This window comes from Rousettus aegyptiacus, unplaced genomic scaffold, assembly GCF_014176215.1.
Source record: "Rousettus aegyptiacus isolate mRouAeg1 unplaced genomic scaffold, mRouAeg1.p scaffold_m13_p_4, whole genome shotgun sequence".
NCBI lineage: Eukaryota > Metazoa > Chordata > Mammalia > Chiroptera > Pteropodidae > Rousettus > Rousettus aegyptiacus.
The window spans coordinates 37,034,649-37,095,596 of NW_023416307.1; the positions used below are offsets into that span (position 1 = coordinate 37,034,649).

General features: G+C 36.2%; 1 protein-coding gene and 1 pseudogene across 3 annotated transcripts; both read right to left on the bottom strand.

Moving 5' to 3' along the window:
• Positions 1-16,594: 16,594 nt before the first annotated feature.
• Positions 16,595-49,953, bottom strand: ZMAT3 (zinc finger matrin-type 3). 3 transcript variants are annotated; one of them, XM_016158908.2, is made up of 6 exons: positions 49,727-49,953; positions 45,955-46,280; positions 28,821-28,940; positions 26,194-26,360; positions 25,972-26,072; positions 16,595-23,966 (listed from the first exon to the last, which is right to left on the bottom strand). In XM_016158908.2, the coding sequence occupies exons 2-6, from the start codon at positions 46,222-46,224 to the stop codon at positions 23,758-23,760; spliced, it is 867 nt and encodes a 288-aa protein (XP_016014394.1). In that variant the 5' UTR covers positions 46,225-46,280; positions 49,727-49,953; the 3' UTR covers positions 16,595-23,757. The 3 variants fall into 3 exon arrangements, with proteins under 3 accessions (XP_016014394.1, XP_016014156.1, XP_016014232.1); XM_016158670.2 differs by having other exon boundaries at positions 16,595-23,969; XM_016158746.2 differs by lacking the exon at positions 49,727-49,953 and adding an exon at positions 49,465-49,697 and having other exon boundaries at positions 16,595-23,969.
• Positions 42,080-42,198, bottom strand: LOC118602564 (annotated as a pseudogene).
• Positions 49,954-60,948: the final 10,995 nt, after the last annotated feature.

The following is a 60,948-nucleotide window of genomic DNA, read 5'->3' on the forward strand; positions in this document are numbered from 1 at the left end:
GTATTATTGAGTTATATATTGGATTGTTGATTCTTTTCCTCAGTTATTCTACTGCTTCTTTCCTTCTTCCCTGGAGCGACTGAGGTATTTTGATAAGGGTTCACTGTATTTGCAGCACAAGTTCTCACCTTTGTTACTTCATACAACCCTTTTCATCTCGTTCAACAACAGAAAGGGACTTTGTCCTTATGCAAAACCTATAACCTTTACTGAAACCAAAGCTAACTACTTTCTTTTTTACTTTATTTGTTTGTTTGTTTGTTTGTTTTTGTCTTTTAAGCATCTTCCAAACTAAACAAATAACTCTAATCTAGAAAATTAGACTTTGGACTCAGAATCAAATTTTAGACACCTTTCTATTAATTACCAGTCCTGTGAACTTGAGATTCCTCAGCCATGAGATCCAGAAATATCTGTTTCTGTTACATCAAGTGGCTGTTAGGATAAAATGAGATTACATATGAAAACACACTTTAATACTATCCTGAACCCTTATTATCCATTAGCTCATTTAATCCTCACAACAACTTTATAAAGACTATTTTACAGATAAGAAAACTGAAGCAGAAAAATAACTTGCTTAAGTTCTCGCCGCTACTAAGTGGAATCTCTGAGATTCCAACCCAAGCAGTCTGATTACAGATACCACCTTCCCTATGGCTGTGAAGTATCATTATTCATCCATCTATTCATCAGCTATTCATTGACCATCTACCATGTGCCACACATTCTTAGAATATGAATAAAAATAATCAATTGATGAGATTTTTATTACTTTTCATTTACCCTATAGGAAATGAAAAGAAGAGGGTATAGGAAGAAGAAAAAGGAAAGATTCAAAGCACATCATTGAAAGCCTCTTCTAAATAGTCACATAGAACTTTTAGATGCTATAATTCAAATGAGAGGACACCTCTGTGGCACAGACTCAGTTATCATTGATAAGAGGAGTTAGGATGGAGAAGGTAATGATGTCCAGCAGACAGTGTCCCCTCCACAGGTAGGTGCAGAGGGAAGAAGGCTGCAAAAACACAAACAAGCTAAGTCAGGACCAGAGTCTTCAGTTCAATGAACAGCAGAGTCACTGAGCAGAAAACCTCAAAGTCCCAGACACATAATCCTAAGTCTTCTTCACTATGCTGCTATAAGATCCAAGGAGACACCTCTCTGAACACACTTGCTGGACTGTGAAGTGCTTTATAATGTCAGATGAAATGAAAAGAGGCAACTTGCAGTGAGTGACCCCAATGACTCCAAAATTGATAGCTCTACACAAGAGACTTGGATACAGTATTTAATTTTTAAAGTAGGGATAGAGGGATTCAAGTCCTAGAATTTACTTATAATTATCTAGGGGGAAAACCATCATTAGAAAAGGGATAATTAATAGTTTTAACTAATGTAATTTTCTCTTTCAAAGCAATTTTCTCCAAGAACTTCAGATAAGTTTAACTTCATTAGTTAATCACCTTCCCTCATGGTAAATAATCATTGCTATTATTTACACTACTTTTAGAAAAGAGAAAATTGGAATGAAACAAGAATAAATGGGACTATGGCATTGCGATATAATAAGAAATATATATTTGGTCTTCATTCCTGGTTCCCAGCACAGAGCTCTTAAAACACTTGTAATTTCCTGAGTGACAAGGTTGAGAGAAATGTTTTTTATTATTCATAAAAACCGCATGTGCTAGCGAGTTGATTCTTGAGGGGATTCTCAAAAACTTCAAATTATCAATTATAGAACCTGAGGAAGGGCTCCACAGAACCTCCAACTTGCAGCCATGTCAGACAGAAGTGTGGGTTACTAAGTGCAACTGGCATCTGAAGTAGGGGGGCAGTCTTGTGGGACTGAGTCTTTAACTGCTGGGGTCTCTAACTCTGGACAGTTAGTGTCAGAATTAAATTCAAATTTAAGACAGCTACTTGCTATTCACAGAGAATTAGAATTACTTGGTGTGGAAAACCTATGTATTTGGCATCAGAACTGTCGGTGGTAAAAACAGATAATAACAGAAACATTTAGTCATTTCTACACAAAGCCAAAGCATGTCACCTGCCAGGAAAAAGATCCTCCTATTAGGGAACATGCATACGTTCTTCCACTTAGAAGTATCAATTCCTTTTTGAAGACACTGGCTAAATATGGACTCTCCTTTCCATAATCTGCCTTTCCAATAAATATTAATAGTATTAACTTGAAAAGTACAGTTTCCTTCTCTTGCCATACCCTTAGCACCATCTTCTAGGACCCCTAGAAAGGGGAGGTTTATAGGGCCCATTATTATCAATCAGTTCTCTATCACATACCACACCCACACACAAGCACACACACACAGCATGTGAGTGCATATACACCATTCTGACCCAGGACTTGCTGGCAAGCTTCACGGACATAAATGAAATGGGTAAGAGTTTCACTAAATTCCCAGTAGTCACTCGTGCAGTCCAAGAGTAATCCCAGAGCCCTGAGATAGTTACTCAAAACAACAAATTCAAAATCATCTCAGCAAAGTGAAAGAGTAGGTAGAAATAACTACAGACATTTTTTTTAAAGTAGAGGGCTAAAAGGTTCAGAGAGTTTGTGTGATTACAAAATGGAGAGGAAAGATGACGCTTATCAGTGACACTTTTCTGCCAAGCTGGGCTGTCATTTAAGAAGGAGAAAGGTAATAGGCATCAATAACACTGTGGTGCCTGGAAACATCTCTAAATCAGCTTTTGATATACCTACAGGGTCTAGAAGGAGGCTTGACATATTGAAAGGGATTCGGGACTCATCTGATAAAGCACCTCAAAACAGAAAGCAATAACACTCTGGTTACCACGGCTCAACAATTAGCAAGGGTAGATGTAAATTCTGAAGACTTTAGAATATATATTTTTCTAAAGGCAGAAGAACTAATCAAGTCACATAGGATTAGAGGTTCTTAGAAAACCTTTTGGAGATACAAACCCTTATTTCATTCAACGAGTTTTTATACGCTTTGACTAAAAATATCCAGTGTACGGAAGGTGACTTCCAAGGCGGTCTTACATTTTTAAATGCTAATTTAAATGAAAAAAAAAATTCTTTTTTATATTAGGCTGAAATCTGCCACCATATTACACATACGTACTGGTCCTCAGACTTCTGGAGTAGTGAGAATAAGTCTCCACGACAAGTATTGAAAAATAAAGACAGTCATCAGTTGCTCTCCTTGCTGTTCTTCTCCGAACCAAATACAGTTGAACCTTGAACAACTCAGGTTTGAACTGCCTAAGTCCACTTATACACAGATGTTTTTTCAGTAAATGCAGTTCAGTCACCTCCTGACACACTTGGATACCACATAGCAGATGTAGCTCAAGGACACCACCACCCTCTTGACCCAGGTACAGACAACGACGCGTGAAAAGCTGTCCACAGTTGAGGGGAATTTTGCCAACACTGATGAACAGATGAAGAAGCTGGGAAAGTGAGCTCCTTTGGAAGATGGAGAACAGGGGTAATGCCTACTCCTTTGAACTGTTAACAGCTTACATAGGGTTTCCCTTTAAATATAATTCTTGCATCCCCATCCCATTCGACACTGGGGACAAGGGTTTTTGCATGTGGGATTTACATCTCTCCTCTGATGAGGAGAGTGGTAGCTGGGGGGATATGAGATGGTGGTCTCTCTTTGGGCTTCAGGGATGGGGACATGGCTCCAACCACATACCAGCTCATGTCTAGTACTGCTTTGTCCAATGTGGGGAAAGATTGGGTCTTGTCCTCCAGCACAGCTTCTGTGGCTGATTATAACACTGTACAACTGTTTCTAACCATTAAATTATTCAGAGAGATCCCACATACCCATCAACCAGTTTTCTCCAATGGTAAAAATTTACACAACTATAGTACAATATCAAAATCAAGAAATTAACATTGGTACAGTCCGCAAACCTCATTCGGATTTTACCTGTTTTATGTGCACTCATTTGTGTTTCTGTATGTGCATAGTTCTGTGTAATTTTATCACATATATAGATTCAGGATATATCATCATGATATATTATTATGATACCAGGAGATAATTTCCTGATAATATTATCAAGCTTTAAATCTCCTGAATATGGTGATTTATTTTTTAAACTTCCATGTCATTGGTGAAATTACTGAATTAACATTGTAGTGAAGTTCGACCTCAGTGTTAATCAAAGAAATTCTATTTAAAAATTTTAAATACTCTTTGTTTCCTTTAAATTTGCAAAGTTTTATAACTGATAATATTCAACTTCAGAGTACGGTAAACCAGGTATTCTCATACACTGCTTTTAAGAATATCAACACAACCATTCTGGAAACAAATACATATCAAGGACCTATTAATGTTTTGTATCCTCTGATCTAATAACTCCCCATCTAGAAACATATACTAGGAAAATAATCAGAAGGTTGGACAATTATTATGAAAAGGAATGTTTATTTAATGTTATCTACACTAGGGAAAAACTGAAAATAGCCACAATATAATAAAAATAAGGGGTTATTTGAAAAACTTAAGGCTATCTAACAAATAAAAATGGCGTTTTTTGGGGACTTATAACCTAAAAAGAATCTCAATAATAATATGTTAAGTAGAAATAGCAATTATACCTATAGCTAATATGCATTTTGTGGAGATGTGTATTTAAAAAGCTCTGGACTTCTTGCTTCTGGGAAGATGGAGTAGATGTACTTTTCCCTACTCCTCTTGCTAAGAACAACTAAAATTCCTGGATGTTATATTGAAACAAACATAAGAATAATTAGAGTGCTGGAGAAAAGAGAGTGAAATGGCCAGACACTTCAAGACCAAAGTAATGATATGGTCATCTTCTGCTTGTTTTGTATATCCCAGACTTGTAGCCAAGGAAGCAAGTCATCCAGTAGACACTGACAAGTGCAGATTTTTTTAAAGCCCCAACAGAAACCCGCTTTCTCTAGCCAAAGGACCAGGAAATGGGGAGCCAAATGACCAGGAAATGGGGAGCCAAATAAGATAAAAACTTTTAGACAATAACTACTTTACTCCAGACAAACACCCCAGAAAAACTGTGGACCCAACCACACCCTAGCCAACACAGGCTGAGCGAGGAGCCAGGACTCTCACTCTCACCAGGCTCTAAAAAGGCATCCAACACCCCTGCCAGGGTTGTGTCGAAGAAGGTCAAGCAAGCAAGGAGCCCAGACTATCATCCACATCAGGGAGATGTGCGACTATAACAACGAGAGAAAATTTGTGTCCACAATTCTGAAAAGGTGGGAGGAAAGGCGGGGCTGAAAAGTAGTCAAAGAAATAATGGCTGAAAACCTCCCAAAGTTAGAAAAGACATAAACTCGCAGATTCAAGATCCTGAAAAAAAATCCCAGATAAGGAAATCCAAATAAATCCACAACAAAACAAATCAAAGTCAAACTTTTAAAAATGAAAGACAAAGAAAATCTTTTGAAAGCAGTAATAGAGAAATGACATGTTACCGATAGGAGCAAACAATTTGAATTATAGTATATTTCTCCGTGGAACTCATAGAAGCCAGAAGGAAGTGGCAAGTGTTTCAAGTGTTGAAAGAAAGAACTCTCAACCCAGAATCTTTTTCCAGCAAAAATAACAAGGAAGAAAGAGAAAAACCAAGACATTCCCAGATTAAGGAAAACTAAGAGAGTTTGTCACTGACAGACCTGCCCTGAAAAGAATAGCCAAAGAACATTCTGTAAATGAAAAAGAAATGATAAACATAAGAAGCTTGAGGTATCAGGAGGGGGAAAAAAAACACACAAGAATCAAAAACATGGCTAAGTACAATAGAATCCTTTTGCCCTTTAGTTTTTATATTGTTTGAGGATTAAAGCAAAAATTATAATACTATCTGATATGGTTCAAAATGTACATGGAGGAAATAGTTAACACAATTATAAATGAGGGAGGATAAAGGAATGTAATGGTGGGTAAGGTTTTATACTTCACTTGAACTAGTAAAAGGATAATGCTAGTACACTGTGATAAGTTAGGTATATATAATGTAATACCTAAAGCAGCTACTAAAAATGTTAAAGAGATATCACCAAAATGTTATAGATAAATCAAAATGAAATCTAAACAACATTCAAGTAACCCAAAGAAGGGTAGGAAAAAGAAAACAGAAACAAAAAGCAAAGAGAACAGAAAACAAAAAAATAAAACAATAGATTTAAGCCCTAAAATATCAATAATTATATTAAATAGAAAATGCCTAAATACAACAAATAGCAGAGTGGATTAAAAATCATGACCTGCCAGAAACAAGAGTGACATCAGAAACACAGCTGAGTGAGAGATGTCCCCAGATCTCTCCTCTTAAAACAACAATAAACTGAACATCTAAAACTCAACGAAAAAACATTCGACCTGCACACAAGCACACCTGAGTGTGGAATCTATGCATAAGAGCTATCACAGCACAGAGAAAATAATAATAATAAAAGAAAAAGAAAAAAATCATGACCTAACTATATGTTGTCGCCAGAAACTCACTTTAAATATAGCGATATAGAAAGTAAAAGGATGGAAAAAGTTATACCACGAAAATATTAATCAGTAAAAAAGCAGTAGTAGCTATCTGAATAGCAGTTAAAGAAGACTTCAAAGCAAAAAAAAAAAAAAAATCCTAGAGACACAGAGAGATATTATATTATATAATGATAAAAGAATCGACCCATTAGGAAGATATAGCAGCCCTAAATGTAAATACACTAATCGATAAAGCTGCAAATTATGTGATTTAAAAACTGATAAAATTGAAAGGGAAATAGACAAATCCACAATTATAGTTGGAAATCTCAACACTCCTCACTCAACAATTGCTAGAACAACTAGGAAAAAATATCAGCAAGGATACAGAACTCAAAAACACATCAATCAACATGAGCTAATCAACATTTATAGAATATTCCCACTCAACAGCAGAACACACATTCTTTTCAAATTCCCACAGAACATTTACCAAGTTAGACCATATTCTGGGCCATAAAACAAACCTCAACAAATTTAAAAGAATTGAAATCAGACACAGTGTGTGTTCTTTGACCATAATAGAATCAAAATCAATAACAAAAAAATAGTAAGAAAATCTCCAAATACCTGGAAGTTAAGCAATACACTCTTCATTCTTAAATAATCCATGAGTCAAAGAGGAAGTCTCAAGTGAAGTGTAAAAATTGTATACACGCACATACACACACATATATTAAACTGAACAAATTCGAAATAAAACATAACATAAAGTGTTAGACACCACTAAAGTTGTGCTGAGTGAAATTTATAGCACTAAATGCATACATTAGAAACAAGGAAAAATCTCAAATTTATAACCTAAGGTCCTACCTTAACGATCTAGAAAAAGAAAAGCAAAATAAATCCAAAGCAAGCCTAAGGAATGAAATAAAAATAAAAAAATAAAATAAAAGAAGAAATCAATGAAATTGAAAACAGAAAAACAATAGAGAAAAATCAATGAAACACAGAACTAGTTTCTGAAAAGATCAATAAAATTGACAAAACTTTAGCAAGGTTTACAATGACAAAAAGAGAGAAGACAAATTACCAATAATAGGACTAAAATAAGCATATAACTACAGACCCTGCAGCCCCCAAAAAGGATAATAAGGAACACTATAAATAACTACACATATAACAGACATTGAAAACTTAGACAAACAGGACCATTACCTGGAAAAACACAAGCTACCACAATTCACCAAAAGTATCAAGATTTTGCCAGGCTACTCATTTTAAAAATCCCATCTATAGGTTAATAAAAGCATTAAAACAAGACCTTGTTTTCATTTTCTTATCTTTGGAAATGAAATATAAAGCATTCCCTCTAAACCCCTTCATCAGGTTTACCTGAGGTACCTGTTTAAAATGCAAGTTTCTGGTTCAAGCCCAGGTTTACTTAATCCAAATCACTGAGGGCGGGGCTAAAGAAAGAGCATCTTGGGTATCCTACTGCTCTCTGAAGGTTGAGAACTGCAGCCTCCATCGCAAGAAGCCAGGAAACCCAAAGAACCCTCTGACTGTTTTTAGAATGTTACCTTTTATTCATTCTTGTTCTATCTTTTGTTACCAACACCTGAGTGAAAGGTAATTCCCACAATTGAAGGGCTTTTAGCTTTGCTCCAAAAAGCAAGGATGATGTAATACGATGGCAAACAAGTTTTTTACAAAACCAAATAGGAAAGACCAGTCACAGTGGGAAATGGGAAACGTAATTTCCCTTTCCCACGTTTTCTTTTCCATTACTTTACCCACATACATATCCACACAGTGGGTTAATTGACTGGTCGGTTGTTTGGCTTCCATTTAGGTTCCCAATTAAATTTGTTACGTATAGTAAGTTTGAGTATTATTTCCCTGAATCAGGCACACTGTCCTTCCATCACTCCACGCAGCTATATTCTTGCCCTTTTTGTGGTCAGTTGTGGTGTGTGTCACCACAGGATGGTCATGAGATGATTGAAAGATTCCCATAGACATCAAGGATATAAAGTTTCTTCACTGGAAGAGGATATGAAAACTTAGAAGATGGTTATATAAAGCTGGCAAAAGCACAAATAAAAGCAAAATCTCCCAGGTCTCCCCACATTGCACGGGGAGATGCACTACTGTGGATAATCCAGCCTCCTGTAGAGAAGAATTTGCTAGATGTGAGACACCTTCTTTTCCATTTTATTGGAGATATGATGCCTGACTTAAAGCTATGTCTGACTACCAAACACTTCCAAATCCTTCCTAGGTGTTTGGAGCAATGCTGGGAAAAACAAGGGTTCTTTTTCCAGAAGCATGTTCCCTCCAGACTGAGGCTTCTGGACAGTCTGAGAGCCATTCCTGTAACTGTCATTTCCAAAACACGTCAGACCCTCAGGCACTGTGGTTTCTGGAAGTGCCACAAGGAAAATCAACAGAAGAGGAATGGTGCCAATTGGCAAAAGCAGAAGTTTGGTTGCCAAGTGCTTAACAATGTGCAAAGAGGCAGGCCCAGTGTTAGTGATATCTTAGGAGCTTTTGGAAAACAAGACCACAACCAATTTACTACCCCCTGCTTCTTTTTCCCACTCCCTAGTCAAATTCAAACAGGGTCACTGCCTCCTACAATCAAGAAAATTTAGGCCAATGAACATAAACCATCTCAGCTTTCCTTTCCTCGTGTATGTATTTTCTACATAGTGGTCAAGAGCATGAACGCAAAACCCGGAGTACCTATCCACCAACTGTGTGATCTCGGGCAGTTATTTAACCTCTTTGTGCCTCGAATTTCTAATCTGTAAAATGGGGGTACTGATAATACATACCTCACAGAGTCCTTGCAAAAAAGAAAGGCTAACATTTCCTAAATATTTTCAAAGCACTCAGAACAGTGCCTGGCACGTAGTAGGTATATAGCAGCATTCGCTATCATTATTTCAATCTCAGAGAATGAAGAGTCCTTCTCCTTTAGAGGTAAGTTCCTGCACCTGCGCCTGCGATGCCATTTTCGTAATCTCCAACAAGAGCTGGCCCCATCGGCATCTTCTTCCTCTATCTCCAGTCTCTTCCTCTCCTCTAGTTCCCTCTCCTTAGACTCTAAAGATGTATGAGTATGGAGGCATTAGAGAAGGGTCCACAGAGGAAGCTAAACTGAAGCCGGAGGCTGAGTAGGAATTTGCTTGATGAAGGAAAAGTAGCAGAGAATGGGTGGGGAGATGCAGAGTGAGGTTTCAAGCAAAGGAAACAGCAGTTGCAAAGAGCTTTGATTTTGCACGGAGTGCCTGAGGAGTTGTCCAGATAGTCGCATAGAATGCCTGAGTAAATTCCTCCAGGTCAGTCTCTAAGGCAGGGTCAAGACCTCAAATGTCTATGGAACCAGGTAGCAAACTAAATGAGTCAGGTAGCTGTTTAAGAAGTGGGGAATGGAGAAGGTCTTAGCCTTGGTTCCTACCTAAGAGCAGAGCCCACAATGAGGAGCTTAAGCATGGGCAGTTTATTTTAGGAGGTGTTCCCAAGAAGAGTGAGGGACTGGAAAGGGTAAAAATAAGGAGATAAAGCTGATGCAAGGATTACTGTGGATCCAGATACTGCTGTGGAAAACAGCTGCTCTTTCCAATAGAGACTCTTAAGGAGCTATATAGAAAAACTGTTTAGAATACACGTCAGAATTACCCACCTGAGACATAAAAGTGGGGCGTATTTATTGACGAGCTCTTGATCCTCAGTACTCAGGGTTGTCCCATGCGGGAGGACTGCCTTCACACGTAGATCTGCACCTGTGTCAGAAGGGTTAGTGAATTCTTTCCTACTCTGGGACAGAAGGCAAGACATACAATAAGAGTAGCCCTAGGTCCACTACTGGGGAGATTGTTGCAAAGCGACATATATTTTCACTGTCAAATATTCAAACACTTTTGAAAAGGGGAAATACTTCTTACCTCCCTATTTTCTTCTTCTCAGAGGTAACTGGTATTAGCATAACATGTATCCTATCCAAATGACTGCAGCCACACTCATTTTCACCTAATTTATATAGAAATGCTGGCCAATATTGCCAGAAATCCATATTTTTATGTTAAATCCCTCAACCTTGGTCTCTTGATAGCTAATTATATTTTTACTAAAACACTGTGGGGCCAGACAAAGCATCTGCCAAATTCAGTCCTAGGCTGCTAGTTTGTGGCCTCTGCTTTAAGAAGGCTTTGATTTAATTCTAAAAGAATAGAATTAAAATTTTTGGCCATGGGGAACCAGTGAAAGTTTTTAAGCAAAAGAACGTAATGACCAGCTTTTACTTTGAAATATACCCCTTCTTCAAATGCTTGGCTTTTCCTCTTCAGCCCATCAGCCCTTAAATTCCAAAGTGGCAACCACTTGTAATAGGGAGGTTATAAGGTAGCATACAAATCTCTCCTGAAATCCAATACAGGCCACAGTTTTTCTAACTGGTAGCGACTTGCAATATCCTTGAGCCTAAAGCTGAATTCCTATTTTCATTGCCAGCTACCAAGTGATAAAATGGTCATCACATGCAAAGAAACATGAAGCTACTCATTCCTCTCCTCAGTCCGCGAAAAAACACCTGGCAGGAGTGCATGTTGATGAAACGTATAATGGTGTTAGGCAACAGCAGTCCTGAGTGCCCATCTGCAGAACACAGTGAATATTTCCTGAGGCCCTTGCTGATAATGCAAACCCATTGGCTGAACACTGTCCTGCCAATGACCATAGAGAATTCCTAGGGAACAAAACTGATCAATCTTCCTGCATGAGTGGAGGAAGGGAACAGAGGAAAAAGAGCATCACATTTAGCAAATGAAAATCCCCCAGGCTACTGACTGCACAAGTCACCGGTTCTAGAGCAAATGGAGCCCTAATGAAAAACTGAGACACATTTCTTCTCCCCAGGAAAGTCTTTGTCCTTCCAGTTTTATCCATCTAAAGCTGGACACATATAACTCAGGTGTCACTGCTTGCCTTTTAAAATATAATGCTGATAGTGAACTCTGCAACTTCGGTCATTCGTTTTAATTCTCTAGAGAGTATTTTTAAGCTGGACCCTGGGTGAATTAATTCATAGCTAATATGACACAAGAAAGAATTTAGCAAATCTGGGAGACAGTTGAGGGGATATGGTTAAATAAGAACCACTTACAATAGGTATTTAAAGTAGAGAGTGTATAAATTCTTCTCCAGGAAAACATAAAAACCACATTTTAGAAATACGTAGGAAAAGGTTTGGAAGGATACACATTATGCTAATAGTACCAGTTACCTCTGAGAAGGGGTAAATGGGGAGGTTAAGAAGTATTTCCCTTTTTCAAAAGTGTTTGAATATTTGACAGTGAAAATGTATATTAAGTCTGCTTATGTGACTGGACATGAATTTAAGTAACAGAAAAAATTTCCTCTCTCCAAGAAAGTACCTTCGGGTCATATAACCATACTTTGAAATAACTGATCCAGTTGTGATTTAAGTACTCTGTTCCACGACTTACTTGAAAAAATGCAGTGACTGGGTAGATGAATAATTTGCCCCAGGATACCACTTGAAGATGAAGAATTTTCCCAATTTTGACTACAATGACATTGTGGAGTTGGGCAGAAAAGCCCATTTCACTAAATAAACAAAGTACCAAATTATCTTTCTTTGGGAAGCAGTGGCTTTGTGCACTCACAGCCCAGGCTTTGTTGGATGAGTGGGTGGCAGCTTCCCCCAGAAAGAGTCCCTGACTGACGCTGACCTTGCGGGGCTGACCCATCTAGCTAGCCCAGCACAAAGCAGGAACCTAGCCATCCTAAAGCGCGTCCTTTCTTATTACTAGGTATTCTTTCTGATAAACTGCACTATTCCACTCAAAATTTCAAAGCTTTCTCAAGTGGAAAGGAAATTTTCCACAAATATTAAGATAATCTTAATAAAGTGCTTTTTAGAAGACTACTTGATATACGGTTAGTGCCTTACAAGTGTTTGTTAAGTAAATTAAACTCTGTGGACTAAGACTAGATGAACTTAAAGTAGGATAGTGGATTTGCTCAAGTGTTTTGATAATTTACTGATTAGAAGGAGCTCTATCCCCTTGTGGGTAAATTTGCCCTTTCTGGAGAGGCAACCGTGAAAGACAAGCAACACACAAAACTCAGACACAGCTGTTTGGGTCCAAACAATCATTCTAAATTTTGGCTATATATTAGAATCACTTAAGGCGCTCCTAAAAATCCCTGGAGACCCAGGCACACACTAGAGCAATTAAATCAAAATCTCTGGGGCCATGGCCCAGGCATGAATCACCTGCAGATCTTACATAAGGATAGGCTCTAATTTAGTAGGTCTGGAGTGGGGCCTGGGATGCTCCATTTCTAACAAGCTCCAGGGAGGTGTAGCAAGAATCTAGTTTGTAGATTCTATAGAGATATGTTTTAAAAATTTGCCGTATTATTGTTTGTAATAAGAAAATATTGAAAACCCACCTAAATGTCCATCAACAAAAGGATGAATCATTGTTCTATATTCAAACATTGAAACACTACACAGCCTTTAAAATGAATAAATTATGGCTAAGCATACCATCATAGGTAAATCTCAAGAACAATGTTGAAAAAAAAGAAAAATATGGTGACATTTGTATGTTACCATACTATTTATATTAATTTTAAAAGCATAAACAATAATACTATCTATTTATGGATATAGTATTAATTTAATAATATATATGGAAATAATAAATACCAAATTTGAGATTGTAGGCTTACCTATCAAAGGATTAGATTGGAGTGGACCACAGTGGGCTTTAGCTGAATTGGTAATGTTTTATTCTTCTAAATATATCAGAATAATATACACCAAAATACTAGAATTCGATAGTTCTGGGAGCTCAGCGATGATTACCTGTATGTCTGTTTGGTTATCCTCTATACTTTGCATTTATAAAATAATTTTTAATTTTTAAAGTTTTTAATTTTTGTATACTCTTGTTCATAGCAGCATTATTCACAATAGCAAAAAGGTGGAAGCCATTCCAATGTCCACTGACAGATGAATGGATAAACAAAACCTAGTATATATATACAATGGAATATCATTCAGCCTAAAAAGAAAGGAAATTCTGATATGTATAACATGGATGAACCTTGAGAATATTATTCTAAATGAAATAAGACGGTCACAAAAGGACAAATACTGTGTGATTCCATTTACATGAGGTACCTGGAGTAATTAAATTCAGAGACAGGGAGTAGAATGGTGGCTGCCAGGGACTGAGAGGAGGGAGGAATGGAGTATCATTGTTTAATGAGTTATTGAGTTTCAGTTTGAGAAGATGGAAAAAGTTCTAGGGATGGAGGGTGATGACAGTTGCACCACGATATGAGTGTACTTAATGCCACTAAACTGTACACTTAAAAATAGTTAAAATGATAAATTTAATGTTATATATATTTACCATATTTGTTTTTAATTTTTAAAAATCATTACTTTAAAAATCACACACACACATATCCATCAATAGAGGATCAATAAATTTTGAAAATCATACAAGGGAATAATACCACATAGTCAAAAAGAATGAGATAGCTTTGGAAGTGCTGGTATAGAATGATTGCTGAGATACACTGGTCACGGAGGAAAAAAATGTGTATGGACTGTCACCATTTATATTGCATGGAATATCTCTAGGAAAATACCTAAGAAATTGGAAACCGTGATTACCTCTAGGGAGGAAAACAGGAGCATAAGTTCAGGAGTGAGTTCAGAACATAATTATTCAAAAAACTGATTTTTCTTAAAAGACCAATTCTCTAAATTATTCATACTACTGACTGGGGTAAAAATAACTGGAATTCACACCTAATTTCAGAGAGGTTAAGTGATATGCCCACGAGCACCCAGGCGACAGAACTGGCACAAGTTATCCCAGTATGTACTTTTTCTACATGTTTGCAATAGTTAATACAAGACTTAAAAATATGTCTCCTTCTGTACTACCAGCTTATTGTAAAAGCAGAGTCGTTACGTTCTTCCCCCAAACAAATTATGTTTGTGAAAACTTTAGTATTTTGTGGTTTAGATTTTATATTTGTCAGCATGATTTCCACATGTCTGGTAACATTTACCCCTGTAAATAATTTTTTAAATGTTCAATAATCCTCTTTGATGAAAGATTTTTCTAGTCCTTTTCTTCCAGTTTGGGCCTTTCGTTGACCATTATTTTAATTTAGTGTCCACGTTTGCTGTTCTTCACCTACCCGAAAATGTATGAATAATGGATTTTTAAAGCAATGTGGACATTTTTAAAACATCGCAAAAATCATAAACACGAATGCATATATATACATACATATATATACACATTTATGTATCCTGATTCCCAATCCACCACTTTTCCTGCTCTGCATACTTCAGCAGCTGATACCTTAATACCTCCTAAAGACATGACATCTGCATTTGAGGATAAGAACTTCTCCTCTCCACTAGGTGGTTTTTAGCCAAAGATCCTGATTCAAAGGTAGTGTACCAATCACATTCAAATTGCTAACTGTAAGATTTAGAGAGTCCACATGGTGGCACTAGATACCTTTGGTCAAATTCTTTAACCTAGTAAGCTATTTCTAGAAGACCGAGATATAGAGAAGAGCCTCTGGCATCAGCAAAGATTAAAAGTTGAAGCTAGTATTAAAGACATCTTGTTCCTTTCTAGAGGGTCAGCTGCAAGCCAAAACACATTTGAAGTTCCAATTACATACTTAAAAGACATTCAAAATTACCAGGCAGAAGTTACAGACTGCCGATGGCAGAGCATATTTCTTCCACTGGCAAATTTACATCTGCTTCTTTGGACATACTTCATTACAAACATTTGATCATCTTAAAACATGTTTATCTATACTCCCTTCTAATACACATACCTTAACATCCCTCCCTCCCTCCCTCCCTATATATTTCTCACATATGAACACGGACACACCATGGAGCATATTTTTAGGTGAATTTTTGGTAAGGAATCATAATCATATCCTTATTAAATAATACTTACATGTCACAATAGTTGCCTATCTTCATCTAAGTTCCCAATTTCTCCTAGTTTATGAATATCCCACTAAAATAAGCATACAACTTGGTGAGCTAAATCTCAACTCATATGATAAAAATCTTAAAATTCATCACAGAGATCTATTTCTGACCTCTTTACAATCTTGTATCAATTATAATAGTTGGGGAAAGTTCATCAATAGCCTTTTACAGACAGGCAATTTTAAAGGATAACACCAGTGCTTGATCTTGAATAGATTTTTTAGTAAATAAGCCTCAAAAATGCTCCAAAAAAAAAAAAAGCTGAAAAACTAGTGGTCTAAGACTTTTGTTGTTGCTCATTACCATAGCTATTAAGCTAAAAACCTCTTGGAGATGATTTAATAAAATGTGCTGACACCTTGAGTATTTTAAAACACAGTCAGTATGACCTATTTGCCTCGTTGCCTCGTTCAGGAGCATTATTTTTTGTGCAGACACAAGAATTTTTCCCATGACAGTAAGTTTATGTGTCTTGGATCTCAATTAAATGAACCATAACAGTACCTTCTAGGTCTATCATCTACTTTTTAAAATGAGCATTTAGATTCAAAAGTACATTGCATACAGTAAGCCACAGTACTTAAATGACCATTCCCCAATACTATATTATATATAAGCTAATTATGAGTATTTTATATGTGAAATACCCAGAGGATTAATGGGTATATGCCTGTTAATGTGTTCATTTCTAGAAGCAATGGTTGTGGTCCTGCTAAGCTTAACCTTTCTCAGAATTAGATGAGAAGATAAATTTAAAATATAGCAATGAAATTGAGAACTGCAGGTCCAGGCTAACTCCAGTGTCGGGAGCGGGTAAGGTAATGTGGGCAGCTAGGTCAATTCTACTGCAAGCCCAGGAGCTGACAATACTCTGCATGGCTTCAGACATCCTTGGCACATTATGTGCAGATCGATGAACAGTGAACCCACAGCCATCGAGCATCGGCATCAAAAATAACACCTCCATGTCGATGATGTAGTTTTCCCCCTTGATCTCCAACTCGTAACCAAACAATTTTCAGACAAGACTCGGAAATCATTTTATTAAATTGAACACAAAATGCCTGTTATAATAATAATGTCAATTGTCAAGCCTTTATCAGAAATCAGTACATAATTGAGTATACACAGCCAAGATGAGCCATTAACATAAGCAGTGTAAATTTTAAATAACTTTTGAATTTCTATATTCAATATGCAGAAAATAAAACCAAAAGAGCTATTTCAATTTCACAATTCACAGTTGATTGGTTTTAATCCCATGACACTTTTGTCATTTCTATAGTCCCAGAACAGAAACAGATTTCCAAAGCATTGAATGGCACTTAGCCACAATCGCATACACAGATGTTAAACCCCTGTAAGACATTTAGAAAAGGTTTTAGGAAACAACTCCAATTTCATACAATCTTGGCTGGCATTTTTTAACTATATCCTTTTACCAGAGACACTGTTCTAGTAAAATAGCACAAGCTGTCTTAAAAGTTTGCCATGCCATTAAATGAAAGGTTCTAAAGACTCCCTTGGTTTTTCCAGGATTGTATTCTCTAATTTAAAACAATAACTGCGCTAAAATGCAACCTTAACAGTGCAAGCAAAATCAGTTTTGCTTCTGGATCTAGAGAGTACAACCAAGAGAGGCAACTTATTGTCCTAGAGGATACATGGAATGCTTTAGAGCAGATTCTGACATACTTTCATAAGGCATTTCAATGCAGACACACTACACCCAAACTAAATTATTATAGACAGCCGAGGATACCACAAGGTGAACACCAATTAACACAGAATCAACATGAAATTCTTACAAAATGACATGGATTTACAAAACCACAAAAAAAGGTGCTCAAGTACCACAAGAAGGCAAACAATAACCAACCACTCTATAGAGTTTTGTTCCCATAAATGCCAGATTTGCAGAGTAGAAATAAACTTTACATGTGCTTTGCCCTAGGATAATATCATTCATTCTGACACATGGGGTTACTTTTCCTTAAAAAAATATATCATGTAGAGAACATAAAATCGGTGATATAGAACATTTATTTTCACTAGTGAGGGGGTCACTTACAAAGAAAGAGTTATGAATGAACTATGAAGGTCATTGAAATGCAAAAATAAATCTGGTAAAAGCTGCATTATTCATTAGTATTCAATAGTGAAGTGAGATTTTTAGCAATTGCATCGGCTTAATGAGGAACTATGACCATGAAAAAATTAAAATAAAAAAAAAATGAAATGCCTGGAAATGAATGCCTAATTAGTAAAAATACACATATTCATTTTAAGGGCCCCAAAGGAAGTGTTCAGTTATTTTAGAACCCATGAATCTTATGAAACTAGCACAAGAATATGAATCAAGAACACTGAAGTTTTGATTCTGACATCTTCATTACACTTTCATGCCCTGGAGAAAGTCATTTAAATTCTTTGTCCACAAAATAATGGCATAATAAAGGCATATGTCAAAAAACTTTTTCTAAACAGTACTAGAATAAAGCTAAAGATGGTTACTAAGGCTCACAATTTCGACAACTCATTGTACAGTACAATCATTTTCAATCCTGCTAATTATGGCTAGAGGAAGCATGGGCAATTACCATTCTCAGGGAATTCAAAGGCTTTAGGTAAATTAATGGTTTTAACTTCCTAAACTACTTAATCTGCTCTTCTAGAGTTGTTTAAAACAGCTAACCATCTATGGATTTGGCTCCTCTAGACTTTCCAGCAGAACAGGTGAGAGTAGTAGAAGGAAGTGAGATAACATGGAAAAAAGCAGCAGTAGATTGAAATGAGGTATAAGCTGATTTATGAACCCCAATCAGTAATTTACAGTTTTTTAAAGAAGCTGCATAGTTCAGCAAAAACACATTATAACAAGAGACAAAGGGAAAAACATCTTATCATGAAACTTTAAAACATATGACAGCTAAGCATTTAAAATGACCAACACCAGAAAAACTTTTAGTTTGAAAAGTTGTCATCCCTCACTCTGAGCACAAAAAGGAAAAAAAAAAAAATTGAAGGCTAAAGCCCACAGGAGAAAAAAATATATACATTAATTGGCTCAGGTTACCAAATTCATGAGTTCAAGAAGCGTATGATCTAAACTTATGATTGAGAAACTGCTTTCGAAAAGATATTAACGTTTAAACAGATATTAAACCCTAGTTAATGACACCTATACCGAAGTATTTTAGGGAAATATAGTGTCTGAAATTTACACTGAAATAAGTTTTTTTTTTAAACTCTATAGATTGATGGATTAATAGAGGGATGAACTGATGTGTGGTAATACAAATATAGTAAAATATTGATTGTAGAATCTAGTGGTAGGTATATTGCAAAACTTTTTCAACTCTGATAGGTTTGAAAATTTTCATAATAAAATGTTAAATGTTAATATTTCTACAATAAAATTAACTTAGTAGTATGTTTTAAAGATCTAAAGTATTAGCAATTTAGAATTTTAAAAATTATTTGAAGTAGGGAAAATTTTGCTTCAAAAGGCCTCAAACATGATTTACAAAGATGCTTTTTTTTTTAATGTAGACAAAGTAACACAATTATTATGGTGTATGACAATTTCTTCACACACTTCATTTGCAAATATATAATACTCTCCTCTCTACAGAAGAGACAAGTCTGAAAAAAACCAGTGGGACGAAGTTTGTCCAAATATCAGTATCAAGCTCCTCCCAATCTACCACACCACCGCTCACTAAATACAAATATATTACAGATAAAGATGAAAAATAATGACCGTTACCAGTCTGGGACAACTGGATTCATATTTGGGGTGTATGTGTCTGATTGATAACGATAATAGTTTTACGCAATAACAAACTGAGATTGAATTAAGAAAAAAAAAGATGGAGAACACAGAATTCACATAGATCTTTGCTATTCCCAGCTCTTGATTAATGAATTTGATTAATGGCAATAATTCTATCATCTATTCTCTCCGGAAAATGCTAAAACTTGCTAAAGGCACTCATATCCTGGGCTTAACGGAGACAGGGTCACGCGGGACCATAAGCCTGTATTTTTTTGGTAGCTACTAAGAAAGGGGAGTTTACAAATGAGCCTCCCATTCATAATGGGAAGAAAAAGTCAAACAGCTATCAGTAGAAATGTCATATGAGAAGCTACTACACAGCTATTTGTCCATTCAGTGAGATTGATAGTAATAACTCACAATGCGAGGGATCCACTGCGGAAAAAAAAAAAAAAAAAGCAGCAAGAAAACACTCATGATGTATGAAACTCCTGAACAGTGACTTGGCTGGTAAAGAAAAAAAAAGTTGGTAAAGTAGAGTATTTTTTAAACATCTCTTCAATACCTTGCATTAAACTTTTGTCTATACTGACAAAACATTTCTCTATTTCTAAAGCAGCACTATTGTCCATGGCATATGCCTCACCAACTTCTTTACAGAGTACTTCCAGCCTAAATTCTGATATTTAGGAAACAAAATATAGATTAGGTTCCAAATCCAGTATTTTTTAGGCCTCTCTATGGAAGATACTATGTCGAACGGTTATGTATCTCCCCCGACACAAGCAAACTCATTTTACATAGGTCACTGGACTGTTCTCAAACTGTCGTTGCTCATAGTCTCAGCCAATTCAGGAGTGAAGGAATCATAATCCCACAGCTAATCCTGAAAATCTATCTACAGAGGAAGATTTAACAATATATATCTTTTTATCCTTGTACAAAGTGCAGCTAGGTAGCAATAGCAACTATACCAGTGCTGCAGGATAGTGTGTAAAATAAAGTGGAAGAGCTTCTGCTTCCTTCTAGCTATTTGAGTCAGGGGGACACAAGAATGACCTCAGATAACCATGAGTCTTCACTCTCAGGGTTTCAAAATCTTAAATGGTTTTCTAAGTGTACCAACTCATTAGAAGGGGAAATAGCGAGGAAGAGTTGGAGGAGGAACTTTTCCAAAATGGATTGTATAAAAAAATTATTCACTTACAGAATTCAGTGCAATAAGAGACAGGCAGACAAAGGTAATAAACAACATGCACATATTTACAAGTTGTAGAACATGATATACAAAGATGAGACCACAAAATGTTTTCTGTTCAGTGTGGAGTCAAAAAGATTACATGGCACTCAGTTTTATAGCTTAACTTTTTGGAAAGAAACACTTCGAAGGCATATGCAATCCAATATTTTAATTGGAATATGGAATTTTTCCTTTACAACTCCTTGCTCTCAATATCTTAGAAGAGTTTCTAATTGTCATCTTCCAACATTGATTTTGAATGACAACTTACACAAAGATATTCACAGAGAAAAGACTTTGATGCAATGAGTTCTTGCAGATGGTTACTGAAATCTACTTAATTTAATTGACTAAAGGTTTTCCATTTAGTATGGGCCTCTGTCCATCCTTGTATACAGCATATAAAAAATACTAACGTGATTCCTGGGGAGCAAAGCGTACAAAACAAATTCTAAAGCACATTACAGAGCAGGACTGGACTTCACAAAATGAAATCAACAGAGATCTATTTTACTGACTGCAGTAGTAACAACCAACTTCTTTGACAGGGGAAAAAAAACTGTCTATAAGGAATGCAAAAGTGGGAGAAATTATACCATGCAGAGATGTATTTATTTAGGTATTTCCTTTCTGACAACCTCTGTCACCCTCTGTTTTACCTATGGAACACAAGAGAACATTGCAAGGTAACAAGCCCAAAACACAGCCCACTGTCACAAAAATTTGGGGGTTAGGGGAGGAATGTGTATGCAACCTCTATAAATAATCATGGAAGTTATCGGCTTCCTAGAGTTTGGAAATTAAGAAGCAAACTGAGTCATTGTAGGCAATATGGTATCTAAAGTGTCATATAAAAAAAACATAGCTCTTTTTTTAGTGCAAAAAAATATAGCAAGTAAGAAATAACACTATAAATCTAACTTTTTTCTTTAAAAGAAAATGCGTTTATGCATTCATAACATCCATTAAGGGCACTGGGAGACTGGAAACCTGAATACACAAGGCCAGGAAAAATATCAAGGCCTTAAATCCACTGCTTTTTGTATGTGTATAACGAAACTGTTAAGTGAGGAGTGAGGGAAACCCTTCGTTCTATTTTATTTGCAAAGGACAAACTGAAAGTGGATGAATGCCACTTTTACAAATGCGAATTCTTATCCACAATTCTCTACTGTGATCTGAAATAAGGATTCAATAAAATCTTCTCTACAGTATCACATAAAACTATATATATAGTTTTATAAATGCATATGTGTATATGTATAGAAATACACATACAGAGGAAAAATTAGATTTTTAAATAATCATAGAACCAAGTGGCCAGCACTGTAATATTAAAATCCACCAAAAACTGTACTAGCAGCAAAATGAATAACCTATTGACCAATAAAATAAGCTCTAAATTGACCTAAACTAATCAATTGTACTTTATAGATTACTGCATAAAGGGTTATTATACTAAGAGTCACAGGTCTAGATAGAATCTCAACAGAACATTATTTCATTCTTCTGGTTCCAGGACAAAATGAAATTTATTAAAAAGTCCTACTTTTCAAAAACCACCACTTCAATAGAAGAATAACATGATATTCTACCAGAAGTTAATCACAAAATTGAATTTTAAATATGAATCTAGTTTGTTCAAAAATTTTTTAGAAGTATTAAAGGAAAGAAATGATGATTATAATTTTCCTTTCCCCGTCTCTTTGCCTAGAGGATTCTCAAGGAAAAACAGCATTATTTTTTTTAAATTAGTAATATAAGTAATCAAACGTGAATTGATCATAGTGCAAAGATACTGCACTATATAAATTTCTATGTGGCCCTTCAAAAGAAGTATGGATGAGCACTGGTCTTACCCATGTAAATATAGCAAGTACATAAAATACAGTTAAGGAAAGTTCATGGAGTATTCCATTAATTAATCTAGACATACACTACAGCTTTATTTTAAAAACAAAATACAAAAATAATAACACTGTTGCAATTTTCGAATATCAAGTAATCTAAATTGTACTTCTTTTATCTTCGAGGAAGCTAAATTATAAAGAATAACTTCAAGGTTCATGTATTTCCTACTAGAAATGATGATACTGAAAATTGGTTAACTCTGTTTTTAATTCCTCTCTATCTATGAAAGAATAAGGTAGTGGTATTTTTCAGGACAAGTTGGCAAACTAGCAAGATAGAGAAAAATGTAAATAAAATGTAAGGACAGGTTTATCTAAAAAAGTCCACCAAACCAAATATCCAGAGATCTGAGCTTATGATTGAGACCATCATATAAGTACAAGTTATTATCAATGAAGTAACTCTAAATTGAAAAATCAAACACATCTTTACATTTTCTAAAACCAGATGAAAAATATATTTTTAAAAACATCATATCTATCTCAAATTCACTGAATATTCAAATGTGGGTCCTTGAAATCCCACAATATATAGCTGGGGCATTAAAATGAGCTTATTAGACAAACTAATTCAACTGGAGGAGCGGGGAAGAGGAGGGAAGTAGGTGGCATTTAAATGTTTGAAATCTGTAACTAGAAATGAAGTTTCACTGTTTGGAAGTCCACAAACATATTGGAAGTGTCTGAATCCAAGAAAACCTGCATTTCAATAATGGGAGGACTTGACAAATGGGAAAATGTCCTGGGAGAGACCTTAGTACAGTTTGGAATAGTATACCCTACTGACAAGGCATTGAGTCAAGATGGTAGTTCCAAAGAAGCCTTGGGAAACTGAAATCTCTGTTTACATGCTTTTACTATAATCTGAAGTAAGAACTTAACAAAATTATTTACTTAATAGTACCTAAAACTAAAATTGCAAAAGAAGATGAAATTTTTAAACAGTTAAAGCTCTAAGTGGTCAAGCTACTAATCGACCAGAACTTGGTCAAGATAAAAATTATTTCTCATGGGGTAGGAAGGTCACATGCTCTAAGTAGCTCAACACAATGGACCTGAAAAAGCATCATGACCCAAAAAGCACGTTCTTTTCCTTCCTCAGGTTTGACACCTCATGGTACCACTGCAGGTTACACATATTAACGTTAAGCAGAGGAATGTACTCATATCAAAAAGACCACAAAGCAGGGCATGTTGACAGAAGGCAAACAACAGGCAGGACAAGCTGCTCTCTCTGAATACAATAATCACTATACATAGCCCAGATTCTCCATCTCATTCCTGTATCGCTGTTCAGACACCTTGCTTTTATGTTGCTTGCTCTCTAAATGCTGCCGGAATTCCATTTCTTCGCCAGCCCCAACATTACACATTGAGCAGTAAAACTGGCCACTTGGAGTAACACACATGGCCAGATCCCGCGGAATTCTCTGCCGAGAGCGGCGACTGAAATACGGACCTGCTAAAGCAAGAGACAAATGTCATGTGTTCGTTTCACGATATTTGCCAAGTGAATGACAACAGTCTGATCAATGATCACCGTACTTTGTATTTCTAAATTCAAATTATAAAATTCAGATTCCGAGCTTTAAATGAAAATGAAGTTAATGAATCTTTTAAGTTATAATTTTATACAGGTTCAATCTAAAAGCTAAAATGGATGATTCCTACAACTATTATAAAAAAGGTTACTGTAAAGCCAAAATGATAATGTATCTAAAAAGTGAATACAATTTTTAAAAATTTAATTTCCAAGCGTTATATAAAAAGTTTTATAATTATGCTAACTCTTTAATCTAAAAACTTTATTTCTAAGAATTATCCTATGAAAATATTGAGAATTTCTGCATAAAGATCTATGAACATTTATTTCATCAGTATTTATAAAAGCTTTTTTTGGGGGGTGGACATGGGGAAAAGATAAATCTAAAAATACAGTTTGAAAAATTATGAAAATGACTGCAATGAAAAAATCATGCAGTCATTAAAAATAATAACTCTTTAACTACATGAAAATGTGATTATAATATGCTTTTAAGTGAAACAAGAACATCATAAAATATAATCACATTTATATTTTAAAGAAATAATATAGAGAAAAATTAGAGTGACATACAAAAATGGTGGTAGGTGGTGATGGAATTATTGATAAATTTATTTTCTTTTTACATTGCTGATTTCTTAAGCTGCACCACTAGCTTATTAATTTCTGCTTATCTTTTCTACTAAATATTTAAGACTTTTCTCAAAATAATACTTTCATTACATTCTACAAATTTGATATAGTTTTATAGTTCTAAAAATTTTAATATCCAGTATGATATCTTCTTTGACCCATCAGTTATTGAGAAGTGTTTTTAAATTTCCAAACAAATGAAAATTTTGTGGTTTAAATTCTTATATTTCTGTTATTGACTCTGGTCAGAGAACATGGTCTAAATTGCCTTCTGTTCAAAAGTTTATTTATCTATTATCAATATAGCTATCTCAGCTTCCTTCATTTCAGCTAAATTTTTTTATCTAATTTTATGCTCTTTGTTTTTTAACTGTGACTTCAGTAAATTTACATTAATCATAATTACTGATATATGTTTAAACTTTTACTAATCATATTTCTTTGTGCTTCCATCTCTTACCTTTCCAATTAACTTGCATCTCTTACCTTTCCAATTAACTTTGGTTTTTGCTTATTTTACTGTTTACATGAATGACCTGTGCCAGTATGCGTATGCATTAGAGACCGGGGTAGAGAGGACAACAAGGGACTACTCGGTCTTCCTTTCCCTACTGAAGATAATCAGAAAATGCACAAAACATTCCTATAAACTAGTACTTCTGAAGGTGTATATCAGAATCGCTGAAGAAGCATTTTCAAAACACACATATGTCCAGGTCCTACTCCAAACTTACTGATTGAAAATCTCTAAGTCATGAGTCAGGCATGCATATTCTGTAAAATCTCCCCAGGCAATTCTGGTTCACCATACTGGTTAAACATCACTGCTATTATGTTTTTTATTTTCCCCAACAGAAATTTAACATGGCGCAACTTTAAACCAAATAACTCATTTAAAAATAAAATTTATAAGAGTTTATTTGAGTCAAACTGATGACATATGCTGGGAAGCAAGATCTCAAATGCTCCCTAAATAGCCCATATAATGCATTTTACATTTCTCAGCTGGCAAATACCAGAAGTAATATAAACAGACTATGATAAAAGATCTTAAAACATAAACTACAGTTGAAAATCAAAATCAATAATATACTAAATAGAAAATAAATAAATAAATAAATAAATGAGACCTGAAATAAACACCAGCTTGAAAAGCCACTAGACCAATTCATAAAAAAACAATCACTAACCCCAACTTCTCAGGGCTATCTATTACCATTAAAAGAAATAAAAATAAAGAAGACCATCTGCAGAATGTAGCCAAAGTATGTGGAAATCCAGAGGATACCTGAATTATTCTGCACTGTATACATATTTCTCCTATTAGGCATCATCTTATATTCATTCCCTTCTTTCCGTGTCCGCCGCTGACCAGCCTCTGAGGATTCTCTGGAGAAAAGAAAAATTTTAAAGGGTGAGCATTTAAACAGGGAACTCTTTTAATTCTTTCTCTCTAAAGACAGTCAGTCTCACGCAAGACTTTGGCCTCAGAGAAAATGGCAATACCTACGAGAATGAGTTACTCTGAGCTTCCGCCAGCCGCAGTCTCTTGGCATGATTCTTCCCTTGATAGTGAGCCTGAGCCACAGCCGGAGAACTAAAGGAGGCATCACAGAGCTTACAGTAATCGTTCTCTGTGGCCAGGATCACTCGGCCTCCCGGCTTAAAGGAGCCCATCTGACATCAAAGACACAAGAAACAAGGTTAAAAAAATCTGGAGCTTATACCCTCTCTCTCCTCAAAGTTCCTTCTAAGAGTTGAAAAATAACCAAAGGTTATGGTATGAGGACAAATGCTCAATAAGGAAAGGAAATAATTCATTCCAGGAGAAAAAAGGAAGAAAGGAAAGGAAAGGAAAAGGAAAAGGAAAAGGAAAAGGAAAAGGAAAAGGAAAAGGAAAGGGAAGGAAGGGAAAGAAAAGAGAAAAGAAAAAAGAAAAGAAAAAGAAAAAGGAGAGGAGAGAGAAGAAAGAGAGGGAGGGAGGAAAAGAGGGAGAGAGAGAGACTAGGAGATACTTAATCATAGTTTTTTAAATGACAATGTACGAAATTGATGATTGGCTCATTGCTATCCCCATCGAAGAAATTTTCTTTTTTTTAAAGTTCAAAAACCCAGAAGGGAAGATTTAGGGTAGCATAGGTAAACCCTAAAATCATATTTCCAGAAAAAGTAGAGTCTTCCCATTATCCACCAACAAGCATGTACTGAGCACCTACTGTTTTTAGGACTTGCTACATAATGCAAAAGCTATATACAGACATAAATTTAAAAATGAGCACCTGCCCTCAGAGTCTACAAACTAGCTACAGATATAATTAGGGAAAAATAATCAGAAGATCCAGATAATTGTATTCAAGTTGGGAAACGAGTTACAGGAAACCTAACACAGTGCCTGGAAGATAGTATGTGCTCAATAATTATTGATGATTAGAATAAAATATACAAGCATATCATATCAAGACTAGCTGAAAGAAATAACACTATACCTGGAAGGAAAGATTTTCTAGGAACAGAATAGCTGTCTTTGAAAATCACAAAAGGCTATGTTATGAAAGAAGGCTGAAGGCTGTTTATCCAGGAGCATGGAGCTGGCTAAAAACAGTCAACAGGGAGCAGCCTTCACGAATTGGTACTGTGAGAACTACACCACCTGAAGATCTCTCTGGAAATCTTCCTTTTCTCTGATTCTGTTTGTAACATATCTCATTTACACTCTTGAATTCATGAGGATGGAAGGGTAACTGCTATTGCTATCTATACTTTAAGTGTTTAGGAAACTGACATACAGAAAAGTAAAATTATACCATGATGGTTAGGAGTAGAGGTCTAAAGTCAAAATAAAATTCTTGCACCACCACCTTACAAAACTTGTAACTCCATGGTCAAGTTGCTTAGCTTATCTGAGCTTCTAATAAACTTCCAGCAGCATTTGTTGCTGGACCGATGGATTACGCTTTGAGTAATAAGGCCAATACCTCTAATGCAAGCATTACATGAAGTCAGGGTCCAGGACTAGAATGAGGCAAGGCAGGTACCTGCCATGGGCACAATATTTAAGGGAGCATCAGACATTTGGCAATCAAGATAAATAACATTTTAATGTAATATTTTTTATAAATCAAACCTAATGCAAAAAAAAAAAATCAAAGAGGAACAGAATATCGAAATTTTAAATAAAGACAGGATCAGTTACGGTGCCATGGGAACCCATACCGCCACTAGAGGCAAAAGAAAAATCAGTAATACTTATCCTGCCTTTAAGTTTTTAACCTTTTGTTCACCACTGATTTTTTTACATTGATTTTGAATGGTTTAAATATTTACTTTGACTACTAATTTTTTTTTGTCTCCTCCTCAAATTTTGTGCCCAAGTCAAGGGCATCCCTCTCTGCACCCTAGTTCCAGCCCTGAATGAAATAATGCATGAAAAGTGCTTAGCAGAGTGCCTGCCAGAGTAAATACTCAATTAGAGTTATCATTTTTGACTACTGTATTCTTCTATGGACAAAGATAGAGTAAGAAGCACAATCCATATTTCAGGGGTTATTTTGTTTGAAACACCTGTTCAATCTTTCAAAGAGTAAAAGAAACTCTGCTCTCAACCAGAAGTTGTTTATACAGGTTCTCTAAGAGGTTATAAAAAAGCGGGGCAGGGGGAGGGGAGGCATCTCAAGAAACTGATCTTGCTGGAAGGCAAAATATAAAGTACATGGGATTGACTTTTGAGTAATAAGGCCAATACCTCTAAGTTATTGCAAGCATTTCATGAAGTCAGGGTCCAGGACTAGAATGAGGCAATGAGATATAAATGTTTAAATCTCAGGGCTAGTTGGTTTTTTATTCTAGCTCGACCACAGGCATTAAGGGTCATTTAACCCAGAATTTTCAGAAATACATAGAAAAAGACTCATGAAACAATATTTGAATCATTATTTCGTGCATCACAACCAAAGCCAATGGGAAATCTCAAGGTTCATGGATTTCTGGCAAGCATTAAATCCAGCACTATAACTCAATGACTTAAAAGCACCAAGTGGGACCTTCAAGAGCATTTGTCCAACTGTATCTTAAGGGGCGCAAATTTCATCCATGACCATTTACACATAGGACAGCTCCACCCTGACACATGGGTCTCACCTGTGGAGGGACTGGAACGGCTGGGGTAGCCACAGGTTCCACCGCATTGCTCATTCTGGCAGGAGGAGGACAGCTGTTTGCTGCATAGTAATTTCGAAGTTTCTTACCATGATTTTTACCCTTGAAGTAAAATGAAATGGGTAATCACTACGGGGAAAATTTGTGGAGTTAATATATTTACTAAAAAAATAGAAAAAAATAAACTACAAGCAATACTAACTACATTTTATTGTTTCAGATACATGCAACACTCGGGTAAACAGACCACTAACTAGATTTCATTACTTGATCTTACACAGCCTGCTCTTCGTTTCAAACAGAATGATTAAATTTATGTGGGAGAGAGGAACAAAGCCAAAAGAAATTAATTTCCTATATATTTCTAGAGAAGTATCACATTTTCCAGTGACTCGTATCCTCCCCCAACTTGTTGCCATTCATATGCCACTGCCTAAATATAAATTTCATGACACTCTCATTTAATCTACTTTACAAGTCTGTAATAAAATGGATAATTCAATTATTTTTACAAAAATAGCACTTGCAGAGTATCTTTTTACTTTGTGCATTAGCTCATTTGCTGCTCACAAAAATCTTGTAAGACAAATTTGTTACTATTATTCACATTGACAGCTGAGGAAGTGTAATCCAGAGGGTGTGGGGGACTTGCCACCAACACCTTTAGCAGGGCTAAGTAGTGTCCAGACCTTGAGGCAGGCCCTCCGAATAGAAAGTGAGGCCCCATTTCACTACAGCATGATGGCTTCAGGACGCAGTGAACCTCTACTAAAATGGAGTTGCCTCTCCCATTCTGTTTTCTTTAAGTTATTCACATGACTAAACTCTTGAAGTGATACAGACTGGTGGGAAGGGTCAGTGGTCTAAAAGCATTCTAAATGAGGGTAAGACATATTATTCTTTAAACTGCATTGTAAAAATCAAACCTGTATGCAAACATTCAATCTCCGTCTACTACATGCTAATCTCTAGAAATAAATAGCACTAGTACATGCTCTAGAGGAGGACACAGATATGTAAGCAGTTAATTAATTAAAGTAATTAGGTTAAGTTCTGCCTTCTGACCACTGGAATGCCCTAAAGGTACTCTTACCACATCATGGTGACCTCCAGTGAATCAAATCCAATGGTCACCTCTGTGCCTGCATCATATTCTGACTCCAAGCAGTATGACACAATTGATACTCCCCACTTCTATTGTCTTCTGTGACTCCGCTTACACCCCTGCCTCGCATTCTCTAAATGCTGTGGTGTCCAAAGCTCCACCCTCAGCTCTCTTCTCTTGCCACCTACACTTAAACTGTCATTTTACCCACTCTCATAGCTTTAAAATCAATAAGTTGGTGACTCCCAAAATTATCTATCTCCATCCCTCTTATGGACTGAATGTGTCCTGCCAAAAATCTAATCTGTTGAAATCTAATCCCAATATGATGGTATTAGGAGGTGAGGCCTTTAGGAGGTAATTAGTTCTTGAGGGTGGAGCCTAATTAGTATCCTTTTACAATGAGGCCAAAATTACCCCTCATCCTCTTTCCACTATGTGGTAACATAAGAAGTCGGTTCTCTGCAATATGGGAGAGGGTCCTCACCAGAACCCAACCATGCAGACCCTGATCTCAGACTTTCAGCCTCTAGAACTGCAAAAAAAAAAAAAATTTCACTGTTTAAGCCATCTAGTCTCATAATTTGTTATAGCAGTCACAACAGACTAAGACAATCCCTGACCTTCAGAGCCATCTCTCCAACTGCCTTCCTGCCATATACACTTGGCAGTCTTAAGAGACATATTAAACTTGAAAGATCTAAGACGTAACTTTTGATTCCTCTCTCACAGAACTTTCTCATTACTGCTACCACCACTAGTCATCCACATGTCAGTAAATGATACCCAGGCAACTCAAGAAAAGCCAACAGGTCCTTTTCTTGATTCCATCCTTCCTTAAAAGCAACACATCTAATCTATCAACCAGTCCTATCAGCCTACCTTCAAAATATATCCTAAATAATTCTATTTCTTTCCATGGACACGGCAAATACCACAGTAACCCAAGCTACCAACATTTTGCACTTCCTAACTGGTCTCTGCTCTCACTCTTGTCCTCCTATAATTCTCATATCGGCTAGAATAATAATTGTAGACATAAATCAGATCATGTCACTCTCTCACATAAAATCTTCCAATGGTTTCCCACTAGACTTAAAATAGACAAATCTTACCTATAAGGCCCTACATGATCTGGCCCTATTCACTTTTCAAATTTTATTTCATATAGCATCTCTTCCCCCTGCTCATTATGCTTCCACTTCGCTGGCCTTCTTTCTGGTCCTTACTCTAGCCAAACTCATTCTAGCTCTAGGGCCTTTGTACTTGCTGTTCCTTCGGCCTAGAATGTTCTTTCAAGTGGCTGGATGGCTGGTTCCCTCTTATCTTTCAGGTCTCAATTCAAACAGCATCTCGCTCAACCTGAAGTGTCACGCCCATTACTTTCCCCCTGCCCCCCAACATACACATGCTCTCCATCACATAACCACATTGTCTGGTTTTACTTTATCTTAGTACCACTTACCACTATCTAAAATAATATTGTTTGTTTACTTTGTTTTTTCTCTTTCCTACCCTCTGGAATGCAGATTCCTTGAAAATAAGAACCTCGTCTGTCTTGTTTACTGTTCTATCCCCAATGTGTACAACAGTTTCTAGAATATAAGCAATCAGTAATTATTTGTTGGATAAATGAATCCAGTAGTTTAATGGAGATAAGCAAACTGTTAAAATACTGAGAAGGAATGTCTTACTTCTGCCTGAATGTGTTAAGGAAGGCTTCTCTGAAAGGGGGACATTTGAGCCATCTTTTTAAATGAACAAAAGGTTACCAGGTAGTTAAGGAGGGAGGGGAAAGAAAATTGTGAACAAAGGAAATAGTCTGAGCAAAGGCCCACAGCATGCTGGAGAAGCAGTCTTCGGGATCTTTTGGAGAAGCAGTAGAAGTTGAAATATGCAGGAGAACTAATCCTTAATGGTTTCATCCACAATTTAGAACTTGAACTTTTAGAGACAGGAGGGAGCCCTGAAGGACTTTAAGCAAAGCAGTGAGATGAATGGATCACACTTGAGAAAGATCATCCAAGGACCAGCATAAGGAATAAATTAGAGTGAATTAAAGTTAGAAGCTGGGAATATACAGAAGACAGCCAGCGACAAAATCCTAGGACATTAAAATACAGACTGTGGATGCGGAAAACTAGATTGAGAATGCCTGGCCTATGACGTAAGATGAAAACCAGACAATTGTAGTATCATGGAAGCCTAGAACAAGGTGTTTCAAAAGCAAGGTCTAGTTAGATGTATTATAACACAGGAACTCTATTTCTAAGCATAACCAAACAGAGGAGATACCTTTAAGAATGTTCCTAGAAGGACTGTTTGTAACAGCTGAAAAATGGAAACAACTTAAGTGTCTATCTAGAAGATAATGGATAAATTGTAGTCTATTCATACAATGGAACACTATACACAGTAGTGAAAATAAACATTCTATCTGGGGTCATGCATGGCAACATGAATGATTCTGAGCAAAATGTTGACTAAAAAGGACAAGTTGCAGAAGATATTTAAGAATTGTCTTTTAATATGGAGGTTATCAAAACTATATATTATATAAGAAAACTACATATTATATAAAAAAAAACACATGTAGCAAAAGAACAAAACAAGTATGAGAACAATAAATATCAATTCAGTATATAGTGGCTACTCCTGGGTGCACAGGAAAAGATACAGCTGGAAAGGAATACAAGGGGCTTCAATTGAATTGATAATTTTCACTCTTTAAGATAGATGGCAAGTACATATATTCATTGTATTACTTTTAGTACTTTTTATGTCTGAAAGATTTTATAATAATTTAAAACAACAACAAAAAAGGGAGTGATCCACCAGGTTAAATGCTACTGTGGGGTCATGACACAGAAGTAATGCTTGGATCTGAAAAGAGAGAGGTGAAGAGTAACCTTGGTAAGAGCCATTTCATTATAGAAGGCGGTAAAAGGTATATGGAGTGTCTTAAGGAAACATGGAAATAGAAACAATCAGTATAGGCAACCTTTACGAAGAGTACTACTATGACAGGGAGCAGAGAAATCTTAAAGTATAGAGTTAGAGGGGGAAATGGATCAGTAAAAGTTTTTTTTAAGATGGGTTTTACTTAGCCTGCTTTGCATGACAACAGGAAGAAGTCAGTAAAAAAAAAAAAAAAAAGAACAGATGATGCGGGAACTAAAGCATGGCCACGGAAGCACAGTCCATGAAAAGGCAGAAGATGAGGTACACAGTACAATAAGATGGGTCAAATATAAACAATATCAGGTATTTTATTTTCAAAGCAGTATCGACAGAAGTCAAGCAGATATTGCATCCATAACATAATGGTACTAATGGCAACTAACAATTTTTGAGCACTTGTATGACTGACAGTGTTTTAAAAAATTAATAAATATCACCTCATTTAAACTTCATGAAATCTCTATCTAGTAGGTATAATTATTATTCCCATTTTATGTATGAGGAAAGTAAGCTCAGAGAGTTAAAAACTTGCCTGAGATAGGCGGGTGCCAGGTTGCCTAGATTTGTATCTCCCCACATATCCTCTACAAACAATACAGAAGGATAAGAAAAACAAATGAAGCTACTCACAAATCATGCCTTTCACATAACTAAACACCACAGAATGTCCAGACTTCAAAGTAACAGTAGGTAAGAAAGAGAGAACATCAAACCACTGAGCAATTACTCATGCTCCTGCCATAAGAAAGATCAATCTGACAAAAACTGCAGGAAAGAGAGGAGGGGGCTGGCAAGCAGAAGACCTAAAATTGCTTTATAACCACTGCCAGAAAAAGTAAGCCCCCTAAGTCTGTAAATACGAAAACATGATCCAACCACTGGTTGCTGGACAGGGGCCTGAATGTATACGTGATCTGAAGTGGCTATCTTCAAACTGGCTTCTGGAGAAGAAAAAGGCAAAGAAGGGAGAGACACCATTAGGCAACTGGGAGGTGAATGGAAAAAGAAGCAACACAGGAAAAGCTGGTGTCTGCAAGACAAAAACAAAACGAAACAAAAATCGGAGGACATACAAACCCCGCCAAAAAAAAATTATTAAAGAAACGGACTTTGCTGCAGCGATAGAAGAGGTTTCCAATGAATTAAGAATCTCATAAACTACCCCAAATCCACAAAATGAACAGATGAAAACTATACAAAGTTACTACCAAAAAATCAACACATCAAATGAATGTGCCCCTCCCCCCTCAAAAAAAAAAAAACATGAAAAAAAAACTGTAAGAAAACACTCCACATTGAATTAAATATATTCAAACAAGAATTTGGGGATATAAAAAATCACCTTGAATCAGGAATTCAAAATGTACAAAAAAAAAAAATGGAAAAAAACATAGTGAGAAATGAAAAGAAGGGTAATTAAACTCAGGAGAAAAAAAAAAGAATTATGTTTAAAATAAAGAGTAAATACGAGTGCCAAAAGAGAATAGACCTAAAATAAAATGCAATAAGAGGCACTGAAGACAGAAAAGCAATCAAGAAAAAAATGACATAATGAAAATTTTAAAGGTCAAAGAGGAAGCAATGGAAATAGAAGACAAGAAGGAATAACATATAAAACTAGAGTTCCTGAAGAATGCAAACAAAACAAATGGAACTAATATTTGAAACTATAATTGTCCAAAATTATAAAATTGTCCAAAAGTAAATGAAGACCTGAATCTAAATACCAAAAAAAAAAAAAAAAAAAAAACAGCATACCAAGTATCTGGGAAACTTAACCAAGAACACTCAAATGTGGGGTATATTTTTTAATTAAAAGCTTTAAGCCTTCAAAGAAAAATGAAAAAATGCTTCAAGCTCTCCAGGCAAAAAGGTCAAGGAATTAAAAGAGCAAAAGAATTTGAAGGGCATCTACAATTTGCAAAACAAAGCAATAATGGAGCAGCAGTTTTTAAAAACTTAATAATAAGTGTGAACCAAGAATTTTATATCCAGCCAACCATCCCTGTATCAAGTGTCAAGACTATAGAAAAATATTTTAAATATAAAAACCTATAAAGAATTCAGTACTCCATGTGTATTTCTCGAGGAATCTATTATTGGCCCTTAATTTTACCAAGAAGTGACTGGGAAAACATCAGCAAAAGGGCTGAAGATATTTTCATATGTGTAATTGTAGATCAAAGACCAAATGAAAGGTAAGGAGGAGGATGAAAGATTAATGTTCAAATATTATATGTTAATGAAATAATGGAACAAAAAAAATGGAGAAAAAAAGAAAAAGGAAAGAGGAAAGTAGAATAAGCTCAATGATTCTTCAATATGCACTAGCTGAGATACCATTAAAAATTGACAAACCAGAAAGTAAAACATTAAATAACCAAACAGGGAAGTAAAACCATTTAAAAAAATGTATAAATAATAGTGGAATGCAAATGGACGACAAGGGATGGTGGGTGATACTTCTCTGAGTATGTTTTTATGTAGTTCTGACTTTTAGAACCATATTAACATTTCACAGACTTAGAAAAAAGAATCAAAGCCAACAAGGACTGAGGAGAACCCAAAATGAAATACAAACAGAAACAAACAAACCAAACTGTATGAAAAAATAAATAACATAACCACATTGAAGAGAGAGGTGAGAAAAAAACTTCATATATTCACAGTTTCGAAGCATCTCCCCCATGATATTTATTACACACACACACACACACACACACACACACAATATTAACTTTACAAATGAGAGACCTGACAAGCAACACCTCTGTAACCTAACTAACTCTGTAAAAGAGTATTTTGACTATATATTGCAATGTTAAAGACAAAAAGAATAATACACAAATATTATCCTCTGGTTAGTAGATTTGTTTTTCACAGAAATATAGATTATAAATCCCCAAACCACTTTATGGGTGGTGGCAGGAGGGGAGAGTTAAAGCCCAGTTTCTCCCTGTCAAAGAATGGGGTTAAACATTAGGAAAAGATGGAAGGTTATTATGAACACTACCTTGGTATATTGAAATTGGAAGCATCAGCCTGAATTCGGTTTTCAATATATGTACACACAGATAAAAATACACAAGAACTTTCTGGACTGATGTCCACTACCAATCCAAAAAGAGCAAACACTCTTCCTTATGGACTATGCATCTATAGACATATATATATATTACTAGCTTTGACACTGAGAAGATCTAGAAACGATGACAACTCAGTACCAAAGAGCGCACCTTGCATTCAGATTTTGTTTTCTAAATACCATTCTGCAATAAAAGACATATGGCTCCTTGAAAAAAATGCCTGGTATGGAGAAAGTGCAAAAAAAAATCCTGGAATATTTTATATTGCCAGGAAGTAAGGAAGTATGCAAAAATAATTACGGGGACATGTCAAAAGGACATAAGCACTAACTTGAAGGGATTCACACGGGTCAAATCTGGAACAATTTAAACATTAAAATAAATTATGATAGTAAGAGATTATATCCCTAGAATAAAATAAGAATCCATAACTCCATGGTGAGATATCGATAGATAGATGGATGGATGGATGATAGAGGGAAGTTCTTCCTTAAAGTAAAATTCCAACTAGTAATGTAGAAAGAACGATTAAAACAAAACAAAACAAAAAATCACCATTTGGCAAACACCACAATAACAATCACTAAAGGAAAAAACCATCAATGAATGCTAAAATCACTGGGTAAAATATGAGACATAAAATATCCACAAAGTCTCAAAGTACTACCTATAATACTCATCAAACATGAGAAGAAAAATGGTAATTTTACAAAAGAGAAACAACTTAATCAGTAATCAAAATCAATAGCACCAGTGATGCAAAAAATTCACATCATGTCCTTCCTGATATGATGCATTGAGAAGGACACAATATCACTTCTGTGGTATTCTTCCAAACAAACAAACAAACAAACCTTGAACCTAATCACAAAAAAGAAATCAAACAAACCCAAATTAGGACATTCTACAACACAGCTCTTCAAAAATTACAAGGATCATAAAAAGCAAAGAAAGAGTAAAACCTGTCCAGATTAAAAGAGACATAACAAGTACATGCAAAACTTCATCCTGGATTGGATCCTGGAACAAGAAAAAGGACATCAGCAGACAACTGGTGAAATGTAAATAGTCTGTGGATTAGATAATATTATTATCAGTATTAATTTCCTGATTTTGATAATTGCACTGTAGTTATGTAAAATATTAGCATTTGGAGAATCTGGGTGAGGTGCCTGCAGAAATTTTTAGTGCTATTTTTGGAACTGGTTTGTAAGTTAAAAGTTATTCAAGCTAAACTAAAAAGAAAAGAAAAGAAAAGAAACCTCGCCCAAAGCCACAAGTAAATGACAGAGCTGGAGACAATCTGGTTCCAGAGCCCAGGCCATCATGCTCCAGTGCACCCCAAGACAACTCAACAATATTAAGAAATATTTCAGGTACCAAAACTGTTCTGAATGTCTTATACATATTAACTTGTTATCATCATCATCTGCTTCATGAGGCATAGAGAAGTTAGGACATCTTTCCAATATCATATACCTAGTAAGTAGTAAGACTACGATTTGAACACTAGTCTGTCCTCAAAGTCCATGATTTCATGTTCTTAACTAATACCCTACAAAACAGATACTGGAAAAGTAACAATAAGAAATCAAAAGATCCTTTAAAATTCAAGATATCACTGTCAAAATTTTTTAAAATTTTGAGAATAATATTGTCAAAGAAATAGTATCAAAAGAAAATTCCCCAGAGCTCCAGAGAAACAGGAGTATGAAAACTGAAAGGATCTACCAGTGCTGACAAGGACAAATGCAAAAATACCCACACCTAGACACATCCGACACTGTGAAATTTCAGATACCAAGGATAAAAAGGAAACTAAATCCTTCCAGAAAAAAAAAAAAGCCTAAAATCAAAATTAAAATTAAAATAAGTCACCCACGATATGGTCAAATATGAAGGGTATGATGCAAACAGTTTTAGACATGCAATGGCTCAGAAAAATTTATTTCCCATTACGCTCTCATTTTATTTTAAAGAGGGAGATATGTTATAATATACATTTATATATATTCCTCCATCAAGTAATGTGAAGATAAACAAGATTTAAAGTAAATAAATAAATATGCATGCATATTTAGAAAATAGTAGCCCAAGCGGGAGAACAATGAAGAGAAGTCCAAAATTGACTTCAAACCCAGAAGGCAACGAGTTGAAAATGAAGTAAGCAGAAGGACTAATGATAAAAGGGGGGTTCTGCATAATAGATAGTGTGATTGAGTTTGAAGGGGAAAATGAGGATATAATAAGAGAAAGAAGGGAAAAGAAGAAAGGCAATGAAAAACTCTAAGAAATACAAAAAGCTACACAATTAAGTCATCATCCAAATGTGAAATAACTAATCCAAAATGGAACAGGGAATTAGTAGGTTTCATGAAGATAAATGAAATCGACTGCAACCAATAAAAAGAAAAGAAGTTGGCAGATGGTTTTTTTTAAAGGCATAAAATTCTTCTATTTCTTTAAGTGTCAGAAACTCAAGGAAAAACAAAAGTCTATTTTAAAGTCATAATCCACATATGAAGCAAACTGAAATGGACATGATTTTGAGCAACTGCTGCCATTCAAGAAAGGGTTATCTACTTCAACATATCTTTTGAGTAGCATGGAATTGACAAGAAAAAAATTCTGAGATGTCCTGCATTAAATTACAGCAAACCAGAGGATAGAAGGAAGAGACAAGAGAGGTTAATCAGTTAACAGCTGTAGGCCAAAACCAACAAAAGGCAATTTACATTCCCAAATGTATGCTGAAACTTTGAATTAATTTCCAGGTGGCTACTTCCTCAATTATCTAAAGAGAACAGCCAGGCACCGCCATCCACCAGGTACCCCCACTTCCTACTTACATGAGAACTTTGTGGACTGATGTCCACCACCAATCCAAAAAGAGCAAATAGGAATATGCACCTATTCCAGAACTAGCCCCTCTTCACCTTCACCTTCACCTGCCCCTCTTATCCACAGCCAATGTGAATTCCTTCAAAACGACTTACATCTTTCTTTCCCAAACTCATTGTATAGGAGTCCCATCAATCCCAGGATGGCAGACATATTGTCTTGTCCACCTAGCCCTGCTGCTGGTGGTTTAGACTGCATGCCCTAGGACCTGGTCCTTTTCCTGCCTAGCATGTGGCTCAATAAACTCTTTTAGTACAGCTTTTGTCTGTGAAAGCTTTTGTTTAGCAGAAGCAGGACACTGGAAACACAGAGAAGGAAAAAGCTCTGTAGTGAACAGTATTCCCCTACTGCTACTAATGCAAAAGTTGAATGTTGATTTTCAATCATTGGAATCGAACTGCAAATAGAGCATGAAAAACTTAATTTGATTATAAACAAAAATGTGATAAACCTCAACAATGTCAAAGTAAAACTATAGCCAACCCAAGATGGAAAGAAGAAAGGAGAATGGAGTGGTAAGAAAAGGTAGGGGATGGGTGAGGAAGCAAGAAGACATTAGCTTTTCATTTGTTCTATAGGCATTATTTTAAGTAAAATATCTTAAATGTTTTAAGGAGGCAAAGTACCAGTGGCAATGCTACAAAGAGGTCAAGTGAAAAAGAGCTAGATTTGGCTGATCGTAGGTGACCTTGGAAAGGCCCATTTCAGTAGAAAATTGGAATGGAAACCAGAGTGCTGAGAAATGAATTAGAAATGAAGACATGAAGAGGACAATTATAGCCGGTAGAACTCTGAGGACAGGAGAGAAGGGAAAGGTTGCTAACAAGAGGGATTAAAAGTAAAGGGAAGGTTGCTGTTGCTATTTTTAATTATATGGAAAGCATGCTTTTAATGTGATGGAGGAACAGAGTGATGACAGGTGATGAAATCCAAAGTACAGAGTGAAGAATAATCCTTGTACAGAAGAAGAGATACCCTGAAATAAGAAGAATCAAGGTAGGGGGTGGACTCAGATGGGAAGGCAGGAAGCTGGTAAGATCCTACTAATGTCAGGGTCATTGAGAGTTTCTGTCCCTTAAGGAGGTATATTTTGACCATCTCAGTTCACTGCAAATTCATTGGGAAAACAACTAGATGGGAGAATTTTGAAAACATAAAAACTAGCTGAGATTAGAGGTACTGATCATGCTATCCAAATCGGAATAATCAACGTTCAAATATATGTGCCAAAATCAGTACTTTAAATTTTGGCATAACATCGAATTGCACTCTTTGAATTATGAATTAAGATTCCCATACTCAGGATGTGGTTCCATAGTGTAGCGGTTAGCATGTCTGCTTTACAAGCAGAAGGTCCTGGGTTCACACCATAGTAGAGCCATGCTCCACGGTCTATGGCCATGCCACTCTGAACAAGCTCGCTGTCTAATCTCAGAAGCTAAGCAGGGTTGGGCTTGGTTAGTACTTGGATGGGAGATCACCTAGGAATACCAGGTGGTGTAGGCATAAATAAAAAAATAAAAAATAAATTCCTATATTCAGTATCATAATGCTAGAACTACTTTTTTAAATGTGTTCTGTCTCTCTAATTAATCTAATAGTGTATGTTGTTATTTGGCTACTAAATATCACAAATAGAAATCCATGTTTATGACAAATTTTAGAAATACACTTTGAGTAACTAGTTCTTTTTCAAATATGTAAATTAGCAGATAAATTGGTTAATTTTATTTTAAACTGTGGATGCCTTAGCAAAATTTATCTATGCTTTTTGCTTTTTTTAAATTTCTGTTAATGACCTTCCATCCTAAAGTGGTTCTTCCTCTGGGCATTTATACTGCGAAAAGTGTTGTGTAACCCCATGCCAGGCTCGCCATAAGTAACCTGAAGCTTGCATATTTTAATAAAACGAAGAGATGTTTTTCTTCCATAGGCTTTTTTTTTTTCATTTATACATAAATAAATGAAAAATACATAATTTTGAGACTGCAGAATCAGGCAACCTCATTTAAAATAAAAGAACAGCTAAGGGTATTTTGAAGCAGACTGACCAGTTTAAAAAGTCTTGGGAATAAAACTATAAATCTGTGGTGACCATAGACACACATAGGTATTGTTCAGGCAGCCCCAGCTTGGGACCATCAGGACATCAGGGAAAGATGGTAGTGAGCTTTAAAGGGAAGTATTTATTGAGCAGTTTCATTGTGTGTCCTGGATTACTGGAACATGATACAGTCTGACTCTAGTGTAACACTGCTCAAATCAGACTGAGAATTGTTTACAATACCACGACAATTTGAAACTTTGCAATTCAACAATGGCATCAACTAACTAGAACTTTTTTTGAGTAATGTAATCACAGTGATTTATTACTTCACACAAACATGTTTCTAGTTTCCAAACAGGCTACCACTGATCCGTTTTATCTCACACATAACTAAAATAATAAATTGCAATCTTGGTATCACTTTAAATTAAAAATTACAAAGAAAGTTTTTAGGGTTGAAATAAAACTTTACTTTTACCATCTCATCAACCACTTTATTAGTCAATAATCATTGCCATTCTGCCTATTCCTGAGTCTTGGTAAGCTTTACTCACTTCTCTCACCCTTGTCTTTAGTAGCCTTTTTAAGTCACTGCCTTTTTTGTCAGTTGATTAAAAAAATTTTTTTTTCAATTACAGTTGACAGTCAATATTATATTAGTTTCAGGTGAATAGCATAGTGGTTAGACATTTACATAACTTACAAAGTATACCCTGGGTAAGTCTTGTACACACCTGACACCATGTATCATTATTAAAAAATTATTGACTATATTTCCTAAACTGTACTTTACATCACCATGACAGTTCTATAACTGCCAATTTGTACTTCTTAATCCCTTCATCTTGTTTACTCAATTCCTCAACCCTACTCCCACCTGGCAACCATCGGTTTTATCTGTGTATGAGTTTATCTCTGTCTTGCTTGTTTTTTAGATTCTATATAACAATGAAATCATATGGTATTTGTCTTTTTCTGTCTGACCTATTTCACTTAGCACAATACCCTCTAGGTCTATCCATGTTGCTGCAAATGGTAAGGCCTCATTCTTATTTTTTTTAAGGTGAGGCAACCCTTGGTTGACCTCACAGATTTCAAGAAGCTTGTCAGCTTACAATCCCTTATTTTTTTTAATTTTTTATGCCTACAGCTACTGGTCTTCCTAGGTGGTCTCCCATCCAAGTACTAACCAGGCCCGACCCTGCTTAGCTTCCAAGATCAGACAGAATCGGGCTTGTTCAGGGTAGCATGGCTGTAGACAAGACCTCATTCTTTTTTATGTCCAAGTAATATTCCATCATTTATATGTACCATTTCTCCTTTTTCCATTCGTCTTTTGATTGCAGCATTTAATCCATTTACGGTTAAAGTAATTATTGATACAGTTATTGCAATTTTATTAACTGTTTTCTGATTGCTTTTGTAGCTCTTCTCTGTTCTTTATTCTCTTACTCTCTTCTCTTGTATGTTGATGACTTTCTGCAGTACTGTGTTTGGATTTTTTTCTCTTTATTTCTTGTATATCTCTTGTCAATTTTTGGTCTGTGATTACCATGTGCTTCAAACATACCAAGCTACGTTTCTAGCAGTCTATTTTAAGTAGACGGCTGCTTAAGTTCTAACATATTCTATTTTCACTACCATTTTAACTCACCCCTCCACATTTAAGTTTTTGGCATTCTTTTTTACTTCTTTTGTGTGTGTTTTGTGTTTATCACTTAATTTACTGTTGTAATTACACATGCTCTCCCTATACTTTTGCCTTTTAATCTTTGTATGAGCTTTCAGTGTTAGCTGATCCACTGCTTTTATTATGTGTTTGCCTTAGTCAGTGAGAATGTTGTTCTTTGTGATATTTCTTATTCATACTTTTAATTTTTTCTTCTTCTTAAAAGAATCAGTCAGAAATAAAGAATACAAAAACTAAAATGAAGAATGCATTAAATAAAATCAACAGCAGATTAGATGAAGTAGGGTACTGAATCGGCAATTTGGAAGACAAGGCAACAGAAAACACCCAATCAGGACAGCAAAAAGAATCCAAGAAAATGAAGATAGTTTAAGGGGACTCTGGGACAATAACAAGCGTAACAACATTCGTATTATAGAGGTACCAGAAATAGAAGAGAGAGAACAAGGGATTGAAACCCTATATGAAGAAATAATGACTAAAAACTTCATAACCTGGCAAAGGAAATAAACATACAAGTCCAGGAAGTACAGAGTCCCAAACAAAATGGACCCAAAGAGGCCCATACTAAGACACATCATAATTAAAATGCCAAAGGTTAAAGACAAAGAGAATCTTAAAAACAGCAAGAAGAAAGCAGTTAGTTACCTACAAGGGAGCTCCCATAAAACTGTCAACAGATTTCTCAACAGAAACTTTGCATGCCAGAAGGGACTGGCAGGAAATATTCAAAGCAATGAAAAGCCAGGACCTACAACTAAGATTACTCTACTTGGCAAAGCTATCATTTAGAACCAAAGGACAGATAAAAAGTTTCCCAGACAAAGAAAAACTGAAGCTCATTACCACCAAACCAATATTACAAGAAACGTTAAAGGGACTTCTTTAAGAATCACTGCCTATTTACGTACTCTCTGTGTAGCCTTTGATGCATCTTTCAGGCTAACATTCTATGCTTTGCTTCTATGTTGGTTCACTTCTAGGTTATGTTCATGCTCTGATTATTTATTATTCTGATACTCTTTGATCCACGCTCTTTCATCCTGACAATTTTCTATCTAGTTGAAATCCAGATTTCACTTCTAAAATTAGCTTTCTCCTCTGCTCTCCTAATGGAATTACTCTATACTTTTATACATTAACTGTTTGCCTTATCTTCCTATAAAAAACTTCTCCCTCCTTAAGAATTACCAGTTACATTGGTTTCATTCAAATCTTTGCTTCTAAGCTCTTAGAAGTATGCTATTATTACACTCAAGCTTTTCATTTTCTATTATGTTTTACTTTCTTAATACCACTTGCTACTTTTTTACTCTATCTTTATCCTAGTTCTTACTGCTTAAATTGTCCCCTATGACAGTCTGTTCCTTCTCCTCCAACCTTTACACTTAATAATCCTGATTATTGAGAAATTTACCAAAATTTTATTTCCCTTTTCTTATATTTTCTAATTTATATATTCACTGTGTATAACTAACAGAGCTGAAATTAAGTGTAATTACTAATCTTGTCGACTAAAAAATTCAGAGTACATATGTACAACATAGGGTAAAAAATCTAAATAAATGTTGATTCTGTTTCTTATCTACCTTAAGGCTTGTACTCCAATGACTCTGCTCAAACGGTATTTTTTTCCTATGCATAACCAGAAGTATCCATCACTGTCTATAGAGACACATATGATATCAGGAGGAAAAGAAAAAGGCAGGTGGTATAGGTGTAATCCACGCACACATGTGAAAATTACACAATGCCCAAGAGTCTTCCCTCATAAAAGTAGACAATTCTTCTTTAAAAGGCACACAAGTAGGTTTGCTCCCAAGTTAATGATTTATTAGGGGCAATATATGGCTAAAAATCAAAACTTTAAAACCCAAGTTTGATATTTCAGTGAGTCTTAGGCTATAAAACTAAACATTCCACAGGAATAAATAAAGAGGAAAGGTAGCACAAAGTTTTGGGTTTGAGGTGGATCATCCTAACAGACTCCCCTCAAATGGTAAAACTGGCTTAGGAAGACCCTGTATCAAACCACTGTGGTAGGAAGCGGTAGAGGGAATGAGAGTGGGAGTTGGGGAATATGTAATAACAAAACCAGTAGATAACATGGCACAATGATGACATGTGGCAAGATCAGAGCGATCTAAGTAACTCAACCCTTTGCACCTGAAGGCAAAACAAACCCAAACAAAAGGAACTCCAGGGAAGCAATATCTTTTCTTAAATCCCAGAGAAAACAATACATCATCAAAATACTTCAGGTATATAGTTATGAAGTCTTTAGGATCAAAACATAACAAACAAACAAAAAAAAGATAAAAGATAAGAAAACTTACTCCCAGAGTAAGTAAAAAGTCGAAGCTGGAGAAAGTTATAGTGGCATGATAGAAGAAATAACTGTGTAGTCATCTTCCTATCATACTGACTTATTACTGCAGATATTCCTGGGGAGAATAACCAGTCAAATCAATGATGACCCAGAAGACACCCTTTTACTTGGTGGTATTTGGCCTTGATTGCTTCTCAGGTCTCTTTTCTCCAAAAAAAAAATGAAATGCTATTTTAAACAGACAATACTCTAGAATAAAAAGAAATACTGTACTCTCTTCCTAGCCAAAATTGAATTTTCTGTTTGTTCTAATGTAGGAATACTCTTTAAAATCATCTTTTCCACTAGCTATTCTACATAGAGGTGAAAGCTTTAAATCTTAGAAATAATTATCAGTTCATACTAACAGACTAAAAGAAATCAGTGTATACCTCTTATAAGTGAAAGGTAAGGCTCAATACTCCAATGTCATTTTATCCTCAAACAGAAAGATATGTGTTGTCCTTAACGGTGACAGGATATTTAAGAAGAGTCAGAAGTTAAAAAAAGAAAAGCGTAAGATTCATAGACAGAGATTACCTTAAACTGATGCAAACTATATTAGCTGGAAGAGAATATTTATAAAACTAATTCTTCTAAGCAATCTTGACCTTGAACTGAGTTTAGTACATCATGCTCTAAATACCTGTTCTCCTTAGGATCACAGGTTTGTACATCAACACAGATAATGACAGGTAAGCTATCAAATGCCATACAGCTAACTATATAGAAGGTTAAGATCACATTCTATAAAAAAAAAAAAAAAAAAAAAAAAAAAAAGGATGCTTTCTTCTAAAGTAGGAACACTAAGCTTTTAGTCAAACTCATACTTCGTTGTTCACTAAGACACCTTGATTACTCCAGGCACAATCAGTCATGTCTGGAGAGACAACTCCAAAAAGGGCAAAGTCCTAAAACGTTCTCCCACTAAATGCCTGATTTTCTTTTCTTTCCTTACCTGATAATGAGCCTGGGCTTGCTGTGCTGAGTTCAAGGTGACATTACAGAGTTTGCAGTACAGGGGCTTACATAGCTCCTCCAGGGCAGAGTCTTGCTCCCCTGCCTTAGGTAACTCTTCTTCTCCTGCCAGAGGTAAGGAAGCCTCCTGCCCAAAAGGCTTCTGGGGCGGATGCTGCAAGGTTCCTGTAGACCTGGTGGTCACTGACATAGGAGGAGAGGATGAGGGCCGCTTAGGCAGAGAAAGCCCGGCGTGTTGCAAGAGGATCATTGGGTACGAAAGCCTTGGACATAATCCAATGGGCGAGCAGAAGTCAGGTCTTCAATCTGAATCAACAGCAAAAATATACTCACTTAAAAATATGTCCTCGGCTATATAACATGTAAATGATCACACCACCTAACCCCTTCCTCTACTTCTCCAAACAATCTTTAGTCCTTTTTTTCTTTTTGCCTCATCCAGCAGACTTCCCCTATCTGATAATCCACACTGACATAACGCTCTTCCACTGAGAGCTGCTTTACAGCTTATAATGCTTAGCACAACTCCAACCACAGTCCCTCCAGCCCATGAACACTAATAGTACTGCATCCATGACTAATTAAATCTAAAAGTCACATGGCCAAAATGGACATCAAAGGTCACCTAGTCCAGACCCCTTCCCTCAGGCACTCTTACATTTAAACACTCTTGATAATCATGCATTGGCAAAATTCAACCAGCTAAGAACCTTAGTAAATGTCTCCTTTCCATCCAAACTAGTCTTTCCATCCAAATGACATCAAAAAGAATGAAATAAAATGTGTCACTTCTCAGAATCCTTAAAGCACTTTCTATCTAAAACACCAAGGAACTCTAGGAATAACTCAGAGTTACCCTGTGACAAAAATTTTTTTAAAAGTGCACCTTCTGATCAATGAGTAACACTTAAATAGTTGAGCCAATGACTCCTCACAGCAGAGTCATTCAAGCAAATAGCCTGTACTCCATGCAGCCACAGATGTGCTCTGTTTAGAATATAGTGTTTTGTTTTGCTTTCATTTTTTAAATTGAATTAGTCATCAACATCTAAAAATCAAGATATTCGTGGCTTCTCTTGATCAAAGGATGATCTTCACACTTGGCACATGGTACATGGGCAAGAATTAGCTAGGTAGTGTTTAAGGGTAGTGTCCCTGAGAGCCAAGCCCGATTTCTCCAGGCCACCTCAGTCCCCACTCAGCCTGCTGCCTGTATTCGTGTTACTTCCCTGCTCTCTGTAGGCCCTTGAGTTTAGGATCTCATCTCCTATAGCCTTAGACTATATTCATGGGTCCCCTATAAAATCAGATTTCCTCTCCAAGGGTAAATTACCTATACAAAATAATGTAGTACATAAATGTCCAATGAGGGAATAGCTCACACTACCACAGCCCCAATATAATTCCAGTTCCTGTCTTTCAGCTCTTTCCTTTTCCTTTCTTATTAAATGGATAGTCTCAATTGTGTTTCCCTCAGAAAAGACCCAATATAGTCCAATCCCTATTCAATTTTATCCATGATTTCTCCTGCCTCCTGCCCAGATGGCATCTTCTAACCCCAAGTATCTCAAAACAAACCACAGGACACACTTTGAGTTACCATGATTCTAATTAATCCAAGTTAAAATCTGTATTTCAAAATCCAATATTCCTTCCACTCTCTCAATACTATTTAAAACCTCTTTTCTTGGTCAAGAGAATACGGCTATTTAAAGCTGCTGAAATTTGTCATCTGAAATATGTGCACAGATTGACTAAAATTAACCAAGCAAATTTTGAAAAGTTATAAGTCTCTTTTATCACATTTAGTAAGTACACACACTTGGAAATTAGAATCAAGTAACAACTTTTATACTAAATTCAGGATTTGGGGGAAACAGAGGATATCAATGCAACAGGGAAATAATGTACACAAGAGCAAAGTACAGAATTATTAATCAGAGTATTTAACAATACTTCATATTAATCATAACATTTAGAAAAACAATAATATTTTATTCTTAAGGAGAAGTTTGCTGTCCATATCGCTGGGAACAGAAAAAGAAGCAATACAGATTTAGAACATTTGAAAAGTCAAGTTTTCTGTAATCGTATTATTTCTCTCAATTAAATCAAGCATAGACATTCGGAAAGCAAAGACAGATCCATGGACATTTTTAGAAGGAAAACTAAAAAGACAAAGACCACTTTTTTTCAAAAAGTTTAACTACTGAATTATAATTATTCATAATATTGAAATACTACACATTCTACCTGTACAGAGACACACTGATACCAAATTGACATAAACAAGTTGCCAGAAATAAGCTGTTCAGAAGTAAAATGGTAGAGGAGGGTGCCAAAACATCTAGATAAAGGAAATCATCAATATAAACAAAATCTAATGCTATCAACTCTTTAGACATGTCTGGACTTGTTTTATGAAAGCTCACTCCCACTTCAGGAAATTCTACCGTGACTCCCAGTGTTGCTTACAGATTTCCATCAAAGGCCTTTCATTCACAAGAAGCCCTCTTCCAGAGGTGATAAAATCCCCCAAATTGAAGAAAAAAATTCTCACCAGGTACAGACTTACCTATTATTGCATTTATCTTTATAATTTTTAAAGTATAGCTAAACATTCCAAAATTCTTATAATATTCAACAACCAAAATGTCGATCCCAAAAAGAATGCATGACAATTAGATCAGGTATTAGTATGCTTGCAAACAAAAGTTAACATAAAATATAAATCTAAAAGAAACAAACCCAAACCTTCAGTGAAAGCATGAATAGTGGAATATAAAGAGACCAAAGCATATGTGACTCAGATCCATTTCACTATTGCGTTAGATTAAAAGAAACTAACTTGACAGCTGATGTAAATATTCTTCAGGTCATAAAAAAACAATCTATTTGATGCTTCAAGTGGCATAAATGAAGGATTTATGGTGACTAATGTCCCAGTTTGGAAAGGTCTGAAGGGACAATAAAGAAAAATCAAAGCTTCATGGTGTACCCTGTTTAAAGAAAAATAATGATCATAGCATAGTTTTCATGGTTGGACTGGGGCCTACCCTTCAAATACTGTGTTTAAGACAATCACTTTCTCATCTGGAGAAATCTACAAAAAGAACAGTGTAAAGGAAAAGGTTGCTGGCACCCCAGCAAACTAGGTAAGTCTGTAATTGGAAATTCTGGAAATGAGGGAAAGACGGTAAGCATTAGTCAGAAGCCATCAGAACGCAGCCAGAAGGCATGAGAGAAAAATAGAAAAATAATCAGCCGAGGTAAGGTATATCACATAAGGAAGACTCAAAAGAACGCCGGAATCTGGGGAAGACGAGGCCTGGCTAAACTGGCGAATGTTTTCCAGTCTCAACGGTGCCTAACCCTGGGGCACCGTTTACATATTGAATCAAAGCTACATATACTTCGGCATCGCCCAAATATACCCTACATTCCTAAAATGTGCATGCATACATACACACAAGCGCGCGCACACACGCACCTCAATCCCAAGGATGCCATCACGAAAGATGGAATCCCGTCTCCCAGGAGAGGGGGGCGGCCAGAGCGAGGGCCAACGCAGCTGCCCGCCTAGATGATCCAATGGAGCACGTGAAAGGCTTAAAAACAATCAGATAAATAAAAGCAGCGCAAGCCTGTCACGTGAAGAGCAGGTGGAAAGATCGCAGAGGAAAGGAACCGCTAGTCCCCGCAGGTCCTAGCTCGTCCTCAATGCCCCGAGACTCCAGATCGCCCGCACTTACCGGAACCCCCGGGACGCACCGGGGATCTGGGAGCCGCGTCCGCCCGGGACGCCCGCCGCCGTCTGCCCTGCGCGCCGGCTCGGCCCGGCTCAACCCCGCCTTCCTCGGTGCAACTTTCTCAGTTGGCCCCAGCCGAGCCCTCTCTGCAGCTGAAGACTGACTCAAAAGTCAGTCCAACCCGACCCACAGGGAAACAGCTGCAGGAAGTGACTGCGGAACCAGGAGGTGGCGGAGGAGGAGACTGAAGGCGCCTGCCCGGCGTCGCCACTGCGCATGTGCTTGGCGGAGCTGTCTCTGCGGCGCAGCAGCGGCGCCGGCAGCCGCGGTTCCAGAGGCTCCAGCATCCCTGGCGTGCCGGGTGCCGGGTGGACAGGTACTGACACTGCGAGCTCAGCGGCGCTGGGCGGGAATGGGGGACAAAGGCGCAAGTCAAAAGGAGAATGCACCACCGCTGACGCCAGCGGACAGGTCCTGAGAGCTGTTCATCATATACCCTGGAAAGTTGATTCAGAGCAGAAGCCTGGCCAGAGCTATTCCAACTTTTATCGACTGTCATTGAGATCCAAAGCCGTTTCATTCCAGCTGCGCCCTCAGTCTGCTGTTTGTCGGCTAAGGTTGCTGAGTGGCGCTCCCAAAATGTCCAGGATCCTTTAAACTGCACTTTTCCCCAGGATGGAGGAACCAGAGTGTGGCTACCTGCTTAGTGGTCTCAAATCGCGCGCGCGCACGCACGCACACACACATACACCCCTTGCCCTATCCCCTACACTCACATGGGAAAGACATAGAGAAGACTTTTTCCTGACTCCTGGAGCTTCACCTGCCAGACAGGAAAAACCTGAAAGAGATTGGCCAACGCTAGAATGTCACATCCTCTTATAGTCAACTTTAACACCTTCAGGGTTGACACTGAGAGATAAGCTGAGGAAATTCTAGCTCTAAAATTCTATTAATTTGTAAATTCTCCCATAGGAAAATTTTCAGGGAGGGGGTATTATAGTAAAATATAAATGTTTATCATTTTTCACCATTTTAAGTGTCTGGTTCAGTGTCATTAAGTACATTTACATTGTTTATGTGTTTATTTTTTAATCATTAGTTAAAATGTCAAGGAGATCTAAGTATATAGCAAGATGTGCCCTAGTAGTGGGCAAACTACTGCAGGAAATTAAAGCTGTTTCTTTGGCTGAAAAACACCATCCAATGCCACTACTAAAAAAACAGGTAGGCTGTTTTCCAGAAATGACTTCATAAATACAATGATTGTTTAGCAACCACACACACACAGCTAGTGCGCACAGGCCATTTGGGGAACATAAAAGGTTGTGCCTGGGTTGAAAACAGAATTTATCCGAATTGATTCTCCTGTTTATGTATACATACTTTAAGCATTAAAATTCTAAATGGCTACATTATTTTTAAAATAAATGCTGCTAAAATCCACTCTCCAGCCCTTTTACTGCATGTACTTTAGCCACTTCACAATCAACACTGTTTAGCTAGGACTACAACAGGGCCCTGGCTTACCTTTCCAATCTAACCTCCCATCAGTTTCCTAAACACTGAACAAAACAGAATCACTCACATTTAACTATTGGGCCCTCCTTATCCATGCCACTCTCTTTCCTGCCTCTGTGATTTAGATCAATCTACAGCTTGAGTGCAAAATGCTCTGGCCCCCAACCCTGCATTTCCAAATGCTACCTATCCTTTTAGACCTCTTTTCTGATGAGCTTCCATAGCACTTTCTTTGCACACCTTGCTAACATGTCTATTATTTATTGCCTCATATTATACTTACTTAAAGAGATTACTCATCTGCCCTATAAACTCTTTGAGTGCAGGAAGGATACATGTATTAGAGTTTTCAAATTTTTATTTTACTGTTTTATGCCATTTTGTATGTCAGGGTAAAATCTGAAATATTAACTGAGTTACCCCACCCTATAGCTCTGCACACACAGATTTCCATGTTCTCTATACCTAGTCATATACTTTTCTCAGACAATGAGTGCATTTCCTTCCCTGACTCAAGGAGTATTAAGAAGGCAGTTCTCAGAGGTTTGCTTAATAGACATTTGAACCTCATGGCAGTGACAATAGTCTCATAAATCGGAGGTTTTGTGTTGAAATAGCTGTACTTCATGAGTTTCAGCAAGAAAAAATAAATTAGACCACAAACAATGAATTGGTCATTTTGCTGTAAAAGCAAACAACCACAAAGTCTCAATGTCTTATGGCCACATCGATTTATTTCTTGTTTATATTACATGCTGCGGGGCTCCCTGGGTCTTGTTCCAGGTCCCAAGCTGAAGAATCAACCCCTATGTGGGAGGTAGCAATTCTCATGGCAAATGGGAAAAGCCAGAGAGCTGGGGGAAACATGTGAGACCTCTTAAAGCTGCTTCCCTAATATGTCACGACACATCCATTCAAATTCCATTGGCCAAAGCCTTTCATGTGGTCAAACCCCAAGTCAATGGAGAAGTCAACTGCTTCCGTAGCCAAATTACATGGCAGTGGGCATGGATTATAATCATCTTACAAGAGGGTGGTGGGGTGGCTAATCGTAAACAATAATGTAATCTGCCACGAACACAGGGGAACAAATTTTCTCACCCAAGAGGTATTGGTGTATATCCCCAAGAAGTTTATACCTCACCCCCTATCCCCAGTCCCAAGGATTAGCTTGAAAGAAGCTATGGAGATAGAAACAATAGACCCCCCAGATGTGTTTTAAGATATCTGAGCTCTATTCCTGGGGTGGGTGGGGGGAAGCAGAAAAGCAACCAAGGTCCCGGGGTTGCTCTTTAATAAGCCAACAGACAGCAGCATGTTAGCATGAAGTATTTGGGCATGAAGAACCAGAGGAATATGCCCAAACTTATTCCTGATTTAGTAGTTATGGCATTAAAAACCATTCAAAGGGGCTGAGAGAAGACTGTAGGGCAAAGGAGAGCCTAGAGGTCAGAATAACAAAGGACAGAGTTAAGTGCATAGATAAGTGATCCAAAAGTAATGGAAAAGTAGACATCAACTATTGAGGCCAAAGCCAAGAGTATTGCATCTGAGAACCAGATCTCTCTCCCTGCCATCTACTCCCCACAGCTTACCCTACCTGCCCCCCACCCCAAAGAATTTAGAGGCTACCCTCAGAAGAACAAGAGAGAGTCATATCATAATAAAGTGATCTGGGGGCAGGAAATATTTGTGGGTAACAAATGCATGTGAAATTGGCTAAATTAAGTTTTCTGTCCTTAGGAAAAACAAGATCTCAACACTAAGACTAATTTTAATTATTTTTTAACAGAATTTTTTTACATTTGAGCTTTATGAACTGATATGGATACATAACTAGTATAGTTGTACCACTGTGGTTGATTGAATGGATGAATGAATAGATGAATGAACAAGATGTTTCTGTTTCCTCCCTTTGTTAGAGGGATTATAGTGCCTGACGGTTATACTTCATAGAAATGGCTCTTTGGTGTAACTATTATGTGGGAAACTCTGAAATTATCAAAAGGAAACTCATATTGAAACAAAGATAATTATTTTTCATTATGCTAGATCTCGTACTGAGAAAATTTACATTTTATATTAGTTCATTAACCAAGAAGATGGTTCTGACACACTTTTGTGTTGTGGCTTGAGTCTTTGTGGAATCTAAGCCAGATAGCTTCATGATGTAGAAAAACGAGAAGCACTCACCCCTCTCCATGGACTGATGCAATTTTTCAGGTCAATGTAAATATGTGTCATCTTTTGACTCTACGTCCTTTACTCTTTTACCTAGACTATGACAGATTATGTCTTCCAAATCTACTTCTTTCTTTAAATCAACAGAGTGAGGCTCCAAAATTCTTTGTCTCTCACACTAACTCTCCTCTTCAACCCAATCTTTCTTTTACAATTAAAGCAATACAATACAACAAAGGTCTCAAATCAAGCAAAATAACTTCTCAAGCATTTTAATAACATTTTAACATTTATTAGCTTAAAAAATAAAATGTAACTGAATAGTAGAAAGATGGCAACAGCAGTGGCATGATTTTTTAAAACTCCCTGAATTCCCCTTATTAAAAAAGTAGACAAAGTAACAAAAACAAAAGTTTATAGACTCCAGTGAACCAACTAACCCAAACTCCATTCCCAAACTGAGGAGAAAATGCCAGCAATAGAATCCAAATGGTGTAGGTTAGAGAAATAGCAAACAGAAGATCCCAAATAGAAGAGGGGAAGGGGCCAGGAGATCTCAGAAAGTAAGCCAGCACCTAGTGAACACTACATGAGTACAAGAAAACAGTGCACTCTAGAGTCTGACGTTATAAAGGTGTCCTAAATCACCCATCTGTTGGCTCCTAATCAAACCTATCCATTCAGCTGCTAGCTTGCAAAGAGAGCAGAGAAACACGTTAAACTACATTATAGGGATGCACTCAACAAATCCAGACTAGAGGACAACTGACCTGCAGACTCAAGACAAAAAAATCTCTCCCTTTGTCCCTGCCCACCTTTTGCTATGTAATTTAATTGTTGAAGAATCAGATCAGTTGTCCTCCCTCCAGGAGGAAGGATCTCTGTGAAACAAGGAGTACCAAGGGCAAAAGAAGAAGGACACCCCAGCTCAACCAGTCAGGTAGACAGACAGAGAGTGAATCCTCCCTTCCTCCACATTTTGGTTCTCTTCAGTCCTCAACAGCTTAGATGAGGCCCACTCACACTGGGAGGGCAATCTGCTTTACTCTACCAATACTCAAATGCTAGTCTCTTCCAGAAACACCCTCAAAGACATATGAAATAGTGTTTAACCAGATATGTGAGCATCTTGTGATCCAGTCGAGTTGACACAAAATTAACAATCACATCATGTGAGATAATTAATGCTGTTTTTAGATGTTAAATTTGGGCTAATTTGTTGTGCAAAGACACCTAATAGAAGCCTCTCCCTTTTCAAAATTCTTTAAACTACATATATAGATTATTTGATAAAAATAAAAATATATATCTTACTTTTATTAAGTTCTTGCCTGCTCTTTGTTGTTTATATTTCCTGATTAACTTTAGAATCACACTGTCAAATTCCTCAAGATAAACTCCCTTAAGATTTTAATCTGAATTGTAACAAACCTAAAAATTAATCTGGGAAAAAGCTAAAGTTTTACAATATTCTCTTTCCAACCACTCTACAATGATTCAAGACTCCTTTGTCCTCCAATAAGATTTTGTGATTTTCTTCATCATAGGTACAATATTTGATATATTATCACTATTATTCAAATAGGGAAAAAATGCTTTTTTGTTTAGTAAATGAAAACTATTTTTTGTCCTCCAATAAGATTTTGTGATTTTCTTCATCATAGGTACAATATTTGATATATTATCACTATTATTCAAATAGGGAAAATATGCTTTTTTGTTTAGTAAATGAAAACTATTTTCTTTTAAGTAATTATTGCTGGCATATAAATATAGTCTCATTATATTCAAGTAGTTAAAATAACTTTATTATCTGCTTGTACTATTACTAAAATTACACTCTTTCTTGCAGGCAGATTTAGCATTATATACGAGAGAAAATAAATACTTTTAAGATGATAGCAATCGTATCCCTTTTCTGTAACCTGTGATTGTCGGATTATTCAATTTAGGCCTTAAGATTTCCAAGTAGTGGAAATAATTAGCTACTTTCCTAAAAACTCCATATTCCTTTCCTGACCTAATATCCTTTTCCTTCTCACAACCTGCACAACTTCTCTGCCAATTCTAAAAAATACTGGAGTTATTTTTTGTTCTGATGATATGTCTCCCTTATTCAGACCAGTTAACTTCCGACAGTTTCTTTGCCATTGACATCACTAATGTGAACTCAATTTTGCACACCTATTATAACAAAGAAAGCCAAACCACACTTCTTCCTGACCCTTCACCCTCGTAGTCACTATTCTGTTTGGGAGAAATACCTATTCATTATGCATCTATATATTCTTTTTTTTTTCATATATTCTTATCAACAATTTTGTGTATGTGTGTATCATTGTTATCCAATAATGAGAAGAATGATACATTTCTTTAATGTTGGAAAGGATGTACAATAACTTATAATAAGAGCCTATTGTATTAGGCACTGTAGTAGTGGTTTTCATACCCTATCTCACATAATCCTCACAACAACTCCAGTGAGGTAGATATTGATTTACTCATTTTAGAGATGAGAAAAATGATTCCGAAATATTAGAAAAAATTAAAGTTATTCAATTTAGGTCTCTCTGACCCCACAGCCTTGGTTTCCACTCAATCAGAGCTTCTCAAACTCTAATATATGTACAAATCACCTAGGGATCTTGTTAAAATGCAGATAAGGTCTCGACAGGTATGACGTCAGGACTGTGAGTCTGTGCTTCTAACAAGCTCTTGGGTGATGCCAGCACTGCCAGGCTCTATACCGCACTTTGGGTAGCAAAACAAATCATACAGAATTTAAGACAATATGACTTATTAAAAGAAGTACAGGCTTTGGAATTTAGTGATCTGAATTCAAATTCTATGCAGATGCTTACTAGCCTTCTAACCTAGCATGAGTTCTTTCTGAGTCTCAAGTCCCTAGTCTGAAATATGGAGAAAATAAGACAAGTTTATAGGATTGCTGGGATTAAAAAAATATTATATCTACAGTACCCAACACATGGTAGAGGCTCAGCATTGATTTGCCTCTCCTTGGGAACTTAGAAGATTTCTATAAACCTTATAGTTGCTCAGTATGTTCATTTCTTGGTGGCAATAACAGAAGAACAAAACTAATTTGGGCAGAAGGTGTGGAAAGAAGAAAGGCAGCTGGACTCCTGAAACCAAGGACTCAGATGATACCCAGAATTCCTCTCTCTCTCCTTTGCTCACACACACGCATGCAGATCTCTTTCTCTCCTAGCGTAAATGGACTTCACTCTCTTTCACTGCAGTCTTGTTCTCACCAGTAGGGATTTAGGTGCCAACAGTTCCCAAGTGTCTCAGCTTAAAAGTTCCACCATCGGAGAAGACTAGGTCTCAAGCTCTTTCTGTTCCAATTTTTAACAGAATTTATTTGGACAAGAGTGTATCAGACGTTCATCTTTGGATCTATTACCTCTTGTCAGAGAGGCAGAGGCTCAGAGAAAGAGGTATTGCTATGAAGTACTAGCTACTTCAGTGGGTCAATTGGTGACTACTACAAGTGAAACATATTTAAGTGCCAAAGGGAAGACCCAGACTAGGAGTCAGGAAACCTAGATAGTTGTCATAATTGTGACTCTCTTTTCCTAAGTGATTGTGGATAAGCCAATAGCTTTGGGCATCATCTTATTTACATAATAAGCACTTTGGATTACATATCTGAGATCATATCCAAATATAAAATTTTATGAGCCTATAAATATATGATAAAATTGTAGAATATTTTCAAGTAAATGTTAGCTTTTTAAAAATCTTATCAAATGGCACCATCTTCTATTGGTATTTTTTAAGCTATTGAAGAAATGGGCCATTCTAGGGTTAGTGCTCTTTAACATTAGTCAGTTTAACATTAGCAATTTCTGCTTTCCCAATGCATGAAATAAAGACCTTTTGTAGTTACCAAAGAAACTCTATGAACTTCACAGTTGTTTTTCAAGTGTTTATTAAATACCCTCAACATTACATTATCCCTTCTGTAAGGCAGCAATGCAAAGCAATACCAGTCATCCAATTTCACATCTTTGTATGCACTGTACACCCACCACCACCTTGGAACTTTTCAAAAGCTTGAATTATTGTACCAGCCAAAGTGTTCTTTACAAGAACAATTTTACTAGGGAAAGTGTTAGCAATTTAGCTGCCAATTTGTGCTAGAAACTACCTTTGCCTCATATACCACCTGGGAAGGGCTGTCATTGCCAGCCCATGGTGAATGGTCCAATCCCCAGTCTTCATACTGGTGCCTTACTGCATCACTTCACGTCCTTGAAAAAGCAGACACTGAGGTGATATTAGGAGTGCAAGAAGTTCACAGGAAGGTGATGTCTATGAAAGTCGAAGTAAATCAGGATTGGGCAGGAAAAGCCTTCAAACAACTATGCAGATCTGACAATCTTGGCCAACCCAATGGGGAGCTCGAAAATAAATATTTGCCTATTAGAACTCTTGCATCCTACTTTGTGTTTGACTAGAGAAAAAAATGTTTTAAATTAGTTATTGCCAAGGAAAAATGAGTAAAAGCATGTCTTGTGGTAAATGGACAAAATGCTATAGGAGTGAATGCATCATATTTGCAAAATTTGAGACAAGCTCCTACCAAATATGTTTTTAATTTCTTGTTGATTTTCTCTTCTCTATTGAGATAACAATATTTTGGAGACCCCAGAATTACATAAATATATAGATATAGATAATAAGAGGTTTGTTGGTTTTTACTACATTACAAGCTATGAAGAAAAATCAAGAGATAGAATGCAGCTACAAAAATAGAGTGCAACCAGAATAAATTTGAGGCTAATGTCAGACATTTTATGAGAACAAGTCACTAGGAAAATAAGAAAGACTAATATGCCCCTTAATCCAGGGTCAGTATACTTTACAATTTTGGATTGCTTGCCAAAAGACATTTTCAGTGATGAAAGCAAGATTTTACCAATAAAGCTATAATTTTTATCACATGTGAATTTCAAAGTCAAATAATTCATGATCCTCAAGATGTTTCTTAATATACCCTCAAAATTCATTTTTCATTGAAACAATGCTATTGTTTTTTGGTAAAAACATTCACAATTTATTATTTTTACCTTCCTGTTAAACAATCTAATTAAAGAGGCAAAATTTTTCACATAAAATTTTCTCAGTAAAGAATGCACTATTAGCTAACAAATACAGGAGATAAGCACCTTCATAGCTTTATATGTGACAGATTTCACCCCATTTCAGTTGCTATTTTGTTCTTTAAAAATTCACACATCTTATTGAAAATATTTTTGTTTGCACTTTGCAAATAAATGTGACCACGATTATTCTCAATGTAAACAACGGTAAATAAAAATCAATGAAAAGCTAGATCAATATTTGTCTTCAACACAATATATTTGTTTGGGTACATATTTTGAGCATGTTTCAGCTTAGATACCAAGTTTTGAAGCAATGGCCAAATCTACAGTACCAAATCTTCACCAGATTTTCTCCTATTTAATAGCTTTATTCTCCACAGAATTCTAAAACTGATTTTAAAAGCAGCCTCAATTATTTCATCTTTGTTTAAAATTTTTAGTTATTTTTCTTCATAATTTCTGTGGTTGATATTTAAAACCCACTGAAAGATGGGTGGTTTTATATAGTTACTCCAACTTTATCCTCATAAATCATACTAAAGTTCAAGCTATTTTGCACCCCCATAACAATGACTCATGGCTGGAGAAGCATACATGGCAGAGATAATATACTGCTCACCAAATATACATGTGCTCCTCCACAGTTCCTAGCACAGCTTTGGCTGGAAAAGAAAATAATATATATCTTTTCTAACTCAAAGCATTTAAGAGGCAGTACATGATCTTCCAATCTAAAAGCCATGTTTTCAGATGACAGTCACAATCTGAAAGCAGACTATATCCTTAAGTCCGTTTGGAACAGAGCTGGCACAGAGAATCACTGGACCCACATCAACTGGTCGAGTGAGACGAGTTATATTGTTTGTATGTTAACAGTAGCCATTGTACTGTTAAGACACTAAAATTTTGAGGTAAATTTGTGATCACACATAGCCTCGCATCAGAATACATTCTATTTTTTGATTAACTGCTGTTTCTTACTGCTGATTCTCACTAATATAATTGAAGTAATGCTCTTTTTTTCTCTGCCAATGAGGGAGTCTTCAGAGACAATGCCATTGGCTCACAGCCTTTGACCATTTCAGTTATGTTCTTTATTTAAGTATGAATAGTATACATATTCATTCATTTTAAGCTTATCTATCAAAATTCTCATTGCTACAACCAATGGGTGGCCTTAATTAAAAATATAATTTTAAGTGTATAATATTACATTTTTAGGAAGATAAGGAGAGGCACTGGAGTAACTTTTAAAGCAGAATTTCAAATATATTTGTATTACAATGGAACCCACTGCTATGGCAAGTAAATCTAAGTGAAGTTTCATATTTGTAAACAAAAGATTTGATTATGGAAAATCATTTTAGGAAGCTGAGCTGATTTGTGAGAAAATTATTTTTATAATCAAAATCATAAACAAACACTTAAACAAATATTTCAGGGGTTTGAAAAAAGGCCACCACATTCTTCAAAATATTAAAGTGTGTGGGCCTCCACAGGCTGAGAAATCATATGGTCCAGTTCTAAGCACTACTTTGGAGGCAGAGGGCAAAGGGTGAATAACAGGGAGGAAATTGTCTTATAGCAATAATGCAACCAATTGGGAGGGGGAAAGAGCAAATGACCAGGTTTCCTCAATGATACAAAAGTCCAAATTTCCCATTAATTCCTGGTATATAAAAATATTAAAATATTCATAATTTGAAAAATATAAAACATAAAATTGGTTTAAAAAACCATGAAACAAGATAACTGCTGATTTTTCTTATGGATTTATGTGACAAAACATAAAAAATATTTTCATAAAAAATATTCGCAACTTTCTTTCAAAATCTTAAGGGCAATTTAATGCTTCAGAAAGATGGGATATGTTAATTCTTTGGTTTTAAGTATCCCCAGCACATTGATATATATATCATAGGAGTAAAATTACCCCAATTTGAGAAGCATCCTTCCAATTTCCCTAAAGATTATCTATCCTCTATTATGCTAGTATATCTGAACACTCTAAATTCTGACTGTGTAGATTTCTCATATAAGTGCTTTCCCTTAGTAATATATATTTTTTTATGTCATCAGTTTAGATTAAGGGGTATCTTAGTCAGTTTGGGTTCCTATAACAGAATACTACAGACCGGGTAGCTTAAACAACAGAAATTTATTTCTCACAGTTCTGAAGGCTGAGAAATCCAAGATCAAGGTACCAGCAGATTCAGTGTCTGACAAGGGCCCTCTTCCAGGTTGGCAGATGCCCATCATCTTTCTGTATTGTCACATGGCAGAGAGAGAGAGACAGAAACAGAGACAGAGAGACAGAGAAAGACAGACACAGAGAGAGACAGAGAGACAGAGATAGAGAGATGAAGCTCTCTGGTCTTTATTTATAAAATCCCC

Bases quoted from the DNA above. Each gene is read 5' to 3' on its own strand.
- ZMAT3 (XM_016158670.2), bottom strand. From the start codon at position 46,224: ATGATCCTCTTGCAACACGCCGGGCTTTCTCTGCCTAAGCGGCCCTCA. The intron at 28,941-45,954 runs GTAAGGAAAGAA...TTTTACTTCAAG, and splicing joins AAGCCCAGGCTCATTATCAG to GGTAAAAATCATGGTAAGAA. The intron at 26,361-28,820 runs GTGAGACCCATG...CTTTGATGTCAG, and splicing joins CCGTTCCAGTCCCTCCACAG to ATGGGCTCCTTTAAGCCGGG.